This window comes from Taudactylus pleione, unplaced genomic scaffold (genome assembly GCF_031769625.1).
Source record: "Taudactylus pleione unplaced genomic scaffold, aTauple2 ptg001470l, whole genome shotgun sequence".
NCBI lineage: Eukaryota > Metazoa > Chordata > Amphibia > Anura > Myobatrachidae > Taudactylus > Taudactylus pleione.
This window is the reverse complement of record NW_028285868.1, coordinates 589,152-661,240: the sequence shown is the minus strand read 5'-3', so window position 1 is coordinate 661,240 and position 72,089 is coordinate 589,152. Positions and strand designations below refer to the sequence as shown.

Genomic DNA, 72,089 nt, shown 5'->3' with positions numbered 1-72,089 from the left:
AACACAGGCATTATACTGTCACCAGTAACACAGGCATTATACTGTCACCCATCGCACCAGCCTTACACTGTCACCCATCGCGTCAGCCTTACACTGTCACCCATCACACCAGCCTTACACTGTCAACAGTAACACCAGCATTACACTGTTACCCATTGCACCAGCCTTACACTGTCACCCATCGCACCAGCCTTACACGGTCACCAGTAACACCAGCCTTACACGGTCACCCATCGCACCAGCCTTACACTGTCACCCATCGCACCAGCATTACACTGTCACCAGTAACACCAGCCTTACACGGTCACCCATCGCACCAGCCATACACTGTCACCAATAACACCAGCATTACACTGTCACCAGTAACACCAGCCTTACACGGTCACCCATCGCACCAGCCTTACACTGTTACCCATCGCACCAGCTTTACACTGTCACCAGTAACACCAGCCTTACACTGTCACCCATCGCACCAGCCATACACTGTCACCCATCGCACCAGCCATACACTGTCACCAATAACACCAGCATTACACTGTTACCCATCGCACCAGCCTTACACTGTCACCCATCGCACCAGCATTACACTGTCACCAGTAACACCAGCCTTACACGGTCACCCATCGCACCAGCCATACACTGTCACCAATAACACCAGCATTACACTGTTACCCATCGCACCAGCTTTACACTGTCACCAGTAACACCAGCCTTACACTGTCACCCATCGCACCAGCCTTACACTGTCAACAATAACACCAGCCTTACACTGTCACCCATCGCACCAGCCTTACACTGTCACCCATCGCACCAGCATTACAACGCACCCATCGCACCAGCATTACACTGTCACCCATCGCACCAGCCTTACACTGACACCCATCGCACCAGCCTTACACTGTCACCCATCGCATCAGCCTTACACTGTCACCCATCACACCAGCCTTACACTGTCACCAATAACACCAGCCTTACACTGACACCCATCGCACCAGCCTTACACTGTCACCCATCGCACCAGCCTTACACTGTCACCAATAACACCAGCCTTACACTGACACCCATCGCACCAGCCTTACACTGTCACCCATCGCCCCAGCCTTACACTGCCACCCATCGCATCAGCCTTACACTGTCACCCATCGCACCAGCCTTACACTGTCACCAATAACACCAGCATTACACGGTCACCCATCGCACCAGCCTTACACTGTCACCCATCGCACCAGCCATACACTGTCACCCATCGCACCAGCCTTACACTGTCACCAGTAACACCAGCCTTACACTGTCACCAATAACACCAGCATTACACGGTCACCCATCGCACCAGCCTTACACTGTCACCCATCGCACCAGCCTTACACTGTCACTCATCACACCAGCCTTACACTGATACCCATCGCACCAGACTTACACTGTCACCCATCGCACCAGACTTACACTGTCACCTATAACACCAGCCTTACACTGTCACCCATCGCACCAGCCTTACACTGTCACCCATCGCACCAGCATTACACGGTCACCCATCGCACCAGCCTTACACGGTCACCCATCACACCAGCCTTACACGGTCACCCATCGCACCAGCATTACACTGTCACCCATCGCACCAGCCTTACACTGTCAACAATAACACCAGCCTTACACTGTCACCCATCGCACCAGCCTTACACTGTCACCCATCGCACCAGCATTACACTGTCACCCATCGCACCAGCCTTACACTGTCACCCATCGCACCAGCATTCCACTGTCACCCATCGCACCAGCCTTACTCTGTCACCCATCGCACCAGCCTTACACAGTCACCAGTAACACAGGCATTATACTGTCACCCATCGCACCAGCCTTACACTGTCACCCATCGCGTCAGCCTTACACTGTCACCCATCACACCAGCCTTACACTGTCAACAGTAACACCAGCATTACACTGTTACCCATTGCACCAGCCTTACACTGTCACCCATCGCACCAGCCTTACACGGTCACCAGTAACACCAGCCTTACACGGTCACCCATCGCACCAGCCTTACACTGTCACCCATCGCACCAGCATTACACTGTCACCAGTAACACCAGCCTTACACGGTCACCCATCGCACCAGCCATACACTGTCACCAATAACACCAGCATTACACTGTCACCAGTAACCCCAGCCTTACACGGTCACCCATCGCACCAGCCTTACACTGTTACCCATCGCACCAGCTTTACACTGTCACCAGTAACACCAGCCTTACACTGTCACCCATCGCACCAGCCATACACTGTCACCAATAACACCAGCATTACACTGTTACCCATCGCACCAGCCTTACACTGTCACCCATCGCACCAGCATTACACTGTCACCAGTAACACCAGCCTTACACGGTCACCCATCGCACCAGCCATACACTGTCACCAATAACACCAGCATTACACTGTTACCCATCGCACCAGCTTTACACTGTCACCAGTAACACCAGCCTTACACTGTCACCCATCGCACCAGCCTTACACTGTCAACAATAACACCAGCCTTACACTGTCACCCATCGCACCAGCCTTACACTGTCACCCATCGCACCAGCATTACACTGCACCCATCGCACCAGCATCACACTGTCACCCATCGCACCAGCCTTACACTGTCACCCATCGCACCAGCATTCCACTGTCACCCATCGCACCAGCATTCCACTGTCACCCATCGCACCAGCCTTACACAGTCACCAGTAACACAGGCATTATACTGTCATCCATCGCACCAGCCTTACACTGTCACCCATCGCATCAGCCTTACACTGTCACCCATCACACCAGCCTTACACTGTCAACAGTAACACCAGCATTACACTGTTACCCATTGCACCAGCCTTACACTGTCACCCATCGCACCAGCCTTACACTGTCACCAGTAACACCAGCCTTACACGGTCACCCATCGCACCAGCCTTACACTGTCACCCATCGCACCAGCATTACACTGTCACCAGTAACACCAGCCTTACACGGTCACCCATCGCACCAGCCATACACGGTCACCAATAACACCAGCATTACACTGTCACCAGTAACACCAGCCTTACACGGTCACCCATCGCACCAGCCTTACACTGTTACCCATCGCACCAGCTTTACACTGTCACCAGTAACACCAGCCTTACACTGTCACCCATCGCACCAGCCATACACTGTCACCCATCGCACCAGCCATACACTGTCACCAATAACACCAGCATTACACTGTTACCCATCGCACCAGCCTTACACTGTCACCCATCGCACCAGCATTACACTGTCACCAGTAACACCAGCCTTACACGGTCACCCATCGCACCAGCCATACACTGTCACCAATAACACCAGCATTACACGGTCACCCATCGCACCAGCCTTACACGGTCACCCATCGCACCAGCATTACACTGTCACCCATCGCACCAGCATTACACTGTCACCCATCGCACCAGCCTTACACGGTCACCCATCATACCAGCCTTGCACTGTCACCCATCGCACCAGCATTACACTGTCACCCATCGCACCAGCCTTACACTGTCACCAATAACACCAGCCTTACACTGACACCCATCGCACCAGCCTTACACTGTCACCCATCGCCCCAGCCTTACACTGTCACCCATCGCATCAGCCTTACACTGTCACCCATCGCACCAGCCTTACACTGTCACCAATAACACCAGCCTTACACGGTCACCCATCGCACCAGCCATACACTGTCACCCATCGCACCAGCCTTACACTGTCACCAGTAACACCAGCCTTACACTGTCACCAATAACACCAGCATTACACGGTCACCCATCGCACCAGCCTTACACTGTCACCCATCGCACCAGCCTTACACTGTCACTCATCACACCAGCCTTACACTGTTACCCATCGCACCAGACTTACACTGTCACCCATCGCACCAGACTTACACTGTCACCTATAACACCAGCCTTACACTGTCACCAGTAACACCAGCCTTACACTGTCACCCATCGCACCAGCCTTACACTGTCACCCATCGCACCAGCCTTACACTGTCACCCATCACATCAGCCTTACACTGTCACCAATAACACCAGCCTTACACTGTCACCCATCGCACCAGCATAACACTGTCACCCATCGCACCAGCCTTACACTGTCACCCATCGCACCAGCATTACACTGTCACCCATCACACCAGCCTTACACTGTCACCCATCGCACCAGCCTTACACTGTCACCCATCGCACCAGCATTACACGGTCATCCATCGCACCAGCCTTACACGGTCACCCATCACACCAGCCTTACACTGTCACCCATCGCACCAGCATTACACTGTCACCCATCGCACCAGCCTTACACTGTCAACAATAACACCAGCCTTACACTGTCACCCATCGCACCAGCCTTACACTGTCACCCATCGCACCAGCATTACACTGCACCCATCGCACCAGCATTACACTGTCACCCATCGCACCAGCCTTACACTGTCACCCATCGCACCAGCATTCCACTGTCACCCATCGCACCAGCCTTACTCTGTCACCCATCGCACCAGCCTTACACAGTCACCAGTAACACAGGCATTATACTGTCACCCATCGCACCAGCCTTACACTGTCACCCATCGCATCAGCCTTACACTGTCACCCATCACACCAGCCTTACACTGTCAACAGTAACACCAGCATTACACTGTTACCCATTGCACCAGCCTTACACTGTCACCCATCGCACCAGCCTTACACTGTCACCAGTAACACCAGCCTTACACGGTCACCCATCGCACCAGCCTTACACTGTCACCCATCGCACCAGCATTACACTGTCACCAGTAACACCAGCCTTACACGGTCACCCATCGCACCAGCCATACACTGTCACCAATAACACCAGCATTACACTGTCACCAGTAACACCAGCCTTACACGGTCACCCATCGCACCAGCCTTACACTGTTACCCATCGCACCAGCTTTACACTGTCACCAGTAACACCAGCCTTACACTGTCACCCATCGCACCAGCCATACACTGTCACCCATCGCACCAGCCATACACTGTCACCAATAACACCAGCATTACACTGTTACCCATCGCACCAGCCTTACACTGTCACCCATCGCACCAGCATTACACTGTCACCAGTAACACCAGCCTTACACGGTCACCCATCGCACCAGCCATACACTGTCACCAATAACACCAGCATTACACGGTCACCCATCGCACCAGCCTTACACGGTCACCCATCGCACCAGCATTACACTGTCACCCATCGCACCAGAATTACACTGTCACCCATCGCACCAGCATTACACTGTCACCCATCGCACCAGCCTTACACGGTCACCCATCATACCAGCCTTGCACTGTCACCCATCGCACCAGCATTACACTGTAACCCATCGCACCAGCCTTACACTGTCACCAATAACACCAGCCTTACACTGACACCCATCGCACCAGCCTTACACTGTCACCCATCGCCCCAGCCTTACACTGTCACCCATCGCATCAGCCTTACACTGTCACCCATCGCACCAGCCTTACACTGTCACCAATAACACCAGCATTACACGGTCACCCATCGCACCAGCCTTACACTGTCACCCATCGCACCAGCCATACACTGTCACCCATCGCACCAGCCTTACACTGTCACCAGTAACACCAGCCTTACACTGTCACCAATAACACCAGCATTACACGGTCACCCATCGCACCAGCCTTACACTGTCACCCATCGCACCAGCCTTACACTGTCACTCATCACACCAGCCTTACACTGTTACCCATCGCACCAGACTTACACTGTCACCCATCGCACCAGACTTACACTGTCACCTATAACACCAGCCTTACACTGTCACCAGTAACACCAGCCTTACACTGTCACCCATCACACCAGCCTTACACTGTCACCCATCGCACCAGCCTTACACTGTCACCCATCACATCAGCCTTACACTGTCACCAATAACACCAGCCTTACACTGTCACCCATCGCACCAGCATAACACTGTCACCCATCGCACCAGCCTTACACTGTCACCCATCGCACCAGCATTACACTGTCACCCATCGCACCAGCCTTACACTGTCACCCATCGCACCAGCCTTACACTGTCACCCATCGCACCAGCATTACACGGTCACCCATCGCACCAGCCTTACACGGTCACCCATCACACCAGCCTTACACTGTCACCCATCGCACCAGCATTACACTGTCACCCATCGCACCAGCCTTACACTGTCAACAATAACACCAGCCTTACACTGTCACCCATCGCACCAGCCTTAAACTGTCACCCATCGCACCAGCATTACACTGTCACCCTTCGCACCAGCATTACACTGTCACCCATCGCACCAGCCTTACACTGTCACCCATCGCACCAGCATTCCACTGTCACCCATCGCACCAGCCTTACTCTGTCACCCATCGCACCAGCCTTACACAGTCACCAGTAACACAGGCATTATACTGTCACCAGTAACACAGGCATTATACTGTCACCCATCGCACCAGCCTTACACTGTCACCCATCGCGTCAGCCTTACACTGTCACCCATCACACCAGCCTTACACTGTCAACAGTAACACCAGCATTACACTGTTACCCATTGCACCAGCCTTACACTGTCACCCATCGCACCAGCCTTACACGGTCACCAGTAACACCAGCCTTACACGGTCACCCATCGCACCAGCCTTACACTGTCACCCATCGCACCAGCATTACACTGTCACCAGTAACACCAGCCTTACACGGTCACCCATCGCACCAGCCATACACTGTCACCAATAACACCAGCATTACACTGTCACCAGTAACACCAGCCTTACACGGTCACCCATCGCACCAGCCTTACACTGTTACCCATCGCACCAGCTTTACACTGTCACCAGTAACACCAGCCTTACACTGTCACCCATCGCACCAGCCATACACTGTCACCCATCGCACCAGCCATACACTGTCACCAATAACACCAGCATTACACTGTTACCCATCGCACCAGCCTTACACTGTCACCCATCGCACCAGCATTACACTGTCACCAGTAACACCAGCCTTACACGGTCACCCATCGCACCAGCCATACACTGTCACCAATAACACCAGCATTACACTGTTACCCATCGCACCAGCTTTACACTGTCACCAGTAACACCAGCCTTACACTGTCACCCATCGCACCAGCCTTACACTGTCAACAATAACACCAGCCTTACACTGTCACCCATCGCACCAGCCTTACACTGTCACCCATCGCACCAGCATTACAACGCACCCATCGCACCAGCATTACACTGTCACCCATCGCACCAGCCTTACACTGACACCCATCGCACCAGCCTTACACTGTCACCCATCGCATCAGCCTTACATGGTCACCCATCACACCAGCCTTACACTGTCACCAATAACACCAGCCTTACACTGACACCCATCGCACCAGCCTTACACTGTCACCCATCGCACCAGCCTTACACTGTCACCAATAACACCAGCCTTACACTGACACCCATCGCACCAGCCTTACACTGTCACCCATCGCCCCAGCCTTACACTGCCACCCATCGCATCAGCCTTACACTGTCACCCATCGCACCAGCCTTACACTGTCACCAATAACACCAGCATTACACGGTCACCCATCGCACCAGCCTTACACTGTCACCCATCGCACCAGCCATACACTGTCACCCATCGCACCAGCCTTACACTGTCACCAGTAACACCAGCCTTACACTGTCACCAATAACACCAGCATTACACGGTCACCCATCGCACCAGCCTTACACTGTCACCCATCGCACCAGCCTTACACTGTCACTCATCACACCAGCCTTACACTGTTACCCATCGCACCAGACTTACACTGTCACCCATCGCACCAGACTTACACTGTCACCTATAACACCAGCCTTACACTGTCACCAGTAACACCAGCCTTACACTGTCACCCATCGCACCAGCCTTACACTGTCACCCATCGCACCAGCCTTACACTGTCACCCATCACATCAGCCTTACACTGTCACCAATAACACCAGCCTTACACTGTCACCCATCGCACCAGCATAACACTGTCACCCATCGCACCAGCCTTACACTGTCACCCATCGCACCAGCATTACACTGTCACCCATCACACCAGCCTTACACTGTCACCCATCGCACCAGCCTTACACTGTCACCCATCGCACCAGCATTACACGGTCACCCATCGCACCAGCCTTACACGGTCACCCATCACACCAGCCTTACACGGTCACCCATCGCACCAGCATTACACTGTCACCCATCGCACCAGCCTTACACTGTCAACAATAACACCAGCCTTACACTGTCACCCATCGCACCAGCCTTACACTGTCACCCATCGCACCAGCATTACACTGTCACCCATCGCACCAGCCTTACACTGTCACCCATCGCACCAGCATTCCACTGTCACCCATCGCACCAGCCTTACTCTGTCACCCATCGCACCAGCCTTACACAGTCACCAGTAACACAGGCATTATACTGTCACCCATCGCACCAGCCTTACACTGTCACCCATCGCGTCAGCCTTACACTGTCACCCATCACACCAGCCTTACACTGTCAACAGTAACACCAGCATTACACTGTTACCCATTGCACCAGCCTTACACTGTCACCCATCGCACCAGCCTTACACGGTCACCAGTAACACCAGCCTTACACGGTCACCCATCGCACCAGCCTTACACTGTCACCCATCGCACCAGCATTACACTGTCACCAGTAACACCAGCCTTACACGGTCACCCATCGCACCAGCCATACACTGTCACCAATAACACCAGCATTACACTGTCACCAGTAACCCCAGCCTTACACGGTCACCCATCGCACCAGCCTTACACTGTTACCCATCGCACCAGCTTTACACTGTCACCAGTAACACCAGCCTTACACTGTCACCCATCGCACCAGCCATACACTGTCACCAATAACACCAGCATTACACTGTTACCCATCGCACCAGCCTTACACTGTCACCCATCGCACCAGCATTACACTGTCACCAGTAACACCAGCCTTACACGGTCACCCATCGCACCAGCCATACACTGTCACCAATAACACCAGCATTACACTGTTACCCATCGCACCAGCTTTACACTGTCACCAGTAACACCAGCCTTACACTGTCACCCATCGCACCAGCCTTACACTGTCAACAATAACACCAGCCTTACACTGTCACCCATCGCACCAGCCTTACACTGTCACCCATCGCACCAGCATTACACTGCACCCATCGCACCAGCATCACACTGTCACCCATCGCACCAGCCTTACACTGTCACCCATCGCACCAGCATTCCACTGTCACCCATCGCACCAGCATTCCACTGTCACCCATCGCACCAGCCTTACACAGTCACCAGTAACACAGGCATTATACTGTCATCCATCGCACCAGCCTTACACTGTCACCCATCGCATCAGCCTTACACTGTCACCCATCACACCAGCCTTACACTGTCAACAGTAACACCAGCATTACACTGTTACCCATTGCACCAGCCTTACACTGTCACCCATCGCACCAGCCTTACACTGTCACCAGTAACACCAGCCTTACACGGTCACCCATCGCACCAGCCTTACACTGTCACCCATCGCACCAGCATTACACTGTCACCAGTAACACCAGCCTTACACGGTCACCCATCGCACCAGCCATACACGGTCACCAATAACACCAGCATTACACTGTCACCAGTAACACCAGCCTTACACGGTCACCCATCGCACCAGCCTTACACTGTTACCCATCGCACCAGCTTTACACTGTCACCAGTAACACCAGCCTTACACTGTCACCCATCGCACCAGCCATACACTGTCACCCATCGCACCAGCCATACACTGTCACCAATAACACCAGCATTACACTGTTACCCATCGCACCAGCCTTACACTGTCACCCATCGCACCAGCATTACACTGTCACCAGTAACACCAGCCTTACACGGTCACCCATCGCACCAGCCATACACTGTCACCAATAACACCAGCATTACACGGTCACCCATCGCACCAGCCTTACACGGTCACCCATCGCACCAGCATTACACTGTCACCCATCGCACCAGCATTACACTGTCACCCATCGCACCAGCCTTACACGGTCACCCATCATACCAGCCTTGCACTGTCACCCATCGCACCAGCATTACACTGTCACCCATCGCACCAGCCTTACACTGTCACCAATAACACCAGCCTTACACTGACACCCATCGCACCAGCCTTACACTGTCACCCATCGCCCCAGCCTTACACTGTCACCCATCGCATCAGCCTTACACTGTCACCCATCGCACCAGCCTTACACTGTCACCAATAACACCAGCCTTACACGGTCACCCATCGCACCAGCCATACACTGTCACCCATCGCACCAGCCTTACACTGTCACCAGTAACACCAGCCTTACACTGTCACCAATAACACCAGCATTACACGGTCACCCATCGCACCAGCCTTACACTGTCACCCATCGCACCAGCCTTACACTGTCACTCATCACACCAGCCTTACACTGTTACCCATCGCACCAGACTTACACTGTCACCCATCGCACCAGACTTACACTGTCACCTATAACACCAGCCTTACACTGTCACCAGTAACACCAGCCTTACACTGTCACCCATCGCACCAGCCTTACACTGTCACCCATCGCACCAGCCTTACACTGTCACCCATCGCACCAGCCTTACACTGTCAACAATAACACCAGCCTTACACTGTCACCCATCGCACCAGCCTTACACTGTCACCCATCGCACCAGCATTACACTGTCACCCATCGCACCAGCATTACACTGTCACCCATCGCACCAGCCTTACACTGTCACCCATCGCACCAGCATTCCACTGTCACCCATCGCACCAGCCTTACTCTGTCACCCATCGCACCAGCCTTACACAGTCACCAGTAACACAGGCATTATACTGTCACCCATCGCACCAGCCTTACACTGTCACCCATCGCGTCAGCCTTACACTGTCACCCATCACACCAGCCTTACACTGTCAACAGTAACACCAGCATTACACTGTTACCCATTGCACCAGCCTTACACTGTCACCCATCGCACCAGCCTTACACTGTCACCAGTAACACCAGCCTTACACGGTCACCCATCGCACCAGCCTTACACTGTCACCCATCGCACCAGCATTACACTGTCACCAGTAACACCAGCCTTACACGGTCACCCATCGCACCAGCCATACACTGTCACCAATAACACCAGCATTACACTGTCACCAGTAACACCAGCCTTACACGGTCACCCATCGCACCAGCCTTACACTGTTACCCATCGCACCAGCTTTACACTGTCACCAGTAACACCAGCCTTACACTGTCACCCATCGCACCAGCCATACACTGTCACCCATCGCACCAGCCATACACTGTCACCAATAACACCAGCATTACACTGTTACCCATCGCACCAGCCTTACACTGTCACCCATCGCACCAGCATTACACTGTCACCAGTAACACCAGCCTTACACGGTCACCCATCGCACCAGCCATACACTGTCACCAATAACACCAGCATTACACTGTTACCCATCGCACCAGCTTTACACTGTCACCAGTAACACCAGCCTTACACGGTCACCCATCGCACCAGCCTTACACTGTCAACAATAACACCAGCCTTACACTGTCACCCATCGCACCAGCCTTACACTGTCACCCATCGCACCAGCATTACACTGCACCCATCGCACCAGCATTACACTGTCACCCATCGCACCAGCCTTACACTGTCACCCATCGCACCAGCCTTACACTGTTACCCATCGCACCAGCTTTACACTGTCACCAGTAACACCAGCCTTACACTGTCACCCATCGCACCAGCCATACACTGTCACCAATAACACCAGCATTACACTGTTACCCATCGCACCAGCCTTACACTGTCACCCATCGCACCAGCATTACACTGTCACCAGTAACACCAGCCTTACACGGTCACCCATCGCACCAGCCATACACTGTCACCAATAACACCAGCATTACACTGTTACCCATCGCACCAGCTTTACACTGTCACCAGTAACACCAGCCTTACACTGTCACCCATCGCACCAGCCTTACACTGTCAACAATAACACCAGCCTTACACTGTCACCCATCGCACCAGCCTTACACTGTCACCCATCGCACCAGCATTACACTGCACCCATCGCACCAGCATTACACTGTCACCCATCGCACCAGCCTTACACTGTCACCCATCGCACCAGCATTCCACTGTCACCCATCGCACCAGCATTCCACTGTCACCCATCGCACCAGCCTTACACAGTCACCAGTAACACAGGCATTATACTGTCATCCATCGCACCAGCCTTACACTGTCACCCATCGCATCAGCCTTACACTGTCACCCATCACACCAGCCTTACACTGTCAACAGTAACACCAGCATTACACTGTTACCCATTGCACCAGCCTTACACTGTCACCCATCGCACCAGCCTTACACTGTCACCAGTAACACCAGCCTTACACGGTCACCCATCGCACCAGCCTTACACTGTCACCCATCGCACCAGCATTACACTGTCACCAGTAACACCAGCCTTACACGGTCACCCATCGCACCAGCCATACACTGTCACCAATAACACCAGCATTACACTGTCACCAGTAACACCAGCCTTACACGGTCACCCATCGCACCAGCCTTACACTGTTACCCATCGCACCAGCTTTACACTGTCACCAGTAACACCAGCCTTACACTGTCACCCATCGCACCAGCCATACACTGTCACCCATCGCACCAGCCATACACTGTCACCAATAACACCAGCATTACACTGTTACCCATCGCACCAGCCTTACACTGTCACCCATCGCACCAGCATTACACTGTCACCAGTAACACCAGCCTTACACGGTCACCCATCGCACCAGCCATACACTGTCACCAATAACACCAGCATTACACGGTCACCCATCGCACCAGCCTTACACGGTCACCCATCGCACCAGCATTACACTGTCACCCATCGCACCAGCATTACACTGTCACCCATCGCACCAGCCTTACACGGTCACCCATCATACCAGCCTTGCACTGTCACCCATCGCACCAGCATTACACTGTCACCCATCGCACCAGCCTTACACTGTCACCAATAACACCAGCCTTACACTGACACCCATCGCACCAGCCTTACACTGTCACCCATCGCCCCAGCCTTACACTGTCACCCATCGCATCAGCCTTACACTGTCACCCATCGCACCAGCCTTACACTGTCACCAATAACACCAGCCTTACACGGTCACCCATCGCACCAGCCATACACTGTCACCCATCGCACCAGCCTTACACTGTCACCAGTAACACCAGCCTTACACTGTCACCAATAACACCAGCCTTACACGGTCACCCATCGCACCAGCCTTACACTGTCACCCATCGCACCAGCCTTACACTGTCACTCATCACACCAGCCTTACACTGTTACCCATCGCACCAGACTTACACTGTCACCCATCGCACCAGACTTACACTGTCACCTATAACACCAGCCTTACACTGTCACCAGTAACACCAGCCTTACACTGTCACCCATCGCACCAGCCTTACACTGTCACCCATCGCACCAGCCTTACACTGTCACCCATCACATCAGCCTTACACTGTCACCAATAACACCAGCCTTACACTGTCACCCATCGCACCAGCATAACACTGTCACCCATCGCACCAGCCTTACACTGTCACCCATCGCACCAGCATTACACTGTCACCCATCACACCAGCCTTACACTGTCACCCATCGCACCAGCCTTACACTGTCACCCATCGCACCAGCATTACACGGTCATCCATCGCACCAGCCTTACACGGTCACCCATCACACCAGCCTTACACTGTCACCCATCGCACCAGCATTACACTGTCACCCATCGCACCAGCCTTACACTGTCAACAATAACACCAGCCTTACACTGTCACCCATCGCACCAGCCTTACACTGTCACCCATCGCACCAGCATTACACTGTCACCCATCGCACCAGCATTACACTGTCACCCATCGCACCAGCCTTACACTGTCACCCATCGCACCAGCATTCCACTGTCACCCATCGCACCAGCCTTACTCTGTCACCCATCGCACCAGCCTTACACAGTCACCAGTAACACAGGCATTATACTGTCACCCATCGCACCAGCCTTACACTGTCACCCATCGCGTCAGCCTTACACTGTCACCCATCACACCAGCCTTACACTGTCAACAGTAACACCAGCATTACACTGTTACCCATTGCACCAGCCTTACACTGTCACCCATCGCACCAGCCTCACACTGTCACCAGTAACACCAGCCTTACACGGTCACCCATCGCACCAGCCTTACACTGTCACCCATCGCACCAGCATTACACTGTCACCAGTAACACCAGCCTTACACGGTCACCCATCGCACCAGCCATACACTGTCACCAATAACACCAGCATTACACTGTCACCAGTAACACCAGCCTTACACGGTCACCCATCGCACCAGCCTTACACTGTTACCCATCGCACCAGCTTTACACTGTCACCAGTAACACCAGCCTTACACTGTCACCCATCGCACCAGCCATACACTGTCACCCATCGCACCAGCCATACACTGTCACCAATAACACCAGCATTACACTGTTACCCATCGCACCAGCCTTACACTGTCACCTATCGCACCAGCATTACACTGTCACCAGTAACACCAGCCTTACACGGTCACCCATCGCACCAGCCATACACTGTCACCAATAACACCAGCATTACACTGTTACCCATCGCACCAGCTTCACACTGTCACCAGTAACACCAGCCTTACACTGTCACCCATCGCACCAGCCATACACTGTCACCCATCGCACCAGCCTTACACTGTCACCCATCGCACCAGCTTTACACTGTCACCGGTAACACCAGCCTTACACTGTCACCCATCGCACCAGCCATACACCCATACACTGTCACCCATTGCCCCAGCATTACACTGTCACCAGTAACACCAGCATTACACTGTCACCCATCGCACCAGCATTACACTGTCACCAGTAACACCAGCCTTACACGGTCACCCTTCGCACCAGCCTTACACTGTCACCCATCGCACCAGCCATACACTGTCACCAATAACACCAGCATTACACTGTTACCCATCGCACCAGCTTTACACTGTCACCAGTAACACCAGCCTTACACTGTCACCCATCGCACCAGCCATACACTGTCACCCATTGCAGCAGCATTACACTGTCACCAGTAACACCAGCATTACACTGTCACCCATCGCACCAGCCATACACTGTCACCCATCGCACCAGCATTACACTGTCACCAGTAACACCAGCCTTACAGGGTCACCCATTGCACCAGCCTTACACTGTCACCCATCGCACCAGCCTTACACGGTCACCCATCGCACCAGCATTACACTTTCACCAGTAACACCAGTCTTACACTGTCACCCATCGCACCAGCATTTCACTGTCACCCATCGCACCAGACTTACACTGTCACCCACCGCACCAGCCTTACACTGTCACCCATCGCACCAGCCTTACACTGTCACCCATCGCACCAGACTTACACTGTCACCAATAACACCAGCATTACACTGTCACCCATCGCACCAGCCTTATTCTGTTACCCATCACAGCAGCATTACACTGTCATCCATCGCACCAGCATTACACTGTCACCCATCGCACCAGCCTTGCACGGTCACCCATCATACCAGCCGTGCACTGTCACCCATCGCACCAGCATTACACTGTCACACATCGCACCAGCCTTACACTGTCACCAATAACACCAGCCTTACACTGTCACCCATCGCACCAGCATTACACTTTCACCCATCGCACCAGCCTTACACTGTCACCCATCGCACCAGCATTACACTGTCACCCATCGCACCAGCATTACACTGTCACCCATCGCACCAGCCTTACACTGTCACCCATCACACCAGCCTTACATTGTCACCCATCGCACTAGCCTTACACTGTCACCCATTGCACCAGTATTCCACTGTCACCCATCGCACCAGCCTTACACTGTCAACAATAACACCAGCCTTACTCTGTCACCCACCGCACCAGCCTTACACAGTCACCAGTAACACAGGTATTATACTTTCACCCATCGCACCAGCCTTACACTGTCACCCATCGCATCAGCCTTACACTGTCACCCATCGCACCAGCCTTACACTGTCACCCATCACACCAGCCTTACACTGTCACCAGTAACACCAGCATTACACTGTCACCCATCGCACCAGCCTTACACTGTCACCAGTAACACCAGCCTTACACGGTCACCCATCGCACCAGCCTTATACTGTCACCCATCGCACCAGCATTACACTGTCACCAGTAACACCAGCCTTACACGGTCACCCATCGTACCAGCCATACACTGTCACCAATAACACCAGCATTACACTGTTACCCATCGCACCAGCTTTACACTGTCACCAGTAACACCAGCCTTACACTGTCACCCATCGCACCAGCCATACACTGTCACCAATAACACCAGCATTACACTGTTACCCATCGCACCAGCCTTACACTGTCACCCATCGCACCAGCTTCACACTGTCACCAGTAACACCAGCCTTACACTGTCACTCATCGCACCAGCCATACACTGTCACCCATTGCACCAGCATTACACTGTCACCAGTAACACCAGCATTACACTGTCACCCATCGCAACAGCCATACACTGTCACCCATCGCACCAGCATTACTCTGTCACCAGTAACACCAGCCTTACAGGGTCACCCATCGCACCAGCATTACACTGTCACCAGTAACACCAGTCTTACACTGTCACCCATCGCACCAGCATTACACTGTCACCCATCGCACCAGCCTTACACTGTCACCCACCGCATCAGCCTTACACTGTCACCCATCGCACCAGCCTTACACTGTCACCCATTGCACCAGCCTTACACTGTCACCCATTGCACCAGCATTACACTGTCACCCATCGCACCAGCCTTACACGGTCACCCATCATACCAGCCTTGCACTGTCACCCATCGCACCAGCATTACACTGTCACCCATCGCACCAGCCTTACACTGTCACCAATAACACCAGCCTTACACTGTCACCCATCGCACCAGCCTTACACTGTCACCCATCGCATCAGCCTTACACTGTCACCCATCGCACCAGCCTTACACTGTCACCAGTAACACCAGCCTTACACTTTCACCCATCGCACCAGCCTTACCCTGTCACCAATAACACCAGCCTTACACTGTCACCCATCGCACCAGCATTACACTGTCACCAATAACACCAGCCTTACACTGTCACCCATCGCACCAGCATTACACTGTCACCCATCACACCAGCCTTACACTGTCACCAATAACACCAGCTTTACACTGTCACACATCGCACCAGCCTTACACTGTCACCCATCGCACCATCCTTACACTGTCACCCATCGCATCAGCCTTACACTGTCACCCATCGCACCAGACTTACACTGTCACCAATAACACCAGCCTTACACTGTCACCCATCGCATCAGCCTTACACTGTCACCAATAACACCAGCATTACACTGTTACAAATAACACCAGCCTTACACTGTCACCCATCGCACCAGCCTTACACTGTCACCCTATCGCACCAGCCTTACACTGTCACCCATCGCACCAGCCTTACACTGTCACCCATCGCACCAGCCTTACACTGTCACCAATAACACCAGCCTTACACTGTCACCCATCGCACCAGCCTTGCACAGTCACCAGTAACACAGGCATTATACTGTTACCCATCGCACCAGCCTTACACTGTCACCCATCGCATCAGCCGTACACTGTCACCCATCACACCAGCCTTACACTGTCACCAGTAACACCAGCCTTACACGGTCACCCATCGCACCAGCCTTACACTGTCACCCATCGCACCAGCATTACACTGTCACCAGTAACACCAGCCTTACACGTTCACCCATCGCACCAGCCATACACTGTCACCAATAACACCAGCATTACACTGTTACCCATTGCACCAGCCTTACACTGTCACCAGTAACACCAGCCGTACACTGTCACCCATCGCACCAGCCATAAACTGTCACCCATTGCACCAGCATTACACTGTCACCAGTAACACCAGTCTTACACTGTCACCCATCGCACCAGCATTACACTGTCACCCATCGCACCAGCCTTACACTGTCACCCACCGCATCAGCCTTACACTGTCACTCACCGCATCAGCCTTACACTGTCAGCCATCGCACCAGCCTTACACTGTCACCCATCGCACCAGACTTACACTGTCACCTATAACACCAGCATTACACTGTCACCGATCGCACCTGCTTTACACTGTCACCCATCGCACCAGCATTACACTGTCACCCATCGCACCAGCCTTACACGGTCACCCATCATACCAGCCTTGCACTGTCACCCATCGCACCAGCATTACACTGTCACCCATCGCACCAGCCTTACACTGTCACCAGTAACACCAGCCTTACACGGTCACCCATCGCACCAGCATTACACTGTCACCAGTAACACCAGCATTACACTGTTACCCATTGCACCAGCTTTACACTGTCACCAGTAACACCAGCCTTACACGGTCACCCATCGCACCAGCCTTACACAGTCACCCATCGCATCAGCCTTACACTGTCACCCATCGCACCAGCCTTACACTGTCACCCATCGCACCAGACTTACACTGTCACCTATAACACCAGCATTACACTGTCACCGATCGCACCTGCTTTACACTGTCACCCATCACAGCAGCATTACACTGTCACCCATCGCACCAGCATTACACTGTCACCCATCGCACCAGCCTTACACGGTCACCCATCATACCAGCCTTGCACTGTCACCCATCGCACCAGCATTACACTGTCACCCATCGCACCAGCCTTACACTGTCACCAGTAACACCAGCCTTACACGGTCACCCATTGCACCAGCATTACGCTGTCACCAGTAACACCAGCATTACACTGTTACCCATTGCACCAGCTTTACACTGTCACCAGTAACACCAGCCTTACACTGTCACCCATCGCACCAGCATTACACTGTCACCAGTAACACCAGCCTTACACTGTCACCCATCGCACCAGCATTACACTGTTACCCATCGCACCAGCATTACACTGTCACCAGTAACACCAGCATTACACTGTCACCCATCGCACCAGCATTACACTGTCACCAGTAACACCAGCATTACACTGTTACCCATCGCACCAGCCATACACTGTCACCAATAACACCAGCATTACACTGTTACCCATCGCACCAGCCTTACACTGTCACCCATCACACCAGCCTTACATTGTCACCCATCGCACCAGACTTACACTGTCACCCATCGCACCAGTTTTACACTGTCACCAGTAACACCAGCCTTACACTGTCACCCATCGCACCAGCCATAAACTGTCACCCATTGCACCAGTATTACACTGTCACCAGTAACACCAGCATTACACTGTCACCAGTAACACCAGCATTACACTGTCACCCATCGCACCAGCATTACACTGTCACCTTACAGGGTCACCCATCGCACCAGCCTTACACGGTCACCCATCGCACCAGCATTACACTGTCACCAGTAACACCAGCCTTACACGGTCACCCATCGCACCAGCCTTACACAGTCACCCATCGCACCAGCATTACACTGTCACCCATCGCACCAGCCTTACACTGTCACCAATAACACCAGCCTTACACTGTCACCCATCGCACCAGCCTTACACTGTCACCAATAACACCAGCCTTACACTGTCACCCATCGCACCAGCATTACACTGTCACCCATCACACCAGCCTTACACTGTCACCCATCGCACAAGCCTTACACTGTCACCCATCGCATCAGCCTTACACTGTCACCAATAACACCAGCCTTACACTGTCACCCATCACACCAGCCTTACACTGTCACCCATCACACCAGCCTTACACTGTCACCCATCGCACCAGACTTACACTGTCACCAATAACACCAGCCTTACACTGTCACCCATCGCACCAGCCTTACAGTCACCCATCGCATCAGCCTTACACTGTCACCCATTGCACCAGCCTTACACTGTCACCAGTAACACCAGCCTTACACGGTCACCCATCGCACCAGCCTTACACTGTCACCCATCGCACCAGCATTACACGGTCACCAATTGCATCTGGAATGGAATTATTTTGGGGAGACCATAGTATAAAATAAAAGCATTTTGGGTTTGGAGTTATTCGGTAATCACTGTGAGCTGCTATCACCCATGTTCCCTGTTTTGCAGTTAACAAACAGCATGTTCCCGAAAGGTGCTGCAGAACATAATCCAGGCCACAGGATGGGGGTAATATTAGTGCTGTAAAATGAAATACTAACCATAGACTTCGGGTTGGGTACGTTTTGTTGATATCAGAATGTTCTCATGGTCGACTCATAATGTCGACATGCAGTGTGTCATCATTTGTTGCCACTGACAGAACATTGACAAATCAGTGTGTGCCGACGGTGCTGCAGCTTAACTTATCTTGTAGCGGATGCAGCGATGCGGCTGTGTTTTCTGGGTCCAGCAGCCAACTGATCCAGTGACGGTGAGTATGCTACTCCTATCCTCAGTCTAGTGCCTAACCCTCCCCTTCTGCAGCCTAACTCTAATCTCCACTCCCATAGCCTAACTCTAACCTCCACTACCATAGCCTAACCCTATCCCTCCCCATAGTGCCTAACCCTCCCCTCCAGCAGCCTAACTCTAACCTCCACTCCCATAGCCTAACCCTCCCCTCCCGCAGCCTAACTCTAACCTCCACTACCATAGCCTAACCCTCCCCTCCCGCAGCCTAACTCTAACCTCCACTCCCATAGCCTAACCCTCCTCTCCCGCAGCCTAACTCTAAGCTCCACTCCCATAGCCTAACCCTATCCCTCCCCATAGTGCCTAACCCTCCCCTCCAGCAGCCTAACTCTAACCTCCACTCCCATAGCCTAACCCTCCCCTCCCGCAGCCTAACTCTAACCTCCACTACCATAGCCTAACCCTCCCCTCCCGCAGCCTAACTCTAACCTCCACTCCCATAGCCTAACCCTCCTCTCCCGCAGCCTAACTCTAAGCTCCACTCCCATAGCCTAACCCTATCCCTCCCCCTAGTGCCTAACCCTCCCCTCCTGCAGCCTAACTCTAAGCTCCACTCCCATAGCCTAACCCTATCCCTCCCCCTAGTGCCTAACCCTCCCCTCCTGCAGCCTAACTCTAAGCTCCACTCCCATAGCCTAACCCTATCCCTCCCCCTAGTGCCTAACCCTCCCCTCCTGCAGCCTAACTCTAACCTCCACTCCCATAGCCTAACTCTATCCCTCCCCATAGTGCCTAACCCTCCCCTCCTACAGCAACTCTACCCTCCCACAGTCTAACCCTATCCCTCCCCATAGTGCCTAACCCTCCCCTCCCACAGCTTGCAGTAACTCTCCCCTCCCGCAGTCTAACCCTATCCCTCCCCATAGTGCCTAACCCTCCCCTCCCACAGCCTACAGTAACTCTCCCCTCATGCAGTCTAACCCTCCCCTCTCCCACGGCCTACAGTAACTCTAACCTCCACTCCCATAGCCTAACCCTCCCCCTAGTGCCTAACCCTCCCCTTGTGCAGCCTAATTCTAACCTCCACTCCCATAGCATATCCCTATCCCTCCCCCTAGTGCCTAACTCTAACCTCCTGCAGCCTACAGTAACTCTCCCCTCCCGCAGCCTAACCCTATCCCTCCCCATAGTGCCTAACCCTCCCCTCCTACAGCCTACGGTAACTCTCCCCTCCCATAGCCTAACCCTATCCCTCCCCCTAGTGCCTAACCCTCCCCTCCCACAGCCTACAGTAACTCTCCCCTCCCGCAGCCTAACCCTATCCCTCCCCATAGTGCCTAACCCTCCCCTCCCACAGCCTACAGTAAATCTCCCCTCACGCAGCCTAACCCTATCCCTCCCCAAAGTGCCTAACCCTCCCCCCTCCCACGGCCTACAGTAACTCTAACCTTCACTCCCATAGCCTAACCCCCCCCAGTGCCTAACCACCCCTTCTGCAGCCTAACTCTAACCTCCACTCCCATAGCCTAACCCTATCCCTCCCCCTAGTGCCTAACCCTTCCCTCCTGCAGCCTAACTCTAACCTCCACTCCCATAGCCGAACTCTATTCCTCCCCCTAGTGTTTAACCCTAACTCTTCCCTCCCGCAGCCTAACTATAACCTCCACTCTCATAGCCTAACTGTCAGAGCTCAGCTGGGGATCAGCTCTTGCTTACCGTTCCGCCGGCTTCCCCTGACATCCCAGGTGTAGCTGGCGCAGCGGCGGCGGCGGAGAAGCTGAGCATTCAACCCGCATGCAGTGGCTTCTGGGTGGGCTGGTGTCTGGCATCGCAATTCCGGACATGGGCGCCGCCATGACAGTTGGCCCATGTGACAGTATCTCCTTCCCAGGATAGGTGAGTGATCAGCTGACGCTGTGCATCTATCAAAGGGTTCCCCTGGGTATATAACTGTTCCACAGGTTACAGGAAGTTGCCTGAACAACGGTTGTCTCCTAGCGTGCCTTAGTTGAGTTCCTGGTCCAGGTTCCTAACCTTCGTTACAGCAGCAGTGTACACCATCTCTACCTGTGTGCCTCCCGCCTCTGGTGAATATCCGTGCAGCAGTATACGCCATCTCTACTTGTGCGCCTTCCGTCTCTGGTGATTTCTCGAGTAACCGTGAGTCCTTCTCCACTTGAATATCTTCTTGCTAGTGATCTACGTGTCAAGGGGTTGTTACTATACTGTTAGGATATTGTTTTGTGCCTACCCAGGCATATCCTCTCTGGGCCACGGGTGTTGTGTCTCTATTCCCTCGGGGCTTGGGTACCTGGTCAAAGGACCACGACCTGCTCACGGGGTGCAGCGAAGCCCAAATCCCGCTTGGAGGGGTCACTGGCGAACAACATCCTGTGGGTTAGATTCCGCACCTTTGCCCAGGTCTCGCCAACACTCAAGACCTGTGGATGAGGAGAACATATATCCAGGCTCCTCGTCTCCGCTTCCTCCAGCAACCTAGGCCCACCACGTCTCAAATTCCAGTCTCAGACGTGACAGTTTGTTCAGGCCCAATGGAGGCTGCATGGTCCCGAGGTACTGGGTCACTACAAGAGTTGACCCCTCGGATGGACAACCAAGAGGCGGCCCAACAACAAGTGGCTCAGTATTTACAGGAGCTCTCGAGGCAACTGGTTTCTCTTCAAACCACGTTGGCTTCTATTCTTCCGGCTCCAGCTCCTTGCCCTTCTCCATCGGCTCCTCCTCTGGTGGCTCCTATTCCCAATCAATGTGAGATCCAATTTGAATGCCTTCCCCAGAATTTTCCCACGTCTCGGGCGAAAGCAGCATATGTGATATCACTGTTAACAGGGGCAGCTTTAGACTGGGTCTCCCCTCTATGGGAACGGGCCGACCCCATCGTATCTACTTATGAAGAATTTGTCTTAGCATTTAAGAGAAATTTTGATGAGCCAGGCCGCTCTGCGTCAGTATCTTATGATCTACTCCGTGTGCGTCAGGGTACGCGATCCGTTGGACAGTATGTTGTTCAGTTTCAGACCCTGGCATTTGAATTAAAATGGAATGAGGAGGCCTTTAAGGCGTCCTTCCTTCATGGACTCTCTGAGAGGATGAAGGATGAACTTGCCTCCAGGGATTTGCCAGAATCCTTCGCTGACGTTATCTCTCTCTGTATCAAAATTGACCTTCGTCACCGGGAGCTAGTAGGGGAAGAGGTGAACGTTTACCAGCTCGTTCTGCTGCAAATCCGCCTATGCCCACCTCAGCTAGTGAGGAGGAACCGATGCATGTCAATAGGACCAAACTCACCCCGGCAGAACGCAATCGACGCTTCCAGAATACATTGTGTAAATTTATTGCGCTGCACCTAACCACATTCTGAAGAATTGTCCTCTGCTTGCAGGAAATGCGAGACCCTGACTGAAGTAGGGAGCATTCAGTTAGGGGTCATTCTCAAGCCATCCCAATTATCAGATAGTCTTCTAGTACTGTCGATTTCCCATAAGTCCAGGACAAGAAGGATCCAAGCCTTAAGTGATTCGGGAGCCGCTGGTAATTTTATCTCTGAAAAGATGATTCACTTTAGGTGTCCCAGTCATCCCCCTACCTAATAAGTTGTTACTTTCTGGTTTAGATGGTAAAACTCTGGTGGGGCTCCCCATTTCTTCGCTCTCTTATCCTGTGGCTGTCCGAGTTGGTTGCTTGCACCAGGAAATGCTGGAATTTTTTGTATTACCCGAATCCTCCTATGAGCTAGTATTAGGATTGCCCTGGTTGAAAAAGCACAATCCTGTCTTCAACTGGGATAAAATGCAAATCCTATCCTGGGGTTCACATTGTTTTCAAAATTGTTTGACCAAGGTCATTCCAGTATGTAACCAAGCAACAGTTTCTAATACTGCGGAGAAGTTCCTCTGCCCTGAGTCTCCAAGATACCCCCCCCAGCCTGGTTTGCCTGAGGCCTTATCAACAGTTTGCTGACATATTCTGTGAACAAGCAGCAGATGAACTCCCTCCGCATCGACCATGGGATTGCACTATCGATTTACTTCCTGGGAAAAGTCCCCCACGTGGTCGTGTTTACCCCTTGTCCGTTCCAGAGACCGCTGCCATGGAAGAATACATTAAGGAAAACCTCGCTAAAGGGTTTATTCGGTCATCTTCTTCTCCTGCAGGGGCAGGTTTCTTTTTTGTAGGGAAGAAAGATGGAGGACTCCGTCCTTGCATAGATTACTGAGGATTAAACCAAATCACCATAAAAAATCGGTACCCCTTACCTCTAATTGCCGAACTTTTTGACAAAGGGGCTCAGGTCTTCACCAAGCTGGATCTACGTGGCGCGTATAACTTGATTCGAATTAAGGCTGTGGACGAGTGGAAGACCGGGTTCAATGCCAGAGACGGGCACTTCGAGTACCTTCTAATGCCCTTCGGTCTTTGCAATGCACCAGCTATATTTCAAGGTTATGTTAATGAGGTCTTCCGGGATATTCTTCATAAATTTGTTGTGAGTTATCTCGATGATATCTTAATTTTTTCCAGAGATTTACAGAGCCATCGTCTTCATGTACGACAGGTATTGTCCCGCCTTCGTGTTCATCACCTCTTTGGAAAACTGTCCAAATGTATTTTTGATCAAACTTCGGTACCTTTTTTGGGTCATATAATCTCCGGGAAGAGTCTTCAGATGGACCCTGACAAACTAAAAGCAATTTCTGAGTGGCCCCTGCCTACTTCTTTAAAAGCCACTCAGCGGTTCTTCGGATTCGCAAACTATTATAGGAGATTTATCCCACACTTTTCTATGCTGGTGGCACCCTTTACCTCCCTCACGAGAAAAGGAGCCAATCCATCTAATTGGTCTGTTCCAGCAGTACAAGCCTTTCAAAAATTAAAAACTGCCTTTTCTAGAGCCCCAATCCTCTGCCAGCCTCAAATAGACAAACCATTCATTGTAGAGGTGGATGTATCCTCTGTTGGAGTTGGGGCGGTATTATCTCAGATTACTGAAGACGGGAAGACCCATCCCTGTGGATTCTTCTCCCGTAAATTTTCTCCTGCAGAAAGGAATTGTATTATAGGCGACCAAAAACTTTTAGCTATGCGTTTAGCCTTGGAGGAATGGCGGTATCTTCTTGAAGGGGCTAAATTTCCTGTCACGATTATTACAGACCATAAGAATCTGATCTATCTTCAAATTGCACATCGGTTGAACGCCAGGCAGGCACGATGGTCACTTTTTTTTTCTAGGTTTAATTTAAAGCTTCAGTTTCATCCATGTGTGTTGAACAAAAAAGCTGATGCCGGGTGGTTAAAAACTTTGTATGGGGTGGGAGAACCCCCCGGTTCAAACATAATATCCTATTTAGTCGTCGAAATGTGGGTGGTCTTCAGCTCCCGCATTTTAATTCTTATTATGATGCGGTCATACTCAGTAGAATACTGGAATGGTCCAGAGTTGATTCGGTCAAGCAGTGGGTAATTATCGAGGGTTCCTTTATGCAGATACCCCTAAAGGTAGTACCTTGGATGTTGCGATTACCTAGTATATCACATTCAACAATAGAGCCTACATTAAGAATTTGGAAAAGACTTAGGGGTTTAGATTGTATCTCCACGGTTCCCTCTCCTCTAGTCCCATTGTTAGAAAGTCCTTCTTTCCCTCCTGGGATGTCGATCCAGACTTATCGAGGTTGGTCAGGTCCACCACGTCAGGTGCAGGGATATCCAGGATAGGTCAATTATTTGATACTTCTGGAATTATGTCCTTCCAGTCAAAACTAGTGGCATTTATCCAATAACGAGATCTGGAGATATCTCCAGATTAAACATTTTATACAATCACAGAACCCTTTTTCTTCAGGATCCCGTAGGTCCCTCCCATTTGGACAATTGGTATTGTCACCAACTCTCCCTTCCCATGTGGTGTCCACCTTATACACAATACTGATTGAATATCGCTTTTCCTCATTGCCAAACTTTACTAAAAAGTGGGAAACGGATCTTGGCATGGATATTAGTGATATTCAATGGACTTCCATTTTTGAGAAATCCTGGAGTAGTTCTACCAACATACTAACTATTGAGACTCATTTTAAGGTGATTTCTCGCTGGTATCGTTGTCCATCAGTATTATCTAAAATGTATCAGGGTGCGTCGGCCTATTGTTGGAGATGTAGCGGGGAATATGGTAATGCTCTTCATATTTGGTGGTTGTGTCCGGTCCTTAGACCTTTTTGGGATGAGGTGACTTTGGTTAGCCGGGAGATTATGTGCCAGGAGGTACCGGTTGGGCCTGAATTTTGGCTCCTGAACTTAATTTCCATGCCTTTATCGGCCTATAAAAAATCCCTTCTTAAGTATCTTAATAGTGCTGCTAAGGCTGTCATTCCTGTGAGATGGAGAACTAACTCCCCTCTGACCCTAATAGATTGGTTCAAAAGAATTGAACTATATCACTCAATGGACGATATAATATTGTCTTCGACTGACCAATCCAAAAACTACTTGAAGATTTGGTCTCCGTGGATAGTTTTTTGTGAATCGACCCGTTATCAATCCCTAATGGGACTATTATAAGTAAATATATATCCTACGCACTCTAGATTACTGGATTTTAGATTATCACTCAGGTTCTTATGTTCCCGGTGGAAATACCCTCCCCCCTCCCTCTCTTTTACATTGTTATTTTTTATTACTTTATTTCTATTATTATTATTTTTATTATTCCTATTTATTTTTATTATTATACATATTACCTATGTATTTGTTTTGTTATGTTATACTAGTAGATTAATTAAATTTGATAATTTTATGTGATGGTTTTTTAAATGGCCATACTAATTGAATATAGACGCTGAGTCTGTATGGTGTTTACACTGTAATATCTGGGCTATATTATTTTGTACAATGTTATGTACTATGAACCTTTTCACATGTTATTATGCCTATGTAACTGTTATGTGAAAATTCTTTAATAAAAACAACTTGCAGAAAAAAAAAAAAAAGCTGATGCATTATCACGCTCTTTTATGACCAAGTTGGAGGAGGAGGAGTGCTCTAACAGAAAGGGTTAATCAAGAGCTGGAGACCTTCATTAGGCTCTTAGTGTCATCCTCTCAGGATGATTGGGTGGATCTCCTACCGTGGGCAGAGTTTTCTCACAATTATAAGTACCACTCTTCCTCTAAATACACTCCTTTTTTTTACGGTCTTTGGTAGACACCCTCGAGTTCCCAGATTTCCAAAAGCTCCCATCTATGGATGTTCCAGCAGTAAACAAAGAAATCCAATCTTTTTCAGTTTTGTGGAGTAAAATTCATAAATCATTAAAACAATCTTCAAAAAATTACAAGAAATTTGCGGACAGGAGACGATTGGCTGTTCCACTGTTGAGAGTTGGGGACAGGGTTTGGTTGTCCTCCAAGAATATTCGGTTCAGAGTACAGTCTATGAAACTCGCCCCACGTTTTATTGGGCCATATCGTGTCCTCAAGGTAATCAGTCCGGTAACTTATAAATTGGAACTTCGCCCTCAAATGAAGATTTCAAATACTTTTCACGTTTCTCTCTTACGACCTCTGGTGCTCAACCGTTTTCAGAGTTGTTCTCCTAAGTTACCTCAAGTAAAGACATTACAAGGCACTAAATTTGAGGTGGAGTAGATTCTAGATTCCCGGCACAGATTTAACACCCAATATCTCATTGATTGGAAGGGCTACGGCCCCCGAGGAAAGGGCCTGGATCAAAGCCTCTGATGTACACACTCCGCGATTAATCCAGAGTTTTCATAGAGATTTCCAGATAAGCCTGATGGGTGTTCGGGGCCCACCCTGAAAGGGGGGGTACTGTCAGGGCTCTGCCGGGGATCGGCTCTCGCTTACCGTTCCGCCGGCTTCGCCTGACATCCCGGGTGGTTGGGCAGCTGGCGCGGCGGCAGGGGAGAAGCTGAGTATTCTCCCCGCATGCAGTGGCTTCCGGGTGGGCTGGTGTCTGGCATCGCAATTCCGGACATGGGTGCCGCCATGACAGTCGGCACATGTGACAGTATCTCCTTCCCAGGATAGGTGAGTGATCAGCTGACGCTGTGCATCTATCAAAGAGTTCCCCTGGGTATATAACTGTTCCACAGGTTACAGGAAGTTGCCTGACAACGGCTGTCTCCTAGCGTGCCTTATGGTGCATACACACGGTCAGATTTAAAAATCGTTCAGTCGTTCATATCTGAAGGAAAATTTGACATATCTGACATGCCTGAACGATGGACGATGTGCGTTCCCGTTTGTCAGATAACCATATATGATATCTGATGTGTTTGCCGTCAGACTTGGACGATTCCATTCATTTTAATGCAGTCAGAAATCGTTGAAATCGTTCAAAACTTTTGTAAAATCGTTCAATAGTTCATCTGACAAATCTGGCCGTGTGTATGCTCCATTAGTTGAGTTCCCGGTCCAGGTTCCTAACCTTCATTACAGCAGCAGTGTATACCATCTCTACCTGTGTGCCTCCCGTCTCTGGTGAATATCCGTGCAGCAGTATACGCCATCTCTACCTGTGTGCCTCCCGTCTCTGGTGAATATCCGTGCAGCAGTATACGCCATCTCTACCTGTGTGCCTCCCGTCTATGGTGAATATCCGTGCAGCAGTATACGCCATCTCTACCTGTGTGCCTCCCGTCTCTGGTGAATATCCGTGCAGCAGTATACGCCATCTCTACCTGTGTGCCTCCCGTCTCTGGTGAATATCCGTGCAGCAGTATACGCCATCTCTACCTGTGTGCCTCCCGTCTCTGGTGAATATCCGTGCAGCAGTGTATACCATCTCTACCTGTGTGCCCCCCCTCTCTGGTGAATGCCATGCAGCAGTATACGCCATCTCTACTTGTGTGCCTTCCTTCTCTGGTGTAACCGTGTAGTCCTTCTCCACTTGAATATCTTCTTGCTAGTGATCTACGTGTCAAGGGCTTGTTACTATACTGTTAGGATATTGTTTTGTGCCTACCCAGGCATATCCTCTCTCTGGGCTATGGGTGTTGTGTCTCTATTCCCTCGGGGCTTGGGTACCTGGTCAAAGGACCGCGACCTGCTCACGGGGTGCAGCGAAGCCCAAATCCCGCTTGGAGGGGTCGCTGGCGAACACCATCCTGTGGGTTAGATTCCGCCCCTTTGCCCAGGTCTTGCCAACACTCAAGACCTGTGGATGAGGAGAACATATATCCAGGCCCCTCGTCTCCGCTTCCTTCCGCAATCTAGGCCCACCACGTCTCATATTCCAGTCTCAGACGTGACACTAACCCTATCCCTCCTAGTGCCTAACCCTCCCCCCTCAAGCAGCCTAACTCTAACCTCCACTCCCATAGCCTAACCCTATCCCTCCCCATAGTGCCTAACCTCCCCTCCCGAAGCCTAACTCTAACCTCCACTACCACAGCCTAACCCTATCCCTCCCCCTAGTGCCTAACTCTCCCCTCCCGCAGCCTAACCCTCCCCTCCCACAGCCTGCAGTAACTCTCCTCTCCCACAGCCTAACCCTATCCCTCACCATAGTGCCTAACTCTCCCCCTCCCACAGCCTGCAGCAACTCTCCCCTCCACTCCCATAGCCTGACCCTCCCCCTAGTGCCTAACCCCCTCCTTCTGCAGCCTAACTCTAACCTCCACTCCCATAGCCTAACCCTCCCCTCCAGCAGCCTAACTCTCTTCCTCCCCCTAGTGTTTAACCCTAACTCTCCCCTCCCACAGCCTAACTCTAACCTCCACTCCCATAGCCTAACCCTATCCCTCCCATAGTGCCTAACCCTCCCCTCCAGCAGCCTAACCCTCCCCTCCAGCAGCCTAACTCTATTCCTCCCCCTAGTGTTTAACTCTAACCTCCACTCTCATAGCCTAACTCTAACCTCAACTCTCATAGCCTAACCCTACCCTCCCACAGCCCAACTCTAACCTCCACTCCTATAGCCTAACCCTATCCCTCCCCCTAGTGCCTAACCCTCCCCTTCTAGCAGCCTAACTCTAACCTCCACTCTCACAGCCTAACCCCAACCCTCCCCCTAATGTCTAATCCTAACCCCCCACCCCCTAGTGCTTATCCCTAACTCTCCCCTCCCACAACCTAACCTCCACTCCCGAAGCCTAACCCTCCCCTTCCGTAGCCTAATTCTAACCTCCCCTCCCGCAGACTAACGCCACATACACACTAGACGATTTTGATGAACGATTTGAATGATAACATTCAATGATATACATTGTGCAAATCATCCAGTGTGTATGAACTGAACGACAAACAATGCGCGCAGGTCGTTAACGATATCCCCATGAGCAATGCCATGCTCCCCCCGCTGTCATTTGTTGGCACCGGCAAGTGTGTTTACACTTGCCGATGCCAGCACCCCTGCTGATGATGTCGCTGCATACACACATCGTGTAGTGTGTGTATGCGGCATAACCTAACCCTCCCCACAGTGCCAAAGTGTCAAGAATATGATAGAATACCTGTTTTCCTATAGGAAGCTAGAATTTTTTGACCAGGGCATCTCTAGTGGGCACCCTAATATTTGTCATCAGAGTCCTACAAACAGAATTAGTCAGGTTTCAGTAATGTGCAATATGTTGCTTATTGCCCTCTGCTACGAACACCGTCTGTATCATCGTTAGGTTACTGTCTCGTCCCTGCTCAACAAGGTCAGCTCATTAATGCAACAGCCCACGAGATGCAGGCATCAGTGCAATTCAGCTCAATGGTTTAAAGCAACAATAATGTAAAAGTTGTTTTTGCCTTTTAAATCATTGCCACTTTAACACATTGGCATTAGACATTCGCCAGAATCACGCCAATGCATTTTGCAGGCCTATACCATTTCCACCCCAATACGTTTACTTGTGAATCGGCTGGTCAGTTCTTATATGTAAAAGTACAGGTGCGCTGGCCTCGGCCACTGTTAGGAGCTGCCTCAGAGTACAGCGGAACGCGACACACGTTTGCATTGGTTGGAGCAAGCCAAGGTCCCATAGTTGTTCCGAGAAGTTTTACCGGAAAGGAATAATAAATTACACGGATTATACTTTTTAGGTTAATGGGTTTGGATCCAAAAAGTAATCCCGTAAGGTGGTGGCATATATCAGACTTGTAATTCACAGATATAGGTTTGCATGTTATCTGTGTAACTATAAATCTGTAAATGAAATCAGATCACCTATTGCCGACAGACAGGGACTTATACACTTCCTGGGCAAACTGAAAAAAATTGTCACAAAAACAAGTAAAACATTGTTCTCTTCAATGGATCTGGCACCGATCTAAAATACAGTATGTACATAGGACCTCACTCAGAGCCGCTCGTCTGAATGAGGACGGCCGCTTTTTTTTGTTTTTTTTAAGCCGGCCTCCTGGCCGCTCGCTAAGCTGTGGGTGGCCACCCACAGCTTTTGCGAGCGGCCAGGTGATGGTCGCGACCATAGGGCTTGCGACGAGACCCTTGTGGTAGGGTCTCGTCTGCCACAAGCCCCAGTGAGCCGGAAGCTCACTACTGACATCACTGGTGATGTCAGTAGGGCCGCCCACAAACGGCAGGCATTCCCTCAGGTACGCCTCCGTTTGTCCAGCCACCCCCCCCACCCCGCCTGCAAAACGGGACGAGCTGCCCCGTTTTGCTGCCAGCCCTGGAGCGAGTGATTTCTCGTTCGCCTGTGCGCACTGCCCGGCCATCGACACGCTTGCGAGCAGGTCTGAATCAGGCCCATAGTCTCCATCTATGGTCTGCAGAAAATTAAATTCTCTTTTTCACTTAGAATAATTGGTGTGTCAGAAAGTAAAGACGACCAGTGACGTCTGCTGTTAGGAGGTGCTCACAGAGAAAGCAGACATATGACTTGCTGGTTAAGCTGCAGCCACATCTGTAATGGATCAGTAACGTTAGGGAGCAGAACAGTTACCATATAAAATGAACAAAGGAAGAGAGTAAATGATGAAGATGAAGTTTGTTCTTCTCAGAAGCCCTATGTCAACAGAAAACATGTTACACAACATGTTATCCTCATTTTATCAAGACTACGCCAAACTAGTGCATCATTGCAGAAAGTTGGGACTGCTAGGTACAGTAGTTGCTCCAGCAAACATTTACAATAACACTCTTTATTGGGAAACAGGGAACCCCACAATTGCGTTGTGTAATTCTGGCTGTACCCAGTATGTCTCCCGAAGCCTTGTATGGGACAGACAGCGACTGATGACACGTAACAGAAGACCGTCACTTTCCGCCTGCTTGTATGTGTGTAGATATATAACGCAAGCGTATATTTTATATACACACTAACACACACATATACAGTGTACACACAATAACACACATACATACACAGTATACACACACCAACACATATATACAAATTAACACACATACCAACACATCCACAGTATGCACACAATAACACATACAGTATATATACACAAACACATACTTACACAATAAACTAGTACATACACTTACAATTTTATGCAGTAGCGGCAGGTTGGTAATAGGGGCGGGCACCACACATTAGGCCCTGCCCCCTCGTGCCTTGCTATATAGGCTCCGCCCCCACTTTACCCGCTGTAAGGGGGGATTTGTCCATCTGGGGGGGGGGGGTGTCTAAGTACTCAGAAGCCCCCCCCCCCCCGTGTGTGCTAGTTGTGGGCCCCAGGACGACCGGCCCTGTCATGCTCACCCCTTAATCCGGCCCTGCATTGGTGTGTCTATAATGGGTGCAGGGTGTGTGGTGTACATGGATCCCTGGGTCCAGGCGGGCCCACAATGTGCCCATGTTTAATACTCACCTTCCTGGAGTCCCGGAGGCAGCGTTGCTGCACAAATCACCATGTTCCCAGGGAACTGCAATGCAGACTCTGCCACATGTGCCTGTGTCTACTCACCACCACCGAATAGAGAAGAGGGGGCCACACAGACTGCACACAGACCCCTCCTCTATGAATGCACCCCGTAGTGCCATCTCATCATTACCCAGCTCCCTGTGTAATACATTTCTTCTTCAGGGTCCAGGTACCAAACAGTTCAAGCTTCAGTTCCCAGGATGCTTCAGGTCCGCCTCCATATATACCCCGCCCCTAGCCAGAGGCCTTCAGTTGTTCGTTTGGTGCGGCAGGATCAAGGCACACCTTTTTGTAACAGGAGGACTGCTCAGAGCAGGCCTTCGCTTTTATTTTATTTATGTTTGAGTCAGCAGTACTCAGCGTCTGTATTAAGACGCAGATGATGTGACTCCATCTACCTCCGCCAGGCCAAAACATCAGTAATAGTGCTGGTGATTTTGGCGGGTCTCGGCTTAGCTTGCTAGCAGCGACCTGGACTGCAACCGGACGCACAGAGATGACAGGTAAGGCGATTCCTCGCTTACGGGGAATCACGCGCAGCAGTCCTTGCTTCTGGTGATGAGCGATGCACCAGAAGCCGCTGCAGGCAGGGTCCGGGATTGTCCGCATCCTCACTAGACCACCGGGACCTTATCGTCTGACGTCAGGGATCGGCAGCAGACGCATATATGCTGCCATGAGGCCAGCGTACATCGCTGCATACCCACACATAGGGTTATTATACAGCCCTAGCACGCTATTATATATATATATATATATATATATAATAATAAAAATAAGCATGTTGTTAAGAGACAGGGGAAGCTACGCCATGCAAGCTCCTGACAACAGGTGAAATCAGAGTCAGCCGCCAAGCGTCGTGTCAGGACTCGCGGAAGCTTGGCCTATTGCAGTGAGTCACGGCAGGGCTGTAGGCACAATGGGTGGGTATAGACCAATGCCTGGGTATGTTATGAGCTTTATGGTAGTCAAAGTTGGCAGAAGATAAGAAAAAAATAAGCTCCTTCCTGTGTTTGGACAACAACTGACTCATTAAGGTCTAATCCACATAGCGAGAACCATCACCCTGCTTTACACAGCGCGGTTCCCTACATAGGCTGTCTCCACCTGACCATTATTCCCCGACACCACTCGGGAGATCACTTATAGGGCACTTATTACAAATTAGGACTAGACATTATTTCTGTACATATAAACGAGAAACAGCGACCTGCTACAAAATGGGCGATGTACTAGTGGGGTCAGCTCAGACTGACTGATTATAGAAAATAGATCACTGTAGCTTAAAGCTAAAATGACATAATAACCTATAGATTTATACACATGAAGTGTAATAGCTCAGCAAGTCACCAGCAAAATGTAAGTGTATATGATGAGACGAAAATTTGTTTAACGTGACTCGTAAGAGTGTCCAGGGATGGGCCGTGTGACTAGTAATGAAGCATCACATGAGTATATTCGTCTGATAGTATTAGAAAGGTTTTTTTATACAGTGTGTGGCCCCGCCCCTGCTGTACAGGGTGTATATAGTGTGGCCCCACCCCTGCGGTACAGGGTGTATATAGTGTGGCCCCACCCCTGCAGTACAGGGTGTATATACACACGTGACCCAGCCCCTGCCTCCTGCTGTACAGGGTGTATATACAGTGTGTGGCCCCGCCCCTGCTGTACAGGGTGTATATACAGTGTGTGGCCCAGCCCCTGCCTCCTGCTGTACAAGGTGTATATATAGTGTGTGGCCCCGCCCCTGCAGTACAGGGTGTATATACACACGTGACCCAGCCCCTGCCTCCTGCTGTACAAGGTGTATATACAGTGTGTGGCCCCGCCCCTGCCGTACAGGGTGTATATACAGTGTGTGGCCCCGCCCCTGTCTCCTGCTGTACAGGGTGTATATACAGTGTGTGGCCCCGCCCCTGCCTCCTGCTGTACAGGGTGTATATACAGTGTGTGGCCCCGCCCATGCCTCCTGCTGTACAGGGTGTATATACAGTGTGTGGCCCCGCCCCTGCTGTACAGGGTGTATATACAGTGTGTGGTTCCCCCTTCTCCTGCTGTACAGGGTGTATATACAGTGTGTGGCCCCACCCCTGCCTCCTGCTGTACAGGGTGTATATACAGTGTGTGGTTCCCCCCTCCTGCTGCTGTATGGGGGTGTATATACAGTGTGTGGCCCCGCCCCTGCCTCCTGCTGTACAGGGTGTATATAGTGTGGCCCCGTCCCTGCTGTACAGGGTGTATATACACGTGGCCCAGCCCCTGCTGTACAGGGTGTATATACAGTGTGTGGCCCAGCCCCTGCCTCCTGCTGTACAGGGTGTATATATAGTGTGTGGCACCGCCCCTGCTGTACAGGGTGTGTATATATAGTGTGGCCCCGCCCCTGCTGTACAGGGTGTATATATAGTGTGGCCCCGCCCCTGCTGTAGTGTGTGTATATACAGTGTGTGGTTCCCCCCTCCTGCTGCTGTAAAGGGTGTATATACAGTGTGTGGCCCCGCTCCTGCCTCCTGCTGTACAGGGTGTATATACAGAGTTTGTGGTCCCGCCCCTGCTGTACAGGGTGTATATAGTGTTTGTGGCCCTGCCCCTGCTGTACAGTGTGTATATAGTGTGTATATAGTGTGTGTGGCCCCGCCCCTGCCTCCTGCTGTACAGGGTGTATATAGCGTTTGTGGCCCTGCCCCTGCTGTACAGTGTGTATATAGTGTGTGTGGCCCCGCCCCTGCTGTACAGTGTGTATATAGTGTGTGTGGCCCCGCCCCTGCCTCCTGCTGTACAGGGTGTATATAGTGTTTGTGGCCCTGCCCCTGCTGTACAGTGTGTATATAGTGTGTATATAGTGTGTGTGGCCCCGCCCCTGCCTCCTGCTGTACAGGGTGTATATAGTGTTTGTGGCCCTGCCCCTGCTGTACAGTGTGTATATAGTGTGTGTGGCCCCGCCCCTGCTGTACAGTGTGTATATACAGTGTGTGGTTCCCCCCTCCTGCTGCTGTACACGGTGTATATAGTGTGTGTGGCCCCGCCCCTGCCTCCTGCTGTACAGGGTGTATATCACAGGTACCCCCCCTCCTCCTGCTGTACAGGGTGTATATCACAGGTACCCCCCCTCCTCCTGCTGTACAGGGTGTATATCACAGGTATCCCCCCTCCTCCTGCTGTACAGGGTGTATATCACAGGTACCCCCCTCCTCCTACTGTACAGGGTCTATATCACAGGTACCCCCCTCCTCCTGCTGTACAGGGTCTATATCACAGGTACCCCCCATCCTCCTGCTGTCCAGGGTGTATATCACAGGTACCCCCCTCCTCCTGCTGTACAGGGTGTATATCACAGGTACCCCCCCTCCTCCTGCTGTACAGGGTGTATATCACAGGTATCCCCCCTCCTCCTGCTGTACAGGGTGTATATCACAAGTACTCCCCATCCTCCTGCTGTACAGGGTGTATATCACAGGTACCCCCCTCCTCCTACTGTACAGGGTCTATATCACAGGTACCCCCCTCCTCCTGCTGTACAGGGTCTATATCACAGGTACCCCCCATCCTCCTGCTGTCCAGGGTGTATATCACAGGTACCCCCCTCCTCCTGCTGTACAGGGTGTATATCACAGGTACCCCCCCCTCCTCCTGCTGTACAGGGTGTATATCACAGGTATCCCCCCTCCTCCTGCTGTACAGGGTGTATATCACAGGTACCCCACTCCTCCTGCTGTACAGGGTGTATATCACAGGTACCCCCCCTCCTCCTGCTGTACAGGGTGTATATCACAGGTACCCCCCCTCCTCCTGCTGTACAGGGTGTATATCACAGGTACCCCCCCCCCCCTTCTTAAACAAATTTTAGCTTTTCACAAAACACGTTTAGGGCTGAATGGGGTAATTGCCAGCAGTAACCTCTTCGACGGACAGGGCGACACAATAACAAGCCCCATTACAGCTGATCACCATTTGATAAACCGGTCCCTTAATTGCAATAATATACAAAAGTAGCCAATATACATAATGATAGTATGGACGATTGAGAAAATAAATCATTTTAGTATTACAAACGGTTTATTAAAATAAATATTATTAACAATTTAAAAAACAACCAATAAAACAACCACTCATACAGCTTCCCCCTCCCCCATCTGCCGGTATCACCGCGGGTGAGAGGAGCTCTCCTCTCGTCGTATATATTCTCGCAGTTTGTCTTCGGTGAGAGACAGTCGTTGCTCTAAAATCGCTACAGTCTAGAGAGATGGAAAAAAATGAAATGACAAAACAATAGGACTTAAATAGACGTTGCTGAAAGTGTGGAAATAAAATGTGTACTTTACGTATTGTACAGAACAACAGACCCACTCCTGACAACCAGTAAGGAGCGACCTGATCGCCTTTTAGATTGGGGATGTACATTTGCGCTATGCGAATTTCTCAGACTAACCTTTTATCATCAATGTCTGTCCTGCAATCTCATTGCTGTAAATCCTACATTGGGGTTATTATGAAGGTCGTCACTAGCATAAATAACCTTGCTTACGAACGACATGTTAGCAAAATTTAGACATTCAAAACGTTGACACGGCCGGCATCTTAGACACTTCTAAAAAGCTTCCGAGAGCCAGCCGTGGACAGGAGAAATAGCTAAACTAAGTAACAAAAAAAAAAAACTGGAGTCACATCCAAATCAAAAACCAGCCCTGGACCTCTGAGCCTGGGCTGGTTTTGGAATCAGAGGGTAATACGGTGTGGGTTTCCCCCTATTTTACCAATAACCATTTGGGAGGATAATCCTATAAGCAGGGAGACGTGCAGTGATGGGGTCCCCCTGCCATAAATGAACCAGCCCCAAACTGGCCAGCTCATAATATTCATCAGTGTGTTATATGGTAGGAGCAGAGGGCCTGATTCAGAGCCGGATGCTCTGACAGAGCGCTCGCTCTGAATCAGGGCCGGTCTTTTTTTTTTTTTTTTATAACGGCCTCCTGGCCGCTCGCAAAGCTGTGGGTGACCACCCACAGCTATAGCGAGCAGCCATGATGATGGTCGCGATGGTCAAGACCATCAGGCTTGCAACGAGACCCTTGTGGTAGGGTCTCGTTGCCGCAAGCCCCAGAAAGATTTTCGGCTCTAACAGAGCCGGACGGTAGGCGTTCTCATGGGAACGCCTCCGTTTGGGCAGCCACACCCCCTCCGGCCCGCCCACCAAAGGGGGCGTGCTGTCACTCAACATCGACAGCACGCCCCCTTTGGTGCGAGGCCCGGAGCGACGGATTGCCCGTCGCTATCCGGGTCTCGCGCATGCGAACTACGGCGCCGGGTCCGTCGTGTGCATGCGCTCTGGGCCACCATCGACCCGGTTGCGAGCGCTCAGCGCTTGCGACCTGGTCTGAATCAGGACCAGAGTTTAGAATATTCATTAGTGTTTTACGTGGGAGCAATTATTACAGATCTTCTCGGTGCATAAAGCGACATCCGAAACGTTGGCTGGGACTGACCCTTCCCAGAAACAAGTTCATCTTTTCGCTTGTTAATAGATCTCACCTGAGTGAGGATATCTAACTGTCCGACGATGTGTTCCAGCGTGTTGGCTACATTGTGAAGGTTATACGCCTCTCCTTGGGGTGTCGTGCGGTGAGGGGAGAGGGGCTTGGGTGGTACTGGGCTTCTCCTGTCCTCCACACTCATTGCGGTGCTATGCGGAGCTTGCAGCGAAGGCTGGAAATACAAGTTACATGTATGAAAGACAAGTAACCAAACAAAGGAAGAAAGAGGAAGTTAGGATGCGGAGTAACGGACATTCCTCCCCACATACATACTCTGCAGAAGTAAACAGTGTATCAGCAAATATGTGCTATTTATACATTCACGGTAACACACGTCAGGGTGTTTGCTAGTGTTCATTCTAGCACCCTGCACCTGTGCAGTTCCTCTTTCCTGCCTGGGGCGTTGCTCTCTGCTCTGGTGCTTCTAGCAAACAATCTGGTTAATCTCAGCAGATTGTTGCAGCAGCTGAGTGTGCTAGAAGCTTTAGAGCAGAGAGCGACACCTCCAGGCAGGACAGAGGAACTGCACGGGTTGCGGCAGGTGCAGGGTGCTAGAATGAAGACCATTTGCGTTATACAACTCCCGTTATCTCTATACGTCTGCCAATGTAAGATAAAAACACTCGCTGCTGCATTCTCTCATTCCCACTAGGCATCGTCTCCGTGGCTCAGACAGGCGACAGTGATCGCAGGTGTCTTCTCAGAACACTAGAGACTCTTTGCTATAAAGGAGAATTTCCAACCTCATAAACGGTATCATTCGTGGCGAGCGGATGCGTTGAATTGCGCAGGCAACTTGTTTTGGCCTCTGCGCCGTTCACAAACGTGTCTCGTACTTTGTGTTTCAGGAGGTCGGCGTAGGTGGTGGAGTCAAAGTTTGTTTTCCAAACCATGATCTGTAAGACACAACATTGTACATAAGAAGCGACGACCAGAGCATGACCGATAATGTTCAGATGAAAGTCCAACGGCGAAAATCACTAGAAAAGGAAATTTAATAGGAGACGCCGTTGTGCACATATCAAATTAATCAGCGCAGTCTGCTGGTGCGTCCTAGTCGCATTGTATTGCGAATCAAGACAGCAGAGTTGCACTGGACCAGGTGACTCACGCTCGCCAGTCAAGTGGCGCTGCGTGGCGTATTGAGGATAGAAGTATGAGGACACCTGGCACAGAAAAGCAGCCGGCTAATATGCACAGGAACCAAATACACGCTACATAAAATCAGCATTTACAGAACAGATTACTGGCATAATAGAGGTAACTAAACCACGTTTGACACATTAAAGAAAAAGTTACAAGTCTAACCTAAATAAATACTTTTTTTGGAAAGTCTGTAAAATTTTCAATTAACCAACATCGTAAATGTTTAACTTCCTCCTTACGCCTCCATATCCTTCCTTAGTGATAAAGTTGCTGGCCGAGGATACATTTAAGCAGAGATACACCCACCGCCCTACCCCCTACCACAGCGTGTAACAATTAGGCATGTTTTTCAGATAAGGACACAGGTGGTGATTTAGGGTGAGCCCCACTGAACCTCAGTTTGCGCATCTATTGTGTAAACTTAACTGCAATTTATTAATCGTGTATTAATATCGCTATTTGGCAGACGTTCCCAGTGATCTGCTGATGACATTTTCCAACAGTACGTTAATAAAACCATGGGTGGCAAAACGGATTCATCGATATGACCACAAGTATTTGGAAAAAGTGACTTGAAAGCTGCAAAACTCACAGCTGAGAATAAACGCTGCCCATCCACTAGACGAGCTGGAAACGACTGTACGATTAGGACATTTTAATTGTGCAGTCGTCAGTCAGTCTGTGATGAGCCTGCACTGAACGAGCAGTCGTTCAGTGCAGGCTCATCAATCATCTGCAAACATGCTGAACCTGACGTCATCGTCGGGACGACCAGCTTGTTTGCATGTCGGAAACGACCAGTGGGCATGCGCTTCCACCGAAGCGCTAACCTCAGGACACATGTCCCAGCAACACCCTATATACCAGATTTTTAGGGGGTATATTTACTAAACTGCAGGTTTTTAGAAGTGGAGTTGTTGCCCATAGCAACCAATCAGATTCTAGCTATTATCCTCTATAACAGTGTTGGCTAACCTTGACACTCCAGCTGTTATGGAACTACATAACCCAGCATGCACTGCTACAGTTTTGCTATTAGGGCATGCTAAAACTGTGGCAGGGCATGCTGGGATATATAGTTCCACAACAGCTGGAGTGTCAAGGTTAGTCAACACTACTGCTCTAGAAGGTGCTAGCTAAACATCAAGTAGAATCTAATCGGTTGCTATGGGCAACATCTGCACTTCTAAGAACTCTCACTTTAGTAAATATACCCCTTATTGTAACAACGGTATAGAAACGGATAACTGCACGGACCGGTAACGTGGAACATTCCCCTGGATAGAGCCTTTATTACGCACGTACATAACAGTAACTTCCAGGACGTGCTGGATTTCTACAGCCGGACACATTCCTGGGTACTGGTGTCTATGACTCGCACGCAGGCGAAGATAGGAGTATTCCTGGTATTTGTGTACAGTACTTGCACTCACTTGTTCATCTGATCCCCCAGAGGCAAAGTAGTTTCCTTCCCTTGAGAATCTGACACAGGTAACTGCGCCCTGTAAAAAGACACAGAACCATCCGCTAAGAACAGATATCGCACAATTCAAAGTCATTTTTATTTTTACAGTCTTGCATACTAAGCAGCTGTCAGCTAAAAGGAATGTTTCACTTTATAACAGTTTACAAAGTTTGCCCAATCTCCCCCGCAAGACTTTCATAAACTTTGTTCCGTTTTTAAGCCTTCCCCAGTAATCGGCACCATTTAGGGATATGCAAGTTAAAGAGCACGGAGACTTCCCAATGGGTGTAATTATAGATCCCAACTTTTATATAACTCACATAACACGGAAGAATGAAGTTCATCTACTTTGCATTATTATGGGGCTATACAGAAGTATGAGGGAAATACTTGCAGTCTCCTATGTAACAGGTGTTTTAAATATTCTATATAGAAAGATAAATTAACGCACACAGGGCCGTATTCAATTGCCGGCGAAAAGTTCTCGCCGATGACATTTCGCCAGGCGAGAACTTTTCCCCGTATTCAATTCCACAGACTTTTTCGCCGGTGCGAAAAGTCTGCGCCTTGTAACCAGCAGAAAAGAGTCGACTGTGAATGGAGGCGGAAAAAAGTGCAGAATTGGGGGTTTGGGGTGCAAAGTTGCGGGAACAGCCCTGCGGCCTTGGGACAGTCCCCCAAAGATAAACTGCGTAAAAAAAAAAAAAGTTGGGGATTAAACTTAAAAAGTAGCGAAATCGACTGCAAAATGCTATTCTTCACCACTTGTGCAAAGACGCAAAATAGCACCAATTGAGAGCATTTAAGCCCCCCAAATACCTTCAGCAGTCATATTCGGGGGTATCCATAGTGATCCCCCCCATGTCAGTGCATCTTTTGAGGGTGTCAAGGTGATTTGCAAAATCTGACAGGACTTTTCACCAATTTCAGTTTCACCGGGATGCGTTCTCGCATCCTTTACAATTGGAGAGCGAATCGCGGTGATGAGGCAAAACTAGCGATGACGGCGAAGAGTCCAACATGCGAAAAGTCTGGGGCTTTTAGACGGCAATTGAATACGGCCCATAGTGGCATGACCGGTCACAGCAAGAAACAGACTTCCACCGATTCCTCACAATTTCCGCTCAAGGTTCTAGAAAATAGTTCTAATAAATTCCTGAGAGATTTCTATCTGAACATTTGTGTTTGTGTCATTGTAATACGTACAAAAGGAAAATACAAACTGTAGGGTAAAAGGGTATTTTATGGGGCCGAGTCATAGGTGCACGCAAATTGGCTGCGAATACCCCCGTATTGCGTGCAGAGAAAAACGCAGATATGCGCCAGTATAGAGACTTGTATGCATCAATAGGACAGCAAATCCACTATTCATACACACTGATGATGGCGACTTATCAGTGCACGCCTGCCGTTTCCTTGGTACAGAAGATGCGCCTGGAAAATAGGATTGATCTCCGCTCGTGCACAACTTTGCAAATCCCGCCATACCGCCTACGTGTCCTTACTAAACTTGCATATGAACGCCCCACTGCCGCATGTGAAAATGCGACAGAGTGCTGATTCGCTTCTGATTCGCTTGTAAACGCATATTTACAGCTACGGAGCATGCGCAGCGTGAAATTGCGTAACATCCACCCGCAAAACGGTTTCTTGTGCAACAATGCCTTGGCCCCTGTGTAATGGTGCTTACAGACGGTAAGACCTTTATGAGCGAATTGAACGATATCGTTCACTTTTTTGCAGCCGACAACGACCAACGATAAGCGTTCCCGCATGAACGATAACGATATCTATGCTCTCAGGAGTTGGGGGATTTAATACAAGGTAAAGTGACAGTGACAGGCATGAGTCCTGGATATATCAGGACGCAGTAAGGAAGAGAAAGGTGGCAGCGATGTCGTAGACAAGCGGCCAGCGCAATGACGGATAAAGCGGTGCAGTATATAACCGGCGGCTTACCTGATGACCATGAAGGGTATACAACAACCGTCCTTCCAGTAAATCCAGTATCTTCAGCGTGGAATCATTGGAGGATGTGATGAGATAATTACCAGACGGGTGAAAGGAAAGCGAATTCACCACCCCGCTGTGCACTACAAGACACAAGGACACATGTACGCCTTATTGTAATACCAATGAACAAGGCGACCGCTTCCTGACACGGAAGAAGGGGAGGTTTAATGAAGTGGAGACGTTGCCTATAGCAACCAATGAGATACTAGCTACAATATTTTAGAACGTGGCAGAATCGGATTGGTTGCTGTGGGCAACGCCTACAAAAGTGCCATGCAAAACTGGACTTCTTTCTTTCATTTCATAAAGTGTCCCTACGTGAAATCCGACCAGTCGCCCTCGGAAAATGTTTTAATGAGACAAAAAAAATATTTGTTGCAATTTCATTCGCTGGCACCAGAGACGTCTTTGCCACAACTGGACTTTTAAATGATTTGGAGAATATTGAAACAGTGTCGTCTTTATATTATATGTAATTGTGGAAACAACCGCAGTATATAAGCGCTGTACGAGAACAGGACTAGTCCAGCTAGGAAAGAAAAACAAAACTGGTCTCTAAAAGGAAAAAACACACAAGAAACAAAAACACCAGAGCAGAGGCCTTAGGCCCTGATTCAGACCCACTCGCAAGCGGCTGTCCGCTCGCAAGTGGGTCGATGGTCTGCACTGAGCATGCGTACGACGGAGGGAGCTCCGTCGTGCGCATGCGCCAGATGCGACGAGCAAAGGAAAGTCCTTCGCTCGTTGTGTCTGATCAAAGGGGGTGTGCTGTCGATGTTGATTGACAGCACGTCCCCTTTGGTGGGCGTGCCTCCCTGACGGGGGCGTTTCCAAGGGAACGCCTCCCGCCAGAAGCCGGCCCACTGACATCACTAGTGATGTCAGTGGGAGTGATTTTGGCTCTGATGGAGCCAAAATCACTCCGGGCCTTGCGGTTGAAAACCTCAACCGCAGGCTCCGGCTCGCAGTTTCGATGGTCGCGATGGTCACGACCATCGCGGCCATCAAACTGCACGCTCGTATAGGCTGTGGGTGGTGACCCACAGCTATACGAGCGTCCAGGAGGACGCTCCATTTTTATGGAGGGCGGCCCTCATTCAGAGCGTGCGCTCTGCTCAGAGCGTACGGCTCTGAATGAGGGCCGTAGCTGCTATATACGTTTCCACCTTTTTATTCCTAGTCTGCAGGAAGAGCTTCAATGTGGTGTTTTCTGCTGGTGGGATTATAAGAGCGGGGGGATCGCGTCGTATGTTGCAGTGAATTGCCCCTGCCCAATATGGAGTTATTACAAGTTTAGGACTCAGTTGTTGCATGTTGCAACACACAGCCGCACTATTCTACCCGGCGGGCAGCTCTCACAGCGGGCCACCATACTCTGTGAGCGGCAGGAGTCTACCACTTTACATCACGGCCCATTTCTCCTATTGGGGGAGTCACGGATCCAGCCATTGTCCACGGTGTTGGATCCGATTAAGGTACTATCCATTCACCCAGTGGCACCGCCACCTAGATTCAGTGTAACCCTCACCTCCACTGGTTTTATATTTATACTTATTTTTATCATTTTCCATGGAACATTTATTACTATTGTGGAGAGACTTTGTCATTTATTGATCAGCCCCATTTCACTGCCAGCATATTTGCACATTGAAACTATGTTTATTATCCATTTCTATTGCTTGTAACATTTGGACATTAAATTGTTTTTATATTGTCTACTAGCGCTACCTTGTTTCCTTTTTTTTGTTTCCTTTTTTCAGTTGTTACATGTAAATGGCCTGTAATACAGAAGTGGTGTGCGTGGGGCGGGGGTGGGGTGGGATGGAGGTCGCTCTGCGCTGCCATTAGTTTTACATCAGCTGCGATCTCTGCAGTGCCCTCTGATGAGCTGCTCTGCAGGGGGGAGAGGAGGTTCCAGGTTCAGGACTCTTCAGACTGATAAGGAGATGGTGACCCAGCTACATCACAGTGACTCAGCTCATCGCCCGTCACACTTACTGGCTGTACTTCCTGTCGTCTGCATAAACATCCACTTTCCTGCGTATATAAAACTCACTTTAAAGGGACAAGAACCTCAACTAACCTTTTGCCCGATTTATCTAGTATGGCACAAATGATATGCTAGATGTAGTTACAGTGGACGTCAGGATCCGGGTATATCTGAACAGCATTCTAGGTTCCAGGTTCTAGATCACTATCAGGCTATGGGATCGGTATGGAATACTGCCAGAAGCCCCCGAATGCCCCCCCCCCTCCAACGCTCCCTTAGGGGGTGACTAACTCTAACCCCCCCCCGTAAGTGCCTAAACCTAACCCCCCCCCTCCATTCCCCTGGCCTAAACCTAACCCTCCCTCGGGAGCCCCTAACCTAAGTCTCCCCCCCTGCAGCTGTCCGCGCCCGGCTTACCTTCGAGCGGTATGCCGGGCTCTCGGCGTAGGAAAAATGACAGGCGACGGGATTTCAACGCCTGTCGTTAGACCCCTGCCGGGATTAGACAGTCGGAAAACCAGCGGTTGGCATTGCGACTGTCGACTCCCTGACTGCATCCCCAGGCTATACCCAGAGTCCTTGACCTGTCCTTTATTCTATACAGAAACTGCGCCTGTATCCATAGTTTTAGGTTAGCCCCCAATCAGAGAGGGCATATAGGTCATGTTTTCCTGCCCCCCGATAATTTGGGACCCTAGGCTACAATGCAGAGTCTGGGGCACTGTCCGGCCGGCCAGGATGTCTTCCAGACTTGCTGGTAACGTTGGGTAGCACCAATATCGGCAGCAACACAGAGGTGGGTGATGGGGATGGTTTAGTGGTTCAGAAAACACTAAACAAGCCCCCGAGGGCATGACCGTAGCCATCTAGGCACAGCTATGCCCCCTAATGAGGTGCAATCAGACAGACGTATATAATACCATGCTACAAACCATTGTTCTACGAGAGGATGGACACACACATGACTATGACAGGACAGAAGGACTTCGTGAGGAGATCTAGCGATTCTGGGACAGACGAGAACAATGGCAGTGTAGTGAATGCTTTAGTAATGGCGACCAAAAGTCACGCGCACAGTTTATACAGTCGCCTCTTCATAGGTCTTCCATTATGTTAGAAGAAGAAAACTCCCAGCTAGGAGCATTTTATACTACGCCAGAGAACACCAGACACATCTGAGTTATTTCTCCAATAAAGAGGAACTCCAACAAAACACACCTAAAAAACATTCCGTCCACTGCAGTCTTTATAGTTCATTATACAAATTGCTGCGTCTCTTTCTCACCTATTGCCCAATTCTGCGCTGGATCCTAGATACCAGGGTATACGCAGGGCATCCAATGCCTAATAATGCAATGACAGACACCCTCCTTTCCAAGGTGCGACCTGGCTCCCTGTCTGATTATTACACGCTGCACGGTAATTACACACAGCATATAATATTCCGGCATAGACCCTGGAGGAGACCTGGGTACAGTACAGGAGATGTGAGGCTACACGGTAATGTACTGTACTATATAGTGCTATCACACACACAGCATATTATATTCCAGCATAGACCCTGGAGGAGTCCTGGGTACAGTGCAGGAGATGTGAGGCTACACGGTAATGTACTGTACTATATAGTGCTATCACACACAGCATATTATATTCCGGCATAGACCCTGGAGGAGCCCTGGGTACAGTGCAGGAGATGTGAGGCTACACGCTGCACGGTAATGTACTGTACTATATAGTGCTATCACACACAGTATATAATATTCCAGCATAGACCCTGGAGGAGTCCTGGGTACAGTACAGGAGATGCGAGGCTACACGCTGCACGGTAATGTACTGTACTATATAGTGCTATCACACACAGCATATTATATTCCGGCATAGACCCTGGAGGAGCCCTGGGTACAGTACAGGAGATGCGAGGCTACACGCTGCATGGTAATGTACTGTACTATATAGTGCTATCACACATAGCATATTATATTCCGGCATAAACCCTGGAGGAGCCCTGGGTACAGTACAGGAGATGTGAGGCTACACGCTGCACGGTAATGTACTGTACTATATAGCGCTATCACACACAGCATATTATATTCCGGCATAGACCCTGGAGGAGTCCTGGGTATTGTGCAGGAGATGTGAGGCTACACGGTAATGTACTGTACTATATAGTGCTATCACACACAGCATATTATATTCCGGCATAGACCCTGGAGGAGTCCTGGGTACAGTGCAGGAGATGCGAGGCTACACGGTAATGTACTGTACTATATAGTGCTATCACACACAGCATATTATATTCCGGCATAGACCCTGGAGGAGTCCTGGGTACAGTGCAGGAGATGTGAGGCTACACGGTAATGTACTGTACTATATAGTGCTATCACACACACAGCATATTATATTCCGGCATAGACCCTGGAGGAGTCCTGGGTACAGTGCAGGAGATGTGAGGCTACACGGTAATGTACTGTACTATATAGTGCTATCACACACAGCATATTATATTCCGGCATAGACCCTGGAGGAGTCCTGGGTACAGTGCAGGAGATGTGAGGCTACACGCTGCACGGTAATGTACTGTACTATATAGCGCTATCACACACACAGCATATTATATTCCGGCATAGACCCTGGAGGAGACCTGGGTACAGTGCAGGAGATGTGAGGCTACACGGTAATGTACTGTACTATATAGTGCTATCACACACACAGCATATTATATTCCGGCATAGACCCTGGAGGAGCCCTGGGTACAGTGCAGGAGATGTGAGGCTACACGGTAATGTACTGTACTATATAGTGCTATCACACACACAGCATATTATATTCCGGCATAGACCCTGGAGGAGCCCTGGGTACAGTGCAGGAGATGTGAGGCTACACGCTGCACGGTAATGTACTGTACTATATAGTGCTATCACACACACAGCATATTATATTCCGGCATAGACCCTGGAGGAGTCCTGGGTACAGTGCAGGAGATGTGAGGCTACACGGTAATGTACTGTACTATATAGTGCTATCACACACACAGCATATTATATTCCGGCATAGACCCTGGAGGAGTCCTGGGTACAGTGCAGGAGATGTGAGGCTACACGCTGCACGGTAATGTACTGTACTATATAGCGCTATCACACACAGCATATTATATTCCGGCATAGACCCTGGAGGAGTCCTGGGTACAGTGCAGGAGATGTGAGGCTGCACGGTAATGTACTGTACTATATAGCGCTATCACACACAGCATATTATATTCCGGCATAGACCCTGGAGGAGACCTGGGTACAGTGCAGGAGATGTGAGGCTACACGGTAATGTACTGTACTATATAGTGCTATCACACACACAGCATATTATATTCCGGCATAGACCCTGGAGGAGTCCTGGGTACAGTGCAGGAGATGTGAGGCTACACGGTAATGTACTGTACTATATAGTGCTATCACACACAGTATATTATATTCCGGCATAGACCCTGGAGGAGTCCTGGGTACAGTGCAGGAATTGCGGAGCACATGACACGTGCGAGACGTTTTCCCTCTGTAATTCCAGCAGGTGGGACACATGGAAGCACGGGGCAGGCAGTGGTAGAATACCTTGGTAGTGTTGGATGAGTTTGTTCATTCGGATATCCCAGACCTTCACAGTGTTATCAGTAGCTGCAGCAGTGATACAGGTCCCGCTGGGGTGAAAGTCCACAAAGTTCACAAACCTGACAGATAAAACACACAAGTTTAAAGGGACATAATAACACAACAACCTTTCAGCTGAGCATTCCGGGGCGTACCTGGAAGACTAGCCTAGAGGAGCAGGGCGTTTCAGAACCCCTCCCCACCAAAGCATCCCTGGAAATGTAGTTTAGGAACCGCTACCTAACCGCGACATTCTCCGTAGGACTCACCCGCCGTGTTCGCAGAAGGAATGGATACACTCTCTGCTGGTCTTGTCCCACAGCTTGATGGTTTTGTCATCGCTGGCGGACACAATAAGCCTTCCATCGGGTGAAAATCTGAATCACAGAAGGGGGTCAAACGTTAAATCTGCAGAAGTAACAGCTGCCCAGACGCCTGGACAACACGTAGAACAGGTATCCGCCACCTGCAGTTCCCCAGCTGAGGTGGAGGAACTACAAATGCCAGCATGCACTGCCGTGGCTTCTTGTTCCGCTACAATTTTAGAGCGCATATTAAACTACCTCTATTAGAGACACAAGTTCAATGCTTTCACAAACATGATCCTAATTGTAACAGTGGCAGATTTTCATTCTATAACTGGATGAATCTCGGATCTTTCAAACGACTTATTTCACGACAGCTTGTGAGACCTGCGGCTTAGAGCGGCCATTGTGATGCCTATTATTCAAGCTTGGGACATTTAACTAATAGAAATCATTAGAGCTGTGGTTTGAGATCAAAAGAGTTTCAAAAGTTGAAACAAAAAAGATCTATGGGGTGAATCTTCCAAAGAAGTCCCAGAAATGAGTGAGAAGTTACCCTGAACTCTGGAAAGAGGGGGCGTAGATGAGACTTCAGCAGAATATCCACCAGCCAAGGACATGACAATAAACAGAAAAACAAAAACGACTGAGTAAATTATACATAGATTTGTCATCCTTAGGGCCAGTTATGTGGTGGTTGGACAGGGCTCCACTTCTGTTTCTTTACATATTTTATGATTGCCTATGACATGGAACACCAACTCGCCCCGCGGCCCCCAGTGTGGGAACCATTGCACTAGCTTACTGGACCCGGACATTTGCCAGGTTATGCCCGCACACACACACTTATCCTGGCAGTACTGTCCCGCAGCCCCTTCCCTCCGTTGACCCGTAGGGACGTGCTGGTGGGGTTAAGGTGGCACGCCCGCAAGTCGTTCCCTAGTCAGATAAGCTCCCATTGTGCCAAAAGCGGTCGATTTCAGACGCTAAAAGCTCCCATTGTGCCAGTCTGACTCAGGACGGACTTTGTAGGATTGTTATAATAAGTATAGCTTAATATAAGAAGTAGCCGTAAGAAAAGTATACATATTGCTTAATTGATCAGATATTTATAAAGCACCAATATATTCTGCAGCTGACGGCACTTACTTGGCACAGCGCACCCAGTTTATGTGCTGGCTCAGGGAGAAGAGGAATTTCTGCCGGTGAACCGCCCACACTTTCACCGTTTTGTCATCGGAGGCAGTGACCAGAGACTGTCCGTCGCCAGAGAAACTGACGCTGCGCACCGTGGCGGTATGGGCTTTAAACATGGTGGATTCTCCTTTTCTGAAATAAAGAGAAGTCACGTAAATGACGTATAGTGACCCACTGAGGACGTTAGGGGCTCAGCCCACAACGACCGCTCTACAAATACCGTTCCCAACTCCTAATCTATGGTTCTGCAGCATACAGACGCACAGCGCAGGAAGCCACAAGTAACCCTCATGCACTTTGCAGAGAACGTGTGATCATCCTTTAGGATTTCTGCTTACTGATACCTAAGTGGGTCAAATGTTGCATTGGCCACAGCTTTATCCATGTAACTATAGTAACAGCACTGTAGCGTCCACACTAGGTCGTTCTGGATGGGCATCGTTCCATGGACGTCTTGCAAATGGGAAAAAGCCCCCTTCCAGAGCGCCATGCTGAGCTCTGAATGAGAGACGCTTGGATTGGAGGAGGTTTGTGCTGCGCCTAATCCTGTGCAGGGAGAATGCAGAGTTATACTTGGATTGTTGTACTCTCAGATCTGCGTTTCCCACCATTTACGTCCATTTCCGAAATTGCCTCTGCGAGGATCTTGTCCTGAGGTAAATGCATTGCATCTATGTGCCTTATGGTATATTTCCTGAACTGGGTGCAGCGTTGCTTATAGTTGGATATTTCTAATTGGTGCCTATTAATGTGGAGAGCCGTGGGATTCATTTTATGTGCACGCAATGTGCTTTGTTCTTTTGTGAGATGTTCAAATGGATTTTTCTTTAAAAGAAGGATTTCCTTGAATTCCCAAAACCCTGTAAAGACAACTCATGCACCAACATTAGGGTCTGATACCAAGTCCCCCGGCATTATGTTTGTGTTCATTACAACCATTTCCTCACATTGCGCAAATTTCTACTGTGTGACTTGAAAAGGATTTATTTACCCTTGCAGTGACTTCCACCACCTACAGATGGCGATGTCGTACCAATAGATCTGAGCAGGGAAATGACCCGCCCCAGACTCCACACAGGAGCCATTTGGAATTTACGGCCTTAGTCTTTTTTTTTTTTTTTTTTAATCGAGGTCTTACAAGATTGCTTTGTAGATGACATTCGGCGTTTTTCCTCCCGACGTCAACACAAAAATTATTTCGCTTTGTCGTAACACAGAAAAGGGGCCACTTAAAGTTGTCCATTAGCAAAACAATCTCCACTTAGGTTGAAAAGACGCGGTTTGGAGAAAACTTCTCGCAGGTGTGAATTGGTCGCACATAAATGCATATCGCGCAATCCTAGATTTCGCATGTGTGAAAACTTCATAGACAAAAACACGGCGAACTGTTTCCACCATCTCAGAGCAGCTGAAAATCCCAGAGCGGGTGAAAAAGTTGTGCAAATTTTTTTCATTAGCTTAGTTTGACCAATAAATGACAATTTTGAGGTGAAAAAATTAAAAAGTAGTGGAAAATGGATTCAAGTACTGGCTCAGGTACTTTGGGGGGCTGCATGGATGGGACAGGCCTTTGGGGGGGCTGCATGGATGGGACAGGTGTTTTTGAGATTGCAGGTGGCTACAGCAGGTGTAGTTTTAACATTTTTTAAAAAGTGCTCTTTATAGACACAAAAATATACTAGCCCCCATTTTAATGTACCCCCAATTTAACTGCAGCAATTATTTTCTCCAAAAAATATTGCTTTTTATAATTTTTCCACACTTAAGCAAATATGCCTATAACAGCCATTTCATACAATTTAAGAACCCAAAATACTTTTATCAGGGCCTTTACTACACTTCTATATTGATTTCCTATGTCAGACGGCTTTTCATGGGGTACAGACTGACTTCCCCAAAATGTTCTGTACTTTTTCGCTGGTTTCACAATGTGCAGTTTTCGCACAAATGCATTTTTTTTGCCTCCTTTGTAACGGGAGCGTGCCAATAACGGGAGCGTGCCAATAACGGGAGCGTGCCAATAACGGGAGTGTGCATAGCCAAAAGACGGTAAAATATTGCACCAAAACTGGCGAATAGAGCGAAAACTTCTCATAAGTGTTCGTTTTATCACAGCTAATGGATTCTGCCCTGTACTTTACTGATTGTCATGCCAAAGCCGACTCTTACCGGGAATTGGACTTGTTTGAAATTAAAGAATCGTTTTTCACATAAATGAAATCAGGACGGTAACAAAAGGGAAAAACTGACATTTTGTATCAGTAAACAGAGCTCACATCACCTTTACTGGAGAAAGCGGATTATACGGAACAATCTCTACATGGTAAAAAATAAAATCCATCATTGTGATATATCTATAATGGTTTAGGCAGCGCAAGTCAAGTAAGCGCTCGGACGTCTGTTTTTTTCATTGACTTGCTTCACTAAAATCATCAGTGCTCGGCCCTCTTGTCATACACCTAAACCTTCCTCCACAAATGCTCTATACAATAGTGACATCTGCATCAAAATCTGGGTGTGGTATAAGAGATAGACAGTAATTAGTTAGACAACGTCTAGATAGACACCAACTGTTAGACAGTCAATAGTTAGACAGTCAATAGTTAGACAGTCAATAGTTAGACAGTCAATAGTTAGACAGTCAATAGTTAGACAGTCAATAGTTAGACAGTCAATAGTTAGACAGTCAATAGTTAGACAGTCAATAGTTAGACAGTCAATAGTTAGACAGTCAATAGTTAGACAGTCAATAGTTAGACAGTCAATAGTTAGACAGTCAATAGTTAGACAGACAAAAGTCAGACGACACGTCAAAAGTCAGACGACACGTCAAAAGTCAGACGACACGTCAAAAGTCAGACGACACGTCAAAAGTCAGACGACACGTCAAAAGTCAGACGACACGTCAAAAGTCAGACGACACGTCAAAAGTCAGACGACACGTCAAAAGTCAGACGACACGTCAAAAGTCAGACGAGTACAAGAGGTCGACAGGGTCTACAGGCCGACACGAAAATGGCCGACAATTTTTTTTATTTATTTTTTTAGCCCTAATCTTCACCCTAACCCTCCCCATGGTGCCTAACCCTCCAGTAAGTGCCTAACTCTAAGCCTAATCCTAAAAAACAAACAAAAAAATGTGTCAACCATTTTTGTGTCGATCTCTTTCATGTCGAACTTTTGACCTGTCGAACTTTTTACATGTCTAACTTTAGTGTGTCTGACTTTTGTGTGTGTCGAACTTTTATCCTTGTCTAACTATTGACTGTCTACCTAGAAATTGTCTAACTAATTTCTGCCTGTCTATAGTCCGGAACCCGTACAGATAGATATAGATTCTGAGAGACACAGAGATCTGCTGACCAATGGGATTCTATGACGTGTTACTTCTCTAAAACCATTATCCTAATATGTTCTCCTGGTGTTTAAGTCCTATACTGTGTAACACAATACAAAATATAATCAAGTGATTAGGGAAACGGATACGATTATGACAGGGCTGGATCACATAAGTGGTTAACAGAGAGATTTAGGAGGCGATAATGGGATTTATGGGACAGAGGCAGGCAGAACACTTATCGGATGAAGGATATTTCTGCAACATGAATATTATTACAGCACAAGACAAGACCCTTCCCTAGGAGTTACCATGTAACGGCTTCTATAATGTGCTACTATGGTGCCCAGGAGCTGAAGACAAAGTAACACTGGTAACACTTACACGCTGGGAACCCACAGGCGCACGGTTTTGTCTCTGGACGCCGATGCCAGCAGATGCCCGGAGGGTGAAAACTCCACAGACATTACAGCGTCTTTGTGGCCTACGAAGCGATAGGCCCGCGTCTGGGGTTTCATGTTCCAGACCATAACGCACGAGTCCATGGAGCCACTGGCTGTAATGGTAACACCATACATGAATTACTATAAGACACAGAGGATATTGCTAAACTGACTGTAAAATAGCCAGCTAGCCGGGGACAATCATTTATAATTCTATATCAACATATTAGTATAGGTCGATAGCAGATACCGTATTCAGCCCCACAGAGAGAGCCTCCCGCCCAGCCCTCTCCTCCCCAGCTGTGATCAGAACACAATGGTGGATCAGGGCCCCTGTGTTTGCTCCTTATTTGGATATATTAATAAATGCAGAGGAGTAATGATCTTTACGTACAATATGGGGCTTATGCAGAGTCCGTCCATATCGGCTGTATTTGCTTCCACATTGTGTGCACAGAACTGAACGCGGATAACAGCAGCGTCGGATGACTGAGGCCAGACTGCCGCCTACATGATCAGCGCTCATCCGCCTGGCCCCTGGTGTAAAAGATCTGTCTGAAAACGTAAAATGATGCGGACGCTCCACTCCGCATGGCTGCAATTTCACTGAGCCGTCATCTCTGATCTTTGATAACGTGCGAGTGCCCTGCTAACACCCATTTAAGCCCCTTATGGTGAAAAAGCGAAGATGTGACCGTTACAGATGTGACCACATACATTTAGCCGATAAACAGCCCATCTAATCCCAAGGGTCTTCTCCTGCAACTTTTTTCCTTAAAATGCGTTTTATTCGCAAACGCGGAGGATAGATGTATATGGACAAATCTGTACATACGATTCATTGGGTATAGTACCCTTGGAGCTCTCTCAGTGTAAAGTATTCACCTATCTGCTTCATGTTAGGATTGAAATCCACACTCGTAACGGTGTCTCTGTGGCCTTTAAAATTACGCTCCAGGGAAGGATCTTCCTAAAGTAAATAAAAGATGGATGAGATATTTGTCCACAAAACAATAGAGACAGTAAAACTATGTAACCATGTATATAACCTTTGGGATATTAAACATGTTTTACACAAATTATTACTTAGGCCATTAATTGGGCTTCACACAATCCCCTCTTCCATTGCTGGACACGGGAGGGTACTGTGCTAACTCATTTCAAGGATGTCTGCTAGAAAGCTGCAGTAACTATACAAAGCATGCAGCTCCTGAGCGGAGGTCTCTTGGACCCTCTCCCACCTTCGAAGTTCATACATCATTAATGTGCTCTTCCAGCAGAGGTCCCTTCCCATCATCACCGTACCCATCCAGCAGGAGGTCCCTTCCCATCATTACCGTACCCATCCAGCAGAGGTCCCTTCCCATCATTACCGTACCCATCCAGTAGGAGGTCCCTTCCCATCATTACCGTACCCATCCAGTAGGAGGTCCCTTCCCATCATTACCGTACCCATCCAGCAGGAGGTCCCTTCCCATCATCACCGTACCCATCCAGCAGAGGTCCCTTCCCATCATTACCGTACCCATCCAGCAGAGGTCCCTTCCCATCATCACCGTACCCATCCAGCAGAGGTCCCTTCCAATCATCACCGTACCCATCCAGCAGAGGTCCCTTCCCATCATTACCATACACATCCATCATTACCATACCAATCCAGCAGAGGTCCCTTCCCATCATTACCATACCCACCAAGCAGAGATCCTTCCCATCATTACCATACCCACTCAGCAGAAGCCTCTTCCAATCATTACCGTACCCAACCAGCATCACACCTAGGTGGGCATTTAAACGTGCCCACCAAGCTGTAATGTCATGGTTGGCGGTTCTTGCAGCCAGAACAACAGGTCGGTAACCTGTGCACACTGGCAGATGCTCAGGATACATCAGTGCTGCACGGAAGAAACTACATATGAACAACAACGTTCACAGATATATTATTTGTAAACTTGACCTGATGCACTGAGCAATATATCGCTCATCCGCTATGCGAACGATTATTTGGCCATTCATATCAGTCCCTGCCCCAGTGGAGCTTACACTATTTCCCTACACATACACGCATGTACACACTAGGGTTTATTTTTGTTAGGAGCCAATTAACCTACCAGTATATTTTTGGAATGTGGGAGGAAACCGGAGCACCCGGAGGAAACCCACGCAGACACAGGGAGAATAAACAAACTCCACACTCTTAGGGCCGCAGCGGGAATTGAACTCACGACCTCAGTGCTGTGAGCCAGTAATGCTAACCATAACACCAGCTGTGCTGCCCAACAATTTATGGTACAGTGTGTACCCAGCTTTAGAAAGAACCAGCAGCGCATTCACATTCAGCCAATAACATGGATTTGCATTTACATTAGAGCTCTCTTAAGGGGCCTATCCATTAGCAGATCAATTTGAACGATATCTCGTCATGGATAGGCCCTGAACGATGACAGATGCGCACTCCCGCAGCCGACAAATTGTGTCTTTTGTCTCTCCAACATGTTGGTCAATTATCGCTGCCAGATATTAGAAATATCTGTCAGTTTATAAGCGGTAAACGAGGAACAATATTTTTAATGAAAGTTAATAGAAACATTAAAAAAAAATCCACTCCCTGAATGTCATGCAACGTTCGCAAAAATCTTTCATGTACATAAGAGATATAGGTCAAATCAGCCCCAGGGAGTTTCAAGGGATAAATCTTTTGTCTTTCAGCGTAGAGAAAGATCTGCTAATGAATAGGCCCATTAACAGTCAGAGCCACCTGTAGCCATATATAGACGAATTCCTAGGGCGCCATTGCTCCAAGAGGGCACCCAGCAGGCACCGTGGCCCGCACCCACATCATCAAGCACACATAGACATGAAGTGCCGCTAGCAGACATGGCCATGTTGGGAGGAGACGTTAGCACCAGCCGCCAACGAGGAAAGGGGACATCTATTTGCAGCATATTTAAATGAACTAGGGGCACCAGGTAAAATCTTACCCAGGGCACCAAGCTAGTCTGGACAGACTCTGCTTAATGTACTCCTCCTGCGATAGAATGCGCCCGTCCTCCCCGTCACGTTTCTCCAGACACAGGCAGATGAAAGTGCCAGAATTGTGCGTAATAGGGCACATCATGTATTGGACGTGTAACGGGGGGTGCAACGGGACAGGCTGGGGGGACGTGTAACGGGTGGTGCAACGGGACAGGCTGGGGGGACGTGTAACGGGGGGTGCAACGGGACAGGCTGGGGGGGGACGGGTAACGGGAGGTGCAACGGGACAGGCTGGGGGGGACGGGTAACGGGGGGTGCAACGGGACAGGCTGGGGGGGACGTGTAACGGGACAGGCTGGGGGGACGTGCAACGGGACAGGCTGGGGGGACGTGCAACGGGACAGGCTGGGGGGACGTGCAACGGGACAGGCTGGGGGGACGTGCAACGGGACAGGCTGGGGGGACGTGCAACGGGACAGGCTGGGGGGACGTGCAACGGGACAGGCTGGGGGGACGTGCAACGGGACAGGCTGGGGGGACGTGCAACGGGACAGGCTGGGGGGACGTGCAACGGGACAGGCTGGGGGGACGTGCAACGGGACAGGCTGGGGGGACGTGCAACGGGACAGGCTGGGGGGACGTGCAACGGGACAGGCTGGGGGGACGTGCAACGGGACAGGCTGGGGGGACGTGCAACGGGACAGGCTGGGGGGACGTGCAACGGGACAGGCTGGGGGGACGTGCAACGGGACAGGCTGGGGGGAAGTGCAACGGGACAGGCTGGGGGGACGTGCAACGGGACAGGCTGGGGGGACGTATAACGGGGGTGTAACGGGACAGGCTGGGGGGACATGTAATGGGACAGGCTGGAGGGACGTGTAACGGGGATGTAACGGGACAGGCTGGGGGGACGTGTAACGGGGGGTGTAATGGGACAGGCTGGGGGGACGTGTAACGGGGGTGTAATGGGACAGGCTGGGGGGACGTGAAATGGGACAGGCTGCGGGGACGTGTAACGGGGGGTGTAATGGGACAGGCTGGGGGGACGTGTAATGAGAGGCTGGAGGGACGTGTAATGGGGGGTGTAATGGGACATGTAACGGGACAGGCTGGGGGACGTGTAACGGGGGGGTGTAATGGGACAGGCTGGGGGGACGTGTAACGGGACAGGCTGGGGGGACGTGTAACGGGGGTGTAACGGGACAGGCTGGGGGGACGTGTAACGGGGGGTGTAACGGGACAGGCTGGGGGGACGTGTAACGGGGGGTGTAACGGGACAGGCTGCGGGGACGTGTAACGGGGGGTGTAACGGGACAGGCTGGAGGGACGTGTAACGGGGGGTGTAACGGGAGAGGCTGGAGGGACGTGTAACGGGGGGTGTAATGGGACATGTAACGGGACAGGCTGGGGGACGTGTAACGGGGGGGTGTAATGGGACAGGCTGGGGGGACGTGTAACGGGACAGGCTGGGGGGACGTGTAACGGGGGGGTGTAACGGGACAGGCTGGGGGGACGTGCAACGGGGGGGTGTAACGGGACAGGCTGGGGGGACGTGCAACGGGGGGGTGTAACGGGACAGGCTGGGGGGACGTGCAACGGGGGGGTGTAACGGGACAGGCTGGGGGGACGTGCAACGGGGGGGTGTAACGGGACAGGCTGGGGGGACGTGCAACGGGGGGGTGTAACGGGACAGGCTGGGGGGACGTGCAACGGGGGGGTGTAACGGGACAGGCTGGGGGGACGTGCAACGGGGGGGTGTAACGGGACAGGCTGGGGGGACGTGCAACGGGACAGGCTGGGGGGACGTGCAACGGGACAGGCTGGGGGGACGTGCAACGGGACAGGCTGGGGGGACGTGCAACGGGACAGGCTGGGGGGACGTGCAACGGGACAGGCTGGGGGGACGTGCAACGGGACAGGCTGGGGGGACGTGCAACGGGACAGGCTGGGGGGACGTGCAACGGGACAGGCTGGGGGGACGTGCAACGGGACAGGCTGGGGGGACGTGCAACGGGACAGGCTGGGGGGACGTGCAACGGGACAGGCTGGGGGGACGTGCAACGGGACAGGCTGGGGGGACGTGCAACGGGACAGGCTGGGGGGACGTGCAACGGGACAGGCTGGGGGGACGTGCAACGGGACAGGCTGGGGGGACGTGCAACGGGACAGGCTGGGGGGACGTGCAACGGGACAGGCTGGGGGGACGTGCAACGGGACAGGCTGGGGGGACGTGCAACGGGACAGGCTGGGGGGACGTGCAACGGGACAGGCTGGGGGGACGTGCAACGGGACAGGCTGGGGGGACGTGCAACGGGACAGGCTGGGGGGACGTGCAACGGGACAGGCTGGGGGGACGTGCAACGGGACAGGCTGGGGGGACGTGCAACGGGACAGGCTGGGGGGACGTGCAACGGGACAGGCTGGGGGGACGTGCAACGGGACAGGCTGGGGGGACGTGCAACGGGACAGGCTGGGGGGACGTGCAACGGGACAGGCTGGGGGGACGTGCAACGGGACAGGCTGGGGGGACGTGCAACGGGACAGGCTGGGGGGACGTGCAACGGGACAGGCTGGGGGGACGTGCAACGGGACAGGCTGGGGGGACGTGCAACGGGACAGGCTGGGGGGACGTGCAACGGGACAGGCTGGGGGGACGTGCAACGGGACAGGCTGGGGGGACGTGCAACGGGACAGGCTGGGGGGACGTGCAACGGGACAGGCTGGGGGGACGTGCAACGGGACAGGCTGGGGGGACGTGCAACGGGACAGGCTGGGGGGACGTGCAACGGGACAGGCTGGGGGGACGTGCAACGGGACAGGCTGGGGGGACGTGCAACGGGACAGGCTGGGGGGACGTGCAACGGGACAGGCTGGGGGGACGTGCAACGGGACAGGCTGGGGGGACGTGCAACGGGACAGGCTGGGGGGACGTGCAACGGGACAGGCTGGGGGGACGTGCAACGGGACAGGCTGGGGGGACGTGCAACGGGACAGGCTGGGGGGACGTGCAACGGGACAGGCTGGGGGGACGTGCAACGGGACAGGCTGGGGGGACGTGCAACGGGACAGGCTGGGGGGACGTGCAACGGGACAGGCTGGGGGGACGTGCAACGGGACAGGCTGGGGGGACGTGCAACGGGACAGGCTGGGGGGACGTGCAACGGGACAGGCTGGGGGGACGTGCAACGGGACAGGCTGGGGGGACGTGCAACGGGACAGGCTGGGGGGACGTGCAACGGGACAGGCTGGGGGGACGTGCAACGGGACAGGCTGGGGGGACGTGCAACGGGACAGGCTGGGGGGACGTGCAACGGGACAGGCTGGGGGGACGTGCAACGGGACAGGCTGGGGGGACGTGCAACGGGACAGGCTGGGGGGACGTGCAACGGGACAGGCTGGGGGGACGTGCAACGGGACAGGCTGGGGGGACGTGCAACGGGACAGGCTGGGGGGACGTGCAACGGGACAGGCTGGGGGGACGTGCAACGGGACAGGCTGGGGGGACGTGCAACGGGACAGGCTGGGGGGACGTGCAACGGGACAGGCTGGGGGGACGTGCAACGGGACAGGCTGGGGGGACGTGCAACGGGACAGGCTGGGGGGACGTGCAACGGGACAGGCTGGGGGGACGTGCAACGGGACAGGCTGGGGGGACGTGCAACGGGACAGGCTGGGGGGACGTGCAACGGGACAGGCTGGGGGGACGTGCAACGGGACAGGCTGGGGGGACGTGCAACGGGACAGGCTGGGGGGACGTGCAACGGGACAGGCTGGGGGGACGTGCAACGGGACAGGCTGGGGGGACGTGCAACGGGACAGGCTGGGGGGACGTGCAACGGGACAGGCTGGGGGGACGTGCAACGGGACAGGCTGGGGGGACGTGCAACGGGACAGGCTGGGGGGACGTGCAACGGGACAGGCTGGGGGGACGTGCAACGGGACAGGCTGGGGGGACGTGCAACGGGACAGGCTGGGGGGACGTGCAACGGGACAGGCTGGGGGGACGTGCAACGGGACAGGCTGGGGGGACGTGCAACGGGACAGGCTGGGGGGACGTGCAACGGGACAGGCTGGGGGGACGTGCAACGGGACAGGCTGGGGGGACGTGCAACGGGACAGGCTGGGGGGACGTGCAACGGGACAGGCTGGGGGGACGTGCAACGGGACAGGCTGGGGGGACGTGCAACGGGACAGGCTGGGGGGACGTGCAACGGGACAGGCTGGGGGGACGTGCAACGGGACAGGCTGGGGGGACGTGCAACGGGACAGGCTGGGGGGACGTGCAACGGGACAGGCTGGGGGGACGTGCAACGGGACAGGCTGGGGGGACGTGCAACGGGACAGGCTGGGGGGACGTGCAACGGGACAGGCTGGGGGGACGTGCAACGGGACAGGCTGGGGGGACGTGCAACGGGACAGGCTGGGGGGACGTGCAACGGGACAGGCTGGGGGGACGTGCAACGGGACAGGCTGGGGGGACGTGCAACGGGACAGGCTGGGGGGACGTGCAACGGGACAGGCTGGGGGGACGTGCAACGGGACAGGCTGGGGGGACGTGCAACGGGACAGGCTGGGGGGACGTGCAACGGGACAGGCTGGGGGGACGTGCAACGGGACAGGCTGGGGGGACGTGCAACGGGACAGGCTGGGGGGACGTGCAACGGGACAGGCTGGGGGGACGTGCAACGGGACAGGCTGGGGGGACGTGCAACGGGACAGGCTGGGGGGACGTGCAACGGGACAGGCTGGGGGGACGTGCAACGGGACAGGCTGGGGGGACGTGCAACGGGACAGGCTGGGGGGACGTGCAACGGGACAGGCTGGGGGGACGTGCAACGGGACAGGCTGGGGGGACGTGCAACGGGACAGGCTGGGGGGACGTGCAACGGGACAGGCTGGGGGGACGTGCAACGGGACAGGCTGGGGGGACGTGCAACGGGACAGGCTGGGGGGACGTGCAACGGGACAGGCTGGGGGGACGTGCAACGGGACAGGCTGGGGGGACGTGCAACGGGACAGGCTGGGGGGACGTGCAACGGGACAGGCTGGGGGGACGTGCAACGGGACAGGCTGGGGGGACGTGCAACGGGACAGGCTGGGGGGACGTGCAACGGGACAGGCTGGGGGGACGTGCAACGGGACAGGCTGGGGGGACGTGCAACGGGACAGGCTGGGGGGACGTGCAACGGGACAGGCTGGGGGGACGTGCAACGGGACAGGCTGGGGGGACGTGCAACGGGACAGGCTGGGGGGACGTGCAACGGGACAGGCTGGGGGGACGTGCAACGGGACAGGCTGGGGGGACGTGCAACGGGACAGGCTGGGGGGACGTGCAACGGGACAGGCTGGGGGGACGTGCAACGGGACAGGCTGGGGGGACGTGCAACGGGACAGGCTGGGGGGACGTGCAACGGGACAGGCTGGGGGGACGTGCAACGGGACAGGCTGGGGGGACGTGCAACGGGACAGGCTGGGGGGACGTGCAACGGGACAGGCTGGGGGGACGTGCAACGGGACAGGCTGGGGGGACGTGCAACGGGACAGGCTGGGGGGACGTGCAACGGGACAGGCTGGGGGGACGTGCAACGGGACAGGCTGGGGGGACGTGCAACGGGACAGGCTGGGGGGACGTGCAACGGGACAGGCTGGGGGGACGTGCAACGGGACAGGCTGGGGGGACGTGCAACGGGACAGGCTGGGGGGACGTGCAACGGGACAGGCTGGGGGGACGTGCAACGGGACAGGCTGGGGGGACGTGCAACGGGACAGGCTGGGGGGACGTGCAACGGGACAGGCTGGGGGGACGTGCAACGGGACAGGCTGGGGGGACGTGCAACGGGACAGGCTGGGGGGACGTGCAACGGGGGTGTAACGGGACAGGCTGGGGGGACATGTAATGGGACAGGCTGGAGGGACGTGTAACGGGGATGTAACGGGACAGGCTGGGGGGACGTGTAACGGGGGTGTAACGGGACAGGCTGGGGGGACGTGTAACGGGACAGGCTGGGGGGAATGTGTAACGGGGGTGTAACGGGTCAGGCTGGGGGACATGTAACGGGTGGTGTAACGGGACAGGCTGGGGGACATGTAACGGGTGGTGTAACGGGACAGGCTGGGGGACGTGTAACGGGGGGTGTAATGGGACAGGCTGCGGGGACGTGTAACGGGGGGTGTAATGGGACAGGCTGGGGGGACGTGTAATGGGGGGTGTAATGAGAGGCTGGAGGGACGTGTAATGGGGGGTGTAATGGGACATGTAACGGGACAGGCTGGGGGACGTGTAACGGGGGGGGTGTAACGGGACAGGCTGGGGGACGTGTAACGGGACAGGCTGGGGGGACGTGTAACGGGGGGTGTAATGGGACAGGCTGGGGGGACGTGTAACGGGGGGTGTAATGGGACAGGCTGGGGGGACGTGTAACGGGGGGTGTAATGGGACAGGCTGGGGGGACGTGTAACGGGGGGTGTAATGGGACAGGCTGGGGGGACGTGTAACGGGGGTGTAATGGGACAGGCTGGGGGGACGTGTAACGGGGGGTGTAATGGGACAGGCTGCGGGGACGTGTAACGGGGGGTGTAATGGGACAGGCTGCGGGGACGTGTAACGGGGGGTGTAATGGGACAGGCTGGGGGGACGTGTAATGGGGGGTGTAATGAGAGGCTGGAGGGACGTGTAATGGGGGGTGTAATGGGACATGTAACGGGACAGGCTGGGGGACGTGTAACGGGGGGGTGTAATGGGACAGGCTGGGGGGACGTGTAACGGGACAGGCTGGGGGGACTTGTAACGGTGGTGTAACGGGACAGGCTGGGGGGACGTGTAACGGGGGGTGTAACGGGACAGGCTGGGGGGACGTGTAACGGGGGGTGTAACGGGACAGGCTGGGGGGACGTGTAACGGGGGGTGTAACGGGACAGGCTGGAGGGACGTGTAACGGGGGTGTAATGGGACAGGCTGGGGGGACGTGTAACGGGGGGTGTAATGGGACAGGCTGCGGGGTCGTGTAACGGGGGGTGTAATGAGACAGGCTGGAGGGACGTGTAACGGGGGGTGTAATGGGACAGGCTGGGGGGACGTGTAACGGGGGTGTAATGGGACAGGCTGGGGGGACGTGTAACGGGGGGTGTAATGGGACAGGCTGGGGGGACGTGTAACGGGAGGTGTAATGGGACAGGCTGGGGGGACGTGTAACGGGGGGTGTACCGGGACAGGCTGGGGGACGTGTAACGGGGGGTGTAATGGGACAGGCTGGGGGACGTGTAACGGGAGGTGTAATGGGACAGGCTGGGGGGACGTGTAACGGGGGGTGTACCGGGACAGGCTGGGGGGACGTGTAACGGGGGGTGTAATGGGACAGGCTGGGGGGACGTGTAACGGGGGGTGTAATGGGACAGGCTGGGGGGACGTGTAACGGGGGGTGTAATGGGACAGGCTGGGGGGACGTGTAACGGGGGGTGTAATGGGACAGGCTGGGGGGACGTGTAACGGGGGGTGTAATGGGACAGGCTGCGGGGTCGTGTAACGGGGGGTGTAATGAGACAGGCTGGAGGGACGTGTAACGGGGGGTGTAATGGGACAGGCTGGGGGGACGTGTAACGGGGGGTGTAATGGGACAGGCTGGGGGGACGTGTAACGGGGGGTGTAATGGGACAGGCTGGGGAGACGTGTAACGGGGGGTGTAATGGGACAGGCTGGGGGGACGTGTAACGGGGGGTGTAATGGGACAGGCTGGGGGGACGTGTAACGGGGGGGTGTAATGGGACAGGCTGGGGGGACGTGTAACGGGACAGGCTGGGGGGACGTGTAACGGGGGTGTAACGGGACAGGCTGGGGGGACGTGTAACGGGGGGTGTAATGAGACAGGCTGGAGGGACGTGTAACGGGGGGTGTAATGGGACAGGCTGGGGGGACGTGTAACGGGGGGTGTAATGGGACAGGCTGCGGGGTCGTGTAACGGGGGGTGTAATGAGACAGGCTGGAGGGACGTGTAACGGGGGGTGTAATGGGACAGGCTGGGGGGACGTGTAACGGGGGGTGTAATGGGACAGGCTGGGGGGACGTGTAACGGGGGGTGTAATGGGACAGGCTGGGGGGACGTGTAACGGGGGGTGTAATGGGACAGGCTGGGGGGACGTGTAACGGGGGGTGTAATGGGACAGGCTGGGGGGACGTGTAACGGGGGGTGTAATGGGACAGGCTGGGGGGACGTGTAACGGGGGGTGTAATGGGACAGGCTGGGGGGACGTGTAACGGGGGGTGTAATGGGACAGGCTGGAGGGACGTGTAATGGGGGGTGTAATGGGACAGGCTGCGGGGTCGTGTAACGGGGGGTGTAATGGGACAGGCTGCGGGGTCGTGTAACGGGGGGTGTACTGGGACAGGCTGGGGGGACGTGTAACGGGGGGTGTACTGGGACAGGCTGGGGGGATGTGTAACGGGGGGTGTAATGGGACAGGCTGGGGGGACGTGTAACGGGAGGTGTAATGGGACAGGCTGGGGGGACATGTAACGGGGGGTGTACCGGGACAGGCTGGGGGACGTGTAACGGGGGGTGTAACGGGACAGGCTGGGGGACGTGTAACGGGGGGTGTAACGGGACAGGCTGGGGGGACGTGTAACGGGAGGTGTAACGGGACAGGCTGGTGGACGTGTAACGGGACGTGTAACGGGACAGGCTGGTGGACGTGTAACGGGACAGGCTGGGGGACGTGTAACGGGGGGTGTAACGGGACAGGCTGGGGGACGTGTAACGGGGGGTGTAACGGGACAGGCTGGGGGGACGTGTAACGGGGGGTGTAATGGGACAGGCTGGGGGGACGTGTAACGGGGGGTGTAATGGGACAGGCTGGGGGGACGTGTAACGGGGGTGTAATGGGACAGGCTGGGGGGACGTGTAACGGGGGTGTAATGGGACAGGCTGGGGGGACGTGTAACGGGGGGTGTAATGGGACAGGCTGCGGGGACGTGTAACGGGGGGTGTAATGGGACAGGCTGCGGGGACGTGTAACGGGGGGTGTAATGGGACAGGCTGGGGGGACGTGTAATGGGGGGTGTAATGAGAGGCTGGGGGGACGTGTAACGGGGGGTGTAATGGGACAGGCTGCGGGGACGTGTAACGGGGGGTGTAATGGGACAGGCTGCGGGGACGTGTAACGGGGGGTGTAATGGGACAGGCTGGGGGGACGTGTAATGGGGGGTGTAATGAGAGGCTGGGGGGACGTGTAACGGGGGTGTAATGAGACAGGCTGGGGGACGTGTAACGGGGGGGTGTAATGGGACAGGCTGGGGGGACGTGTAATGGGACAGGCTGGGGGGACGTGTAACGGGGGTGTAACGGGACAGGCTGGGGGGACGTGTAACGGGGGGTGTAACGGGACAGGCTGGGGGGACGTGTAACGGGGGGTGTAATGAGACAGGCTGGAGGGACGTGTAACGGGGGGTGTAATGGGACAGGCTGCGGGGTCGTGTAACGGGGGGTGTAATGAGACAGGCTGGAGGGACGTGTAACGGGGGGTGTAATGGGACAGGCTGGGGGGACGTGTAACGGGGGGTGTAATGGGACAGGCTGGGGGGACGTGTAACGGGGGGTGTAATGGGACAGGCTGGGGAGACGTGTAACGGGGGGTGTAATGGGACAGGCTGGGGGGACGTGTAACGGGGGGTGTAATGGGACAGGCTGGGGGGACGTGTAACGGGGGGTGTAATGGGACAGGCTGGGGGGACGTGTAACGGGGGGTGTAATGGGACAGGCTGCGGGGTCGTGTAACGGGGGGTGTAATGGGACAGGCTGCGGGGTCGTGTAACGGGGGGTGTACTGGGACAGGCTGGGGGGATGTGTAACGGGGGGTGTAATGGGACAGGCTGGGGGGACGTGTAACGGGGGGTGTAATGGGACAGGCTGGGGGGACGTGTAACGGGGGGTGTACCGGGACAGGCTGGGGGACGTGTAACGGGACAGGCTGGTGGACGTGTAACGGGACAGGCTGGGGGACGTGTAACGGGGGGTGTAACGGGACAGGCTGGGGGGACGTGTAACGGGGGGTGTAATGGGACAGGCTGGGGGGACGTGTAACGGGGGGTGTACCGGGACAGGCTGGGGGACGTGTAACGGGACAGGCTGGTGGACGTGTAACGGGACAGGCTGGGGGACGTGTAACGGGGGGTGTAACGGGACAGGCTGGGGGGACGTGTAACGGGGGGTGTAACGGGACAGGCTGGGGGGACGTGTAACGGGGGGTGTAATGGGACAGGCTGGGGGGGGTGTAACGGGGGGTGTAATGGGACAGGCTGGGGGGGGGGGTGTACTGGGACATACATGTGACAAGCTGAGGAACATGTATGTGATGCAGTATTACATCACTACCTGTATACAGCATCTATAGGACCCCAGGAAGTCACACAGTTCACTCGGCAGAACCTGGAGCACTACTACCCCCAGCATTCCCAGACTGCCGTTACTGTATGCTACTGCTCCATATATAATACATACAGCCGGACAGTGAGAGACCTGTCCGGGGAGACTCCCCTGCCGGGACACCCAGCCCCCAGCGCACGGACTTACCGGCTGCTCCATGCTGCTGGCAGCGTCCTGTCCTCTCTTCCCACCGAGTGACCCCTCCGAGGCCGCGCTGACTCCGGCTCCGGGCAGTGAGGGGTTACTGCAGAGCGCGCCTCTCCGGCCGCCTTCAATCTGATAGGCTGAGACACGGCGGGGCGGGGCTAACGGGTACAACAGCTGCGTTGCTAAGAAACAAGTTTTGCGACTTTCATGTAGAACCCGGAAGATGTGGGTTGAGCGTATTTCCCCTTCATGCTGGGGAAGTGTATAGATCCCCTTCAATTTCTGTACCCTGACGTCATCAGCCAGTGTCCCACGTCATTCCCTACCATCCAAGTGCGCATAGAGGGGGGGATAATGTCATGTGGCGAGCCCCCGAGCCTGAAGCCACGAGCGGACAACTTTCTTTTTTTGATGGACTGTGTGGGCAGGAACCGGCACTTCCGCCCTCAGGCCACGTCACTTCCAGGTATGGCTACTGAAGGGGAATATACCTTTCCTTCATGCTAGGGATCTGGAAGTGACGTGAGTGAGGGCGGAAGTACAGTTCTATGCCCATTAAGACCACCTAAAAAAGAAAGTTGTCCCCTCGCAGGCTCGGTGCGCTCGCCACGCTCGGGCACGGTGGCTCGCTACAAGGTTATATTCCCCCTCTATGCCCACTTGGATGGTAGGGAATGACGCTGGACACTGGCTGATGACGTCAGGGTCCTCTCCGTGAAGGGGATTTAGATATTACCGGAAGATTTGGGTCGGGCAGCGCCTGCTCCGCCCTCTGGCATCATCTGGTCATGTGACTGCAATCAACGGTCACATGGTGCACAGCGGGTACAAGGCAGGGAAGTGGATAAATCCCCTTCAGTTTTTATACCCTGACGTCATCAGTTACTGTCCAACGTCATTCCCTACCATCCACGTGGGCATAGAGGGGGAACATAATCCTGTGGCGAGTGCAGCGAGGGTACAAGTTTCTCTTTTTGGTGGACTGTATGGGCAGGGAACCGCACTTCCGCCCTCACTGCACGTCACTTCCAAGTACAGAAACTGAAGGGGAAATATACCTTTGAGGCCTGCAGGCTGCTCTGCTCCTTGTCCTGCTCCTCCTGTGTAGCCAGTGGCGTCACAAGTGGGGTGCGAGCAGCACCCGGGTGTCACCCACTGAGGGGTGACACCAAAGTGCATACTCCCAGCGCAGTGACAGGAGCCGGGTGCTGCACTGTAGAATTACGTGCAGCACTCTGCTCCTGTCACAGTGAGGGACCCGACACTGCAAGTACTCTGGTACCCGGGGGCAGCCCACACCTCCGGGACCCCACAGGAGAGACTAAAACCGTGATTTGGGTGTGTGGCCAGTTACCACCGCACCGGGTGCATCAACAGGTAGGGACGCCACTGTGTGTAGCTCTGGGCCTTATTTATCAATGAGTGTTATTATTCACAACGAGTAATACAAAATGTATTTTTCAAAGTAGCGTCCGTCACATAAATTTTTTGCAGTATTTCAACAACGCTTCATAGACGTGCAGGAGACTGTTCTGTGACATCATTGTTAGTGTTGCAGCTGTGGCGTTGTTCACGTCATCATCTGTTGAGAACTTCTTTCCGCGCAGTTGTTTTTCAGGATTCGGAATGCCCAGAAATCACAGGGCGCTAAGTCCGGGCTATATGGAGGGTCTTCCAGTGTTGTCCCATTCATTTCAGTCAGTGCTGCCAATGTAACAGCAGCACCATGTGGTCGGGCATTGTCTTGGAGCAAAAACCATTGTTTCATCAGCAAATGTCGTCTTTTCTTCCTCATGGCTCCACGCAAATGGGTTTTCAGGACGTTTGCATAGTACTCACCATTAATTGTCTGTCCACGGGGAACCCAGTGTTGTAGGATCATACCGTGCGCATCAAAGAACAGCAGACGCATTACTTTACTCGCCGAAGGAATCACACAGATTTTTTGGAGCGGAGGCGAATTCACGTGTTTCCATACACTGGACTGTTGTTTGGATTCCGAATCATAATGACGAATCCACGATACGTCAATATCAATGTCAGGTGTTCCTGCACGATTCAACTCATCGTTGCATCTGCTCTTCGGTGAGATCTCTGGGTACTCACCTGGCACACACTCGATGCATTTTTAGTCCCTCTGTCACAATATGCTGAACCCGTTGGAATGAGAGGCCAAGTGAAGCCGAGAGTTTGCGTGAAGTTAACCTGTCATCTCGCAACATCTCCGCAGCTTTGGCAATGTTGAAATCTGTAACTGCGGTGGATGGTCTCCCAGAACGCACTTCACCAGTCACTCGCATATTACTGTCTTTGAAGTGCTTCCACCACCAAAACACTGCAGCACGGCTAATTGTTTCACCACCGTATGCTTGCCGTAACATTTCATGAGCTTCATTTCCACTTTTTCCAAGTTTTAACACAAAATTCAATCACACATCTCTGACGTAATCTCACAGGGACACGTCTTCCTCATCTGGCATGACGAAATGTACGAAGATCTTCCACTCAATGTGACCAAACAAAGAAGACTACGGCAGTCCAACAGCAGGTTCAGACACATCGATGTATGAGCTTCACAATAACCAGCATAGCGTTGCCACGTCTACCTATGGGGCAGAAAAACAGAGGCAGTCTCGTTACTTTTCAACCAGCCTTCATATTTGCTCCTGGTTCTGCTAATCCTATGTAGCTCAGGGTGGCTGTGTGTGTGTGGTCTGTTCCTATTGCTCCTCCTATGTAGCTCAGGGTGGCTGTGTGTGTGTGGCTGTTCCTATTGCTCCTCCTATGTAGCTCAGGGTGGCTGTGTGTGTGTGGTCTGTTCTTATTGCTCCTCCTATGTAGCTCAGGGTGGCTGTGTATGTGGTCTGTTCCTATTGCTCCTCCTATGTAGCTCAGGGTGGCTGTGTATGTGGTCTGTTCCTATTGCTCCTCCTATGTAGCTCAGGGTGGCTGTGTATGTGGTCTGTTCCTATTGCTCCTCCTATGTAGCTCAGGGTGGCTGTGTGTGTGTGGCTGTTCCTATTGCTCCTCCTATGTAGCTCAGGGTGGCTGTGTGTGTGTGGTCTGTTCCTATTGCTCCTCCTATGTAGCTCAGGGTGGCTGTGTGTGTGTGGTCTGTTCCTATTGCTCCTCCTATGTAGCTCAGGGTGGCTGTGTATGTGGTCTGTTCCTATTGCTCCTCCTATGTAGCTCAGGGTGGCTGTGTGTGTGTGGTCTGTTCCTATTGCTCCTCCTATGTAGCTCAGGGTGGCTGTGTATGTGGTCTGTTCCTATTGCTCCTCCTGTGTAGCTCAGGACAGGCAGCTGGATTCATGGTTGTGCTTCTGTGCAGCTCAGGATGGGCAGATGGGTTTCTGGTCCTGCTCCTCCTGTGTAGCTCAGGGTGGGAGATTGTAAGTGTCCCTGCCCCTGTGTAACTGGAAGCAATGCCGGGAAAGGAAAAACAGATGAATGTCTGACTATAGTGCACCCTAAATCGGACAAGAATCTACTTTAATTTTTTTTATCTTATTATATATTTAAGTAAATCCTATTTTCCTGTCACTTGTATTGTTTCATCCTTGTTACTGAATAAATTATCCAGTTTGAAAAAAAAATATCCTTTTAATTACACAAATAGTATATCAACAATTTTTTTCAGTTTTCATAATTTGTTCACATTTTACTCAAAATTCAAAAAAAAAGGCAGAAACCCAAAAATAGATCAAGTAATTGCAGGGAAAGAAACAAAAATAAAAATGTGATTACAATGAGTCTATGTATTGCTACTTATAAATTCCTTGCCGATAATGTATGGCGCGCGTGAGTGCGTTTTATTATCTGGTAGATCCAGTAAGTGCTTATACACTAATTAATAAATAAAAATAAACCTCTAGGCGCGGGAGCCAAAATGTAAAAACAACGTGT

General features: G+C 52.2%; 1 protein-coding gene across 2 annotated transcripts; it reads right to left on the bottom strand.

Annotated features, from left to right (window-relative positions):
* Positions 1 to 37,623: 37,623 nt before the first annotated feature.
* POC1A (POC1 centriolar protein A) lies at positions 37,624 to 68,613 on the bottom strand. Of its 2 annotated transcripts, none has more exons than XM_088463841.1 (11): positions 68,184 to 68,613; positions 55,534 to 55,618; positions 54,590 to 54,761; positions 50,821 to 51,000; positions 49,636 to 49,743; positions 49,331 to 49,446; positions 43,688 to 43,821; positions 41,697 to 41,765; positions 39,861 to 40,013; positions 39,116 to 39,289; positions 37,624 to 37,821 (listed from the first exon to the last, which is right to left on the bottom strand). In XM_088463841.1, the coding sequence occupies exons 1-11, from the start codon at positions 68,193 to 68,195 to the stop codon at positions 37,729 to 37,731; spliced, it is 1,296 nt and encodes a 431-aa protein (XP_088319967.1). In that variant the 5' UTR covers positions 68,196 to 68,613; the 3' UTR covers positions 37,624 to 37,728. The 2 variants fall into 2 exon arrangements, with proteins under 2 accessions (XP_088319967.1, XP_088319968.1); XM_088463842.1 differs by having other exon boundaries at positions 55,534 to 55,614.
* Between the last annotated feature and the right edge of the window lie 3,476 nt (positions 68,614 to 72,089).

What these genes read in the sequence shown, in the direction of transcription:
- POC1A (XM_088463841.1), bottom strand. An exon ending in CGAATGATACCGTTTATGAG is followed by an intron (nt 39,290 to 39,860) that starts GTTGGAAATTCT and finishes TTGTATTTCCAG; the next exon opens with CCTTCGCTGCAAGCTCCGCA. An exon ending in AGTTAGATATCCTCACTCAG is followed by an intron (nt 37,822 to 39,115) that starts GTGAGATCTATT and finishes CCATCTCTCTAG; the next exon opens with ACTGTAGCGATTTTAGAGCA.